Here is a 72089-nt window from a genome sequence, read left to right as displayed (position 1 = left end):
CAACCACCGGGCAAGGGTTGTGGGGATGAGGCCCTTGTCCCCATCAACATGGGGACAAGGTGCTTTGGGGGGCTACCCCAAAGCACCCTCCCAATGTTGAGAGCATGTGGCCTGGTACAGTTCAGGAGGGGGGTGCTCTCTCGTCCCCCCTCTTTTCCTGCGGCCTGCCAGGTTGCGTGCTCGGATAAGGGTCTGGTATGGATTTTTGGGAGGACCCCACGCCATTTTTTTAAAAATTTTTGTGCGGGGTTCCCCTTGAAATCCATACCAGACCTGAAGGGTCTGGTATGGATTCTAAGGGGGACCCCCACGTAATTTTTTTAAAAATTTTGGCCGGATTTCCCCTTTAATATCCATACCAGACCTGAAGGGCCTGGTGTGGAATTTAGGGGGACCCCCATGCCATTTTTTTTTTTTTAATTTTGGTTCGGGGTTCCCCTGTGGGGAAATCCCATGCCGTTTTTATCAATGAACTTTTATATGTATTGTCGGACCGGCAATTCATTAATAGCCGCGAGTAGTTTTAAATTACTTTTTTCCTTTGAAATGTCATTTTGCTATCAGACTGTTCTAAACACGGGAAACATGCACACCTTTACAGGCATACTATAGACACCCCCCAGGTACGAAATTTAAAGGAATGTTACACTTTGATTGTTTCACTTTAAGCATTATTAAAATCACTGCTCCTGAAAAAACGGCTGTTTTTTAAAACTTTTTTTTTGCATTGATCCATGTCCCCTGGGGCAGGACCCAGGTTCCCAAACACTTTTTATGACAATACCATGCATATAAGCCTTTAAAATGAGCACTTTTGATTTCTCTCATAGACTTTTAAAGGTTGTTCCACGGCTTTCGAATTTGCCGCGAACACCCCAAATTGTTCGCTGCTCAGCGAACTGGCGAACAGCCGATGTTCGAGTCGAACATGAGGTCAACTCGAACTCAAAGCTCATCCTTAGTAATTACAATTTTTGATGCAATACTTTGCAGCAGTGCTCATTCCTACGCTCCAACTATAGCATCTGTTAGGGGTCGCAGTGTTGTGGCACCAGTGCCTAAGGCCCAATTTTTCTGCCCCTGTTCAACAGGGACATGTATTTACAATTCTTGATCTAATATTTCACAGCAGGGCCCATTCCTGCACCCAGCAACAGTAACTGTGAGGGCCTATAGTGTTGTGGCAACACCACCACCACCACAACTTTCAAACATCCAACTTACAAACGACTCCTACTTGCAAACGGAAGGAGACAACAGGAAGTGTGATGAAATCTACCCCTAGGAAGAGAAATTCTCTCCTGTAAGAGTTAATATGGGAAAAACGTGTCTCCTCTTCACTGATGCTTTATCACCAATACTTGTTTCACTAAAACCCCCAAATTTTCAAAAAACATTTGTCATTGGGACAGAAAGTGAGGTGAAATCTTCTGAAGAGGTGCACAGATATCAAAACAAATGTTACAGGGGTGATAACCCTTCCCTATGTTTTCCAAAAAGCTTAAAAATAGATTTTTTGGCTGGAGCTACACTTTAAAAATGTACCAGTTCAAAATTACAAGCAGATTCTACTTAACAAAAAACCTACAGTCCCTGTCTTGTTTGCACCGCCTGTATACTGCTGTTCAGAGTATATAGGGCCTGGGGGCCCCACGCCTTTCCTTTTTTTTTTTTTTTTTTTTTTTAATTTGGGTGCGGGGTTCCCCTTAATATCCATACAAGACCCAAAGGGCCTGGTAATGGACTCGGGGGGTGGTACCCATGCCGTTTGTCTCACTGATTTTCATCCATATTGTCGGGACCCGACATTACATTAAAGCTGCAAGCAGTTTTAACCACTTGAGCCCCGGACCATTATGCTGCCTAAGGACCAGAGGTCTTTTTCCAATTTGGCACTGTGTCGCTTTAACTGCTAATTGCGCGGTCATGCAATGCTGTACCCAAACGAAATTTGTGTCCTTTTCTTCCCACAAATAGAGCTTTCTTTTGATGGTATTTGATCACCTCTGCAGTTTTTATTTTTTGCGCTATAAACGGAAAAAGACCGAAAATTTTGAAAAAAAATGATATTTTCTACTTTTTGTTATAAAAAAAATCCAATAAACTAAATTTTAGTCATACATTTAGGCCAAAATGTATTCGGCCACATGTCTTTGGTAAAAAAAAATGTCAATAAGCATATATTTATTGGTTTGCGCAAAAGTTATAGCGTCTACAAACTAGGGTACATTTTCTGTAATTTACACAGCTTTTAGTTTATGACTGCCTATGTCATTTCTTGAGGTGCTAAAATGGCAGGGCAGTACAAACCCCCCCCAAATGACCCCATTTTGGAAAGTAGACACCCCAAGGAAATTGCTGAGAGGCATGTTGAACCCATTGAATATTTATTTTTTTTGTCCCAAGTGATTGAATAATGACAAAAAAAAAAAAAATATTTACAAAAAGTTGTCACTAAATGATATATTGCTCACACAGGCCATGGGCCTATGTGGAATTGCACCCCAAAATACATTCAGCTGCTTCTCCTGAGTATGGGGATACCACATGTGTGGGACTTTTTGGGAGCTTAGCCGCGTACGGGGCCCCGAAAACCAAGCACCGCCTTCAGGATTTCTAAGGGTGTAAATTTTTGATTTCACTCTTCACTGCCTATCACAGTTTCGGAGGCCATGGAATGCCCAGGTGGCACAAAACCCCCCCAAATGACCCCATTTTGGAAAGTAGACACCCCAAGCTATTTGCTGAGAGGCATATTGAGTCCATGGAATATTTTATATTTTGACACAAGTTGCGGGAAAGTGACACTTTTTTTTTTTTTTTGCACAAAGTTGTCACTAAATGATATATTGCTCACACAGGCCATGGGCCTATGTGGAATTGCACCCCAAAATACATTCAGCTGCTTCTCCTGAGTATGGGGATACCACATGTGTGGGACTTTTTGGGAGCTTAGCCGCGTACGGGGCCCCGAAAACCAAGCACCGCCTTCAGGATTTCTAAGGGTGTAAATTTTTGATTTCACTCTTCACTGCCTATCACAGTTTCGGAGGCCATGGAATGCCCAGGTGGCACAAAACCCCCCCAAATGACCCCATTTTGGAAAGTAGACACCCCAAGCTATTTGCTGAGAGGCATATTGAGTCCATGGAATATTTTATATTTTGACACAAGTTGCGGGAAAGTGACACTTTTTTTTTTTTTTTTTTGCACAAAGTTGTCACTAAATGATATATTGCTCACACAGGCCATGGGCATATGTGGAATTGCACCCCAAAATACATTTAGCTGCTTCTCCTGAGTATGGGGATACCACATGTGTGGGACTTTTTGGGAGCCTAGCCGCGTACGGGGCCCCGAAAACCAAGCACCGCCTTCAGGATTTCTAAGGGTGAAAATTTTTGATTTCACTCTTCACTGCCTATCACAGTTTCGGAGGCCATGGAATGCCCAGGTGGCACAAAACCCCCCCAAATTACCCCATTTTGGAAAGTAGACACCCCAAGCTATTTGCTGAGAGGCATGGTGAGTATTTTGCAGCTCTCATTTGTTTTTGAAAATGAAGAAAGACAAGAAAAAACTTTTTTTTTTTTCTTTTTTCAATTTTCAAAACTTTGTGACAAAAAGTGAGGTCTGCAAAATACTCACTATACCTCTCAGCAAATAGCTTTGGGTGTCTACTTTCCAAAATGGGGTCATTTGGGGGGGTTTTGTGCCACCTGGGCTTTCCATGGCCTCCGAAACTGTGATAGGCAGTGAAGATCCCGCTAACACTGTGTTTTTGGGAACCCTAAACTGCTGGGGACGCTAGTATAGATCTGATCGGATCAGATATTGATCCGATCAGATACTATACCACTAAGGGAGGCGTATGCTGCGTGCGTGGGTGTTAGCGGTACTGGCGCTAATCTGACGCTGCCTGGGGCGACGCATATCACCGCCGGGCGATCAGGGGGCTAAACCTTTATTCGGTAATAAACGGTGGGTGCCCTGACACTATAAAAAATAAACAAACTAACCAGCGTCACCCGTAACAGTTATACGGTGATCAGTGGTGAAAGGGTTAACTAGGGGGCCATCAAGGGGTTAAAACATTTATTCGGTAGTATATGGGGGTCCCTGTCGCTATAAAACGCTGACGGCGAACCTAAATATTTAGGTCCCTAACTAGCGTCACCAGCGACACTAATACAGCGATCAGAAAAATGATCGCTTAGCGACACTGGTGACTGGGGGAGATCAAGGGGTTAAAACTTTATTAGGGGGGTATCCTAGACCTACAGGGGGGTAATACTAACTGTCCCAACACTGTAACTGTCACAAACTGACACCAATGCAGTAATCAGAAAAAAAAAAAAACTGCTGGTGTCAGTTTGTGACAGGGGGGGGGTGATTGGAGGGGGATCGGGGGGGCGATCGGGGGGGGGATCGGGGTGTTTTGTGTGCCTGGCATGTTCTACTGTGTGTAGTGTTGGTGCACTCACATACCTGTCTTCTCTCCTCGGGCCGGAACGGAAATTACCGAGCCGAGGAGAGATGACATCATTTCCTTTGCTGCTGTTTAGCATACAGCAGCAAAGGAATGATGTGATTGGCCGGCGGCGATCGCAAGGGGGGGGGCACGAACGGATGGCCTCCCCCTCATCTCCGATCGCCGTGGGACAAAAGACGACCGCCTCGGCCACCCGCGGAAGGCAAATCACGTATATGTACGTGATTTTGCCTGTCCGTGCCACCTTGCCGACGTAAATCGGCGTGAGGCGGTCGTCAAGTGGTTAAATGACTTTTATTCCTTTAAAAATGTCATTTTGTGCACGGACTATTCTAAGCACGGGAAACACGTGCCACTTTACAGGCATACTATAGACACCCCCAGGTACGATATTTAAAGGAATATTTCACTTTTTTTTCCACTTTAAGCATCATTAAAATCACTGCTTCCGAAAAAAAGGCCATTTTTAAAACTTTTTTTTGCATTTATACATGGCCCCTGGGGCAGGACCCGGGTCCCCAAACCCTTTTTAGGACAATAACTTGAATATTAGCCTTTAAAATTAGCACTTTTGATTTCAAACGTTCGAGTCCCATAGACTTTAATGGGGTTCTAAAGTTTGCGCAAACTTTCGGTCCGTTCGCAGGTTCTGGTGCAAACCGAACCTGGGGGGGTGGTGGGGTGGGGTGTTCGGCTCATCCCTAATGCCAAGTGGTTTTTCCATTATTAAATAACACCCATTGTCACTGTAAACACCAGCTTAATACAAAAAATGGTATTGAGCATTGAAAGAAGAAGCCACACATTGTTTATTATAAAACCGTTTTCCCCATGCACATTCACATGAGCGTTGTAAAACATATTTTTTTTTAAAAAAACATCTTTTTTTTTAAAGTTTTACCTTGAAAATATTTTTTTAGTACATAAACAGGTATTTTTCAAAACATAACATACACAACTCAGGAACTTACAAAGTTCAACATTGAAAACCTGAAGGCATTATAGTGTCAAAAATGTGTTGATATTGCCTTCATCAAATGGGGTGATGTCCCCCTGTAAAAGCCACATTTTGAAGATGCACACAAATTGGGAGTCAAACTGGTGATTTCCCTCCTGATTCCATGCCTAATGTCAACATGTGCTATCTCCCATCATGGGGGATCAATGGACGTGTTTTGGGGATGCAACCACTTCCTCTTACCTACTTGAGTTACGAGGAAGGAGTTGCACCCACAAAACGCATACATTGGTATCCCCTGATGGCAGATAGCACATGTTGACACACTGTGTGCATCTTCAAAATTTGTCTTTTAAAATGCGTAAAAAAATTGAAAAAATTGGTCCCCAAAAATAGAAGATGGTGTCATTTTGTTGTTATTTAGATTCTTCCTAGTACAGCAATCATGTTCTTCAGTTTTCCTTCTATGTCATTTGTTTTTTGCTTGATGAGGTCTAAATCCTGACTACAAAACATTATGTCCTGGATTAGCCTTTGTGCACTGTCACTCGTGAAATGAGTAGATTGTTCTTCCACAACATGCACATCACCTAAAAGAAAAAATACACACCATGTATTATAAATATGCAGGCATACTTCTATTACCTGAATCTGTGGTGTCAAACACTCACCTGTTGTGGTGACAATTATTATTATTATACAGGATTTATATAGCGCCAACAGTTTATGCAGCGCTTTACAATATAAAAGGAGACAGTACAGTTACAATACAATAAAATACAAGAGGATTAAGAGGGCCCTGCTCAGAAGAGCTTACAATCTAATAGGGTGAGGCAGGTGGTACAAAAGGTTGTAACTGTGGGAAATGAGCTGATGGAAGTGGTAGGAGATTAGTTGGAGACATGATAGGCTTCCCTGAAGAGATGAGTTTTCAGGGATCGCCTGAAGGTAGCAAGAGTAGGGGATAGCCGGACCAGTGGAGGTAGTGAGTTCCAGAGGATGGGAGAGGCTCTGGAGAGATCCTGGAGACAAGCATGGGAGAAGGAGACGAGAGAGCTTGAGAGTAGGAGCTCTTGAGAAGAGCGGAGGGGACGATTCGGGTGATATTTGGAGACAAGATTGGTGATAGCTCGGGGCAGAGTTGTGAAAGGCTTTGTATGTTGTGGTTAGTATTTTGAATTTAATTTGCTGGGTGATTTGGAGCCAGTGCAGGGATTAGAGGAGAGGGTTGGCAGACACTGAACGGTTGGTAAGGTGGATAAGACTGGCAGCAGCATTCATGTGTGACTGAAGAAGAGATTGAGAATGAGAAGGGAGTTGCAATAGTCAAGGCGAGAGATAACAAGGGAGTGAATGAGGAGCTTGGTGGTTTCATTTGTTAAAAAGGGGCGAATTTTAGAGATGTTACAGAGGTGAATTCTACAAACTTTTGACAACGATTGGACTTGGGGCTGAAGTGAGTCTAGGATTACACCTAGTACCCTGGCGTGAGGGGAGGGCCTGATGGTTACATTGTTGATTTTAATGGAAAAGTCATGGAGGGGGGCATGTGCAGGGGGAATATTAATAGCTCAGTTTTAGAGAGATTTAGTTTAAGGAAGTGGTGCGACATCCATGTTGACATGTCAGTTAGTAAGTTAGTAATGCGAAAGGAGACTGAGGGAGTGAGGTGAGGAGTAGACAGATAGATTTGGGTGTCATCGGCGTATAAGTGGTATTGGAAGCCGTGGGCAGTTATCAAGTGACCATGGGAGGAGGTGTAGATAGAGAAGAGAAGGGGTCCAAGAACAGAGCCTTGGGGGCCCCCACAGAAAGGGGCAACAGAGAGGGGGAGACAGAGTTGTAGGTGACACTGAAGGAACCCTGTCATAGATAGGCAGAGAACCAGGATAGAGCAGAATCTCGGAGGCCAAGGGAATGTAGTTTATTGAGAAGGAGCATGTCTTCAACAGTATCAAAGGCCTCAGAGAGGTTAAGTAGTAGGAGTATGGAGTATTGGCTGTTGGTTTTAGCAGTTAGTAAATTGTTAGTGAGTAAGGCAGTTTCCATGGAGTGCTGCGAGAAAAAGGCAGACTGTAATGGTTCAAGAAGGTTATTTTCACTGAAGTAGGAGCTAAGACAGTTGTAGACTAAGCGTTCTAGAAGTTTAGAGGTGAATGGGAGCAATGAGATGGGTCTTAAGTTGTTTAGATTGGTGGGGTCCAGTGAGGGCTTTTTAAGTATGGGAGTGATCTGCGCATGTTTTAGAGGGGAGGGGAGGTGCCACTAGAGAGGGAGAGATTGAAGATGTGAGTGAGGGAGCATAGGATAGAATAAGAGGGTGACCTTAGTAGTTGTGAGGGAACAGGATCCAAGGGACAATTGGTTAGGTGGGCATCTGAGAAAAGTTTTGTAACCTCTTCAGTAGTTGCCAATTCAAAAGAGGAGAGTGTTGAATGTGCTGTTAGGCCAGGTTTGTTGGGTGGGGAAGATGTACGCACAGTGGAGGTGTCCTCGCAAATTGCATCAATCTTGTCTTTGAAGTGATTGGCAATCTCTTGGGCAGTGAGCGAGTTAGTGGGTAGAGGGGGTGGGGGACAAAGCAGAGAGTTAAAGATTGAGAAGAGCTGACGTGGTCTGGATGACAAAGTATTAATAAGAGAAACAAAGTAGGCTTGTTTGGCAGCATGGAGGCAGAAATTGTATTTTAGAAGGGCAGATTTATATAGGGTGAAGTCTTGCAGGCATTTGGTTTTACGCCACAGTCGTTCAAGAGCGCGACAATGTCTCTTGAGATTTCTAGTGTTGTCAGTTTGCCAGGGTTGCAACGGTCGGGGCCTGATTCTGCGTGTGGTTAGAGGAGCAAGTGCATCTAGCGATGATGAGACCAAACAATAGAAGACAGAGGTGGCCAGGTCAGGACAGGACAGGGGAGAGATTATGTCATATAGGTGGTCAGTAGCAGAATAGAGAAGAGAAGGGTTAAGGTGGCGAAAGTTCCTACAAGTAATTGTTTGCTGCTTGGAGGGATGGGTGGTTGGAGGCAAGGATACAGTGAAACTAATGAGGTTGTGATCAGAGAGAGCAAAGGGGGTGTTTGTGAGGTTGCCAGGGTTGCAGAGATGGGAGATACAAGGGTATTACCATTGGAGTGAGTGGAAGTATGTGTCCATTGTGTTAGGTCAAAAGATGAGGTTAAGTCGAGAAGTTTAGCTGTAGTTGGGCTGTTAACATTGACAGGAATGTTGAAGTCCTCAAGAATGATCGTGGGTATTTCAGAGGAGAGAAAGTAGGGTAGCCAGGCAGCAAAGTCCTCAAGAAAGCACGACACCGGTCCAGGAGGCCGATAAATTGCTGCAATCCTCAGAGAAATAGGAGAAAACAGATGAATACAGTGCATCTCAAAAGAATAGAGGGATAGAGAGGGAGGGATAGGAAGGACTTGGAAGGTGCTTTGCGGTGATAGAAGGAATCCAACTCTACCTCCTTTCTGTCTATTGGGTCTGGGGAGTGAGTCCAATGGAGGCCACCATGGGGAAGGGCAGCAGGAGAAGCTGAGTCCAAATTTTGAAGCCAGGTTTCGGTTATGGCAAGTACGGTTATGGTCATGTACATATGTTAGCTTGTTACAGATGGAGCGGGCATTCCAAAGGGCGCATGAGATAGGTGGGCTGCTTTGAGGAAGCAGGGGGATAGAAACTAAATTAAGTGGATTGTGGTGGTTGCCACAGAGGGAGGGGCATTGGAGATGTGGCTTGCAGTTTGAAAATGGCGGACCGGGATTAGGAGAAATGTCACCTGAGACTAGGAGGAGGGTGAGGAAGGCAAGATGGGAGTGGGATGTGCATGAGTGCCTAGTGAGAGTGTCTAGTGGCCCTGGTGTTTATGCCAGCATGTGGGTGCAGCAAATGCAGGAGATGATGGGTGTAGTAGTAGGGAGAGGGTAGGAGTGAGGGTGATATGTGCATGCTGCAGGGTAGAGAGGAGGGGTAGAGTAAGGATGAGTAAGGATGATTTGATGATTGATGATAGAAGACACTGATGTGAGAAGGAAGAGAATGAGGAGCATGTTAGTGGATAGAGTGGGAATCTGACTTGATGTAAAATAAATGTCAAATGCTGGTTTGCTTGCCGTCTTGCAGAGTGGAGCAGAGTTCTTGTTGTATCTTCATCCAGCTTTAGTTATCCTGCTTTCGTTAAACTGTGGCGGTGAAACTGTGCATCACTTGTGACTGAGCCACTCAGGACAGAGCCATACCCCTGCGCCTTGCCCCTGTCTGCGCCACCCCATAGGCTGCTTTAAATGTATAGGGAGACTGAGCAGGCATGCATTTCTCTATTGATCAATCTCAACCATCTCTCCTTCCTCCACATCCTCAGGTTGTGGTGTTCTCTGTTCCCCTTCTTCAGGAGGCAGCACTGGGCCTCATTAAGGACGATAATGCGGCCCTGAAAACACCCCCCGACACTGAAGAGGCCTATGGCTGCTATGTAGCTGCAAATTTGCAGCAAATGGAGAAGGGCCAATGCTTCATGTGTGATAATCTTATTTTTCAGGCCCTTCAGAAGGGGTTGAGGGGCCAAATTAGTAAGAACATGCACTTATGTGCGCTTGCCCATCCTCCTCCTCCTCCTCCTCCTCCTGCCACAAGTCCACCTCCAGAGCCACAGCCTCCAAGGAAGGCTGCAGGGAAGCATGGAGGGAAGTGTGGAGGGAAGACAAGAAAGTGATGGCCTGTGTTCAGTCTGGTCTGACAGAAGACGCAGGCTGTTGTAGTACCACAGCCTGGGGACATATATGTCATCTGCTGCTGTTCATGATCTCTGTGAGTCCTGGACCAGATCATGCTCCCTATTATATGGACCTCTCAGGCTACCAATTTTAAGTTACAAAGAGTTGATGTGTGCCCTGGGGTACAAAGGCTTTGCAAATTCAAGCAGTTTCTCCAGCATTGCCTTCCTCTTTATTTTGTTATGAGCCAGAAAAAATGTAGATTTTTTTATATTAAAATACTTGCCTGTGTGTTTTTCTTCAAAAAGGACAGTTTGTTTGTGAATAGGCAGGTACATTTCAAAAATACAATGTAAAATTAACAAGGAACAACAACCAACCTCCTTGAGCTTTAAAAATACAAGATAATAATGTTGTTGTGGAAACATGACACACACAAAAAAAAATATGGAGATCACTAGAAAATAATTTAAAAATAATAAAAAAACAGGATATTTTGATAAAAAAAAAAGATGACTATAATAAATAATTCTAAACAGTATTATGGAGATCTGGCTTTAAAAACAAAAAAGATTATTCAGGAGATCACGAGAAATAATAAAGAAATACGTTTGTGAGAACTCTGTGTGTATATCAGCAGCAAAACAAATTAATTCTTCTAGCATTATTAAGAACAAAAGAATGCGCTGCATTAAAAGATCCAAAAATTGACAGCGTCAGGAATGTACTATCTCCATTACGAACGCTAGTTTTACCAGAACGGGCGCTTCCGTCTCGTACTTCTGAGCATGTGTGATTTTTTGTGCGTCCTAATTGCATACAGACGATCGCATTTTTCGGATAGGAACTTTTCCCGACCGAAAAATAGAGAACATGCTCTCAATCTTTTGCTGGCTGGAATTCCGCCAGCTTAAGACCGATGGAGCATACACACGGTCGCATTTTCCGACAAAAAGCTCTCATCGGAGTTTTGCTAGCGGGATTTCCGATCGTGTGTACGCGGCATAAAGGTTTGACCTCATATTATATGGTTTTGGTAAATCTGAAGACAAAAATCTGCAGAAAATCTAATAGTGTGTATCGGGCTTAAATCTCTACAACAGAGTCCTGGATAGCAGAAAATCACAATCAGAACTTCAAATCATTCCAGACTCTATGCAAATGTAAAAAACAAACAAAAAAAGCTTAATACATCCTTTTTCAACCAGGGTGCCTTAAGGTTTCCTCCGGGGGTGCCTTGGTAAAATTCCTAAAAATTGCCCAAAAATAGTGTATATGCCAGTGGGTGGATCAAGCCTGCCTTTTAATTACACAAAGCCACAGGTTTTCATTTTGCGCCATTTCTATGACATCATCAGTTGATAAGGAGGACATCGGGTGCCTGCCCAGCACTCTTGTTTGCCCCTCTCTGTTAGCGCTGGGGCCACATTATGAGAGTAACATTGGAATACTAGTTTAGTACTAGTGTGTAAAGGTGTATGTTTTAGAAGAATAAATCACCTCTAACGTAGAGTGTCTGATGTGTGGATGTTGCTGCGTTATATAAAACTATTTGTTTAGTTTTTTACATTTTAGAATAGGGTGCCTTGAAATTGTGCATCATTTTAAAGGGTGCCTTGACTGACAAAAGGTTGAGAAACACTGGCTTAATATATACCGTATTTATCGGCGTATAACACGCACCCCAATTTAGGAGGGAATTTTAAGGAAAAAAAAACTTTTAGGAGGGAAGTTGAAGGGAAAAAAAACTTACATTTAAACGCCCATCATTGCAGCCTTCTCAGTGCAGCCATGTCAGTGCAGCCTTGTCAGTGCAGCCATGTCAGTGCAGCCTTCCCCAGTGCAGCCTTCCCCAGTGCAGCCTTCCCCAGTGCAGCCTTGTCAGTGCAGACTTCCCCAGTGCAGCCTTGTCAGTGCAGACTTCCCCAGTGCAGCCTTGTCAGTGCAGCCTTGTCAGTGCAGCCATGTCAGTGCAGCCTTCCCCAGTGCAGCCTTGTCAGTGCAGCCTTGTCAGTGCAGCCATGTCAGTGCAGCCTTCCCCAGTGCAGCCTTGTCAGTGCAGCCTTCCCCAGTGCAGCCTTCCCCAGTGCAGCCTTGTCAGTGCAGACTTCCCCAGTGCAGACTTCCCCAGTGCAGCCTTGTCAGTGCAGACTTCCCCAGTGCAGCTTTCCCCAGTGCAGCTTTCCCCAGTGCAGCTTTCCCCAGTGCAGCCTTCCCCAGTGCAGCCTTCCCCAGTGCAGCCTTCCCCAGTGATCCCAGCCATTCTGGGCTTCAAAATCACCGATCGCGATTTGAAAATGGCGCCGCCGGCGCCGAAATACACAGAGCCGGTCCTCGGCTCTTTCCGGCGGCTGTCGTTCACTTTCAGCTCCACTCGTAGTCCCGAGCGGAGCTATCCGAACCTAGCCGAGTAGGTTCGGATAGCTCCGCTCGGGACTACGAGTGGAGCCGAAAATGAACGACAGCCGCCGGAAAGAGCCGAGGACTGGCTCTGTGTATTTCGGCGCCGGCGGCGCCATTTTCAAATCGCGGTCGGCGATTTTGAAAATGTGACAGGTCGGGATCGCAGGGGATTGGCGTATAACACGCACCTGCGATTTTCCCCTGGTTTTAAGGGGAAAAAAGTGCATGTTATACGCTGATAAATACGGTATGTCAATGAACTACAATCTGTACCTAATTTTTTTGCAAAATGAAAGTATTGCAGATTTAGTACAACGTTCACAAATAAATTGGTATTCTTCAATTTAACAGTCATTAAAAAAATATGGGTCTTTCAGTAATATTAGAACATTCAATTTATCTGAAAGAATAATACATGCAATCAATATTTTATTTGACATGTTTTGTACACAGATAATGTTTTACAAGTTTGACCCAAATACAAATTACCAATGCCTCGGTTAATCCCCTCTGCCATTACACAAATCTGTATATTATGAAGAGGCAAAGACATGCTTGTGTTACTTTTTAAACTATATGTTTTACTGCACCTCAGAGTACAAGTAGGTAGCATTGTTATCCTGATCAAAAATATTGTCACATTTTATACATTTACAGGTAATTAAATGCAAGGCTGCCGTGTGCTGGGAACCTAAGCAATCACTCAGCATTGAGGAGATTGAAGTTGCCCCACCAAAACGTCATGAAGTTCGCGTCAAGGTTTTGTTTTAAAATGTTGAAAAAAATAAAATATGAAAAATATTCATATAAAATATGTAAGATACAGTATATCATATTGAATGATTTATCTGGTGTAAAGAATTGTGAAACAAACATACAGTAGGGGGTTCATGTAAACCGGCTTCAGCATCAGAACAAGAGACTTTAAAGCGGATGCATTGTCCAATAAGGCTTACCTGAAGGTAAAATAAATATCTCCTAAACCTTTACGGTTTAGGAGGTATTCACCTTGCATGCAGCCACTGACGTCAGTGCCGCATGCGCAGTGAAGGTCCAGCAAAGGTCCGGCGTATCGTGCCAGAACTTGCAGAGTGACGTCATTGCGGCTCTGGCCACTCACAGCACCGGAGCCACAAACCCAGAAAAAATGCAGAGGGAGCACGTCGGCTCCCTCAGCGGTGACCGGGCTGCCCTGTGGGAGCTTCATTCTAAGATAAGTATTTCATAATGAGCTAGTATGTGGTGCATATTAGTTCATTATGCCTTTGCCTTACAGTTTTTTTTTTTTTTTTTTGTTTTTTGGGCATACAACCACTTTAAACCTGAACTCCAGGAATGGAGTCTGTTGCATAGTTACGTTGGAGCAATGTAAGTTCTCGTATTCTATAACTGTGGGACAGCTGTGGAAGTGGAGAATCACTTTAGTAGCCACCACTACTACATGGATCCCTGCTGTGTTTTTGGTCCTGTGCTGGGTGACTGCCCTGCTGCATAGTAACCACAAAGGGGTCACTTACTCGGCACAGGCATCATCCACAAAATACCTTGCATTTTTCTCAATGAATGCAAATTGTTTTCTGATTGGTAGAGATCATGACTTCACCCCCTGCCTCTTCGCCTTGTACAATCAGAGAACGTGTTGCATTCATTGATAAGAATGCAAGGAGTTCCATGAATGGCATGTAACTCTTATTGCTTTAGCTTAGAACAAGGTTTCTCAACCAAGCTTCCATGGAACTCTAGGGTTCTTCTAGAGGTTGCTAGGGGTTCCTTGAGCAATGAGCATTTTGTTCCTTCCAGATAATTTCCCACTCACACTATTGATTTTGTTTAGCTATCTGTAAGGGGGTAGTTCTTCTCAATGTCCACAACAATAAGGAGCATTTGGGGAGATTTACTAAAACGGTAGCATGCAATAACTGGCACAGCTCTGCATGTAAACCAATCAACTTCCAGGTTTTATTGTCCAAGCTTAATTGAACAACTTGAAAGCTAAAGTTAAAAGCTGATTGGCTACCATGCACAGCTGCACCAGGTTCTGGAGAGAGTGCTCTAGTTTTAGTAAATTCCCCCATTGCTCCTATTGACCTATACACTAATGTATCATGAGTTGTAGATATACAGGCATACCTCACTTTTAAGTACACATTGGGGTTTGTTTACTAAAGTTGGAAAGTGCAAAATCAGGCTCACTTCTGCATAAAAACCAATGAACTTCTAACCTCAGCTTGTTCAATTAAGCTTTGGTAATAAAACCTGGAAGCTCATTGCTTTCTGTGCAGAAATGAGCCTGATTTTGCACTTTCCAGCTTTAGTAAATAAAGCCCATTCTGTACTTAAAAGTGGGGTATGCCTGTAGTAATTTTTATCAGGGGTTCCCTGAGACTGGAAAGTTATTTCAAGAGTTACTTTTTGCTGAAAAGATTGAAAAACGCTGGCTTTGACGAATGCTGTTTTTTGTAAAGTAGTATTCATTCTGGTTGTCAAAACAATAAACCAATAAAAAATTATGCATAACAAACTTCAGATACTTGTTAATTATTAAATACATACTGAATATTTAAAGTAGAACTGTAGGCAAAACTTTTTTTTTCATTTAGATACAGCTTATATTTGTGTCCCATTGGGGAGTTTTACTTTCACTTCCTGTCTCATAGCCAAAACAGGTAGTGAGTAAAAAACCTTGCAAATTAAGGGAATTTCGTAGGGACCCCCAGGTCACCAGAACTAGTGTCACCATTACAAAATTTCACCTCTATTACTTGGTTTACAACTACTTTTGGTCAGCCACTACAAATACTGTAGCTGCTGACTTTTAAAAATCAGTTACTTATCAGTGTCTAAAAACAACAAAGAAAAATTCCCAGCTCATGTACCAGTCAGCCTGCAATAAACCAAATTGAACTGTAACAAATCACATTAAAACCAGGGGTTTAGTTTGCACATATTTGCAAATATAAGCATAAGCTGCAGGGCCACTTCATGGCACCCTAGTGCACTGCAGTCCTAACTCTATAAAGTTGGAGCACATATACAGTGGGGAGAATAGATACACTGCCAATTTTGCAGGTTTTTCTACTTACAAAGCATGAAGAGATCTGTAATTTTTATCATAGGTACTCTTTCAACTGTGAGAGACGAAATCTAAAACAAAAATCCAGAAAATCACATTGTATGATTTTGAAATAATTAATTTGCATTTTATTGCATGACATAAGTATTTGATCACCTACCAACCAGTAAGAATTCTGGCTCTCACAGAACTGTTTATTTTATTTATTTATTTCAGGTACTTATATAGCGCCGTCAATTTACGCAGCGCTTTTACATTTACATTGTACATTCACATCAGTCCCTACCCTCAAGGAGCTTACAATCTAAGGTCCCTAACTCACATTCATACATACTAGGGACAATTTAGACAGGATCCAATTAACCTACCAGCATGTCTTTGGAGTGTGGGAGGAAACCAGAGTACCCGGAGGAAACCCACACAGGCACAGGGAGAACATGCAAACTCCAGGCAGGTAGTGTCGTGGTTGGGATTCAAACCAGCGACCCTTCTTACTGCTAGGCGAAAGTGCTAACCACTACACAACTGTTATTTTTTCTTTAAGAAACCCTCCTGTTCTCCACTCATTACCTGTATTAACTGCATCTGTTTGAACTTGTTACCTCGTTTAAAGACACCTGTCCACACACTCAATCAAACAGACTCCAACCTCTCCACAATGACCAAGACCAGAGACCAAGACCAGAGAGCTGTGTAAGGACATCAGGGATAAAATTGTAGACCTGCACAAGGCTGAGATGGGCTACAGGACAGTAGGCAAACAGCTTGGTGAGAAGGCAACAACTGTTGGCGCAATTATTAGAAAATGGAAGAAGTTCAAGATGACAGTCAATCTCCCTCGGTCTGGGGCTCCATGCAAGATCTCACCTCGTGGGGTATCAATGATCATGGGGAAGGTGAGGGATCAGCCCAGATCTACACAGGACTACAGTCTCAAAGAAAACCATTAGTAACACACTACGCCGTCATGGATTAAAATCCTGCAGCGCACGCAAGGTCCCCCTGCTCAAGCCAGCGCATGTCCAGGCCTGTCTGAAGTTTGGCAATGACCATCTGGATGATCCAGAGGAGGAATGGGAGAAGGTCATGTGGTCTGATTAAACAAAAATAGAGCTTTTTGATCTAAACTCCACTCGCCGTGTTTGGAAGAAGAAGAAGGGTGAGTACAACCCCCAGAACACCATCCCAACCGTGAAGCATGGAGGTGGAAATATCATTCTTTGGGGCTGCTTTTCTGCAAAGGGGACAGGACGACTGCACCGTATTGAGGGGAGGATGGATGGGGCCATGTACTGCAAGATCTTGGCCAACAACCTCCTTCCCTCAGTAAGAGTATTGAAGATGGGTCATGGCTGGGTCTTCCAGCATGACAATGACCTAAAACACACAGCCAGGGCAACTAAGGAGTGGCTCTGTAAGTGGTTCCGTAAGAAACATCTCAAGGTCCTGGAGTGGCCTAGCCAGTCTCCAGACCTGAACCCAATAGAAAATCTGTGGAGGGAGCTGAAAGTCTGTATTGCCCAGCAACAGCCCCGAAACCTGAAGGATCTGCAGAAGGTCTGTATGGAGGAGTGGGCCAAAATCCCTGCTGCAGTGTGTGCAAACCTGGTCAAGAACTACAGGAAACGTATGATCTCTGTAATTGCAAACAAAGGTTTCTGTACCAAATATTAGGTTCTTCTTTTCTGATGTATCAAATACTTATGTCATGCAATAAAATGCTAATTAATTACTTAAAAATCTTATAATGTGATTTTCTGGATTTTTGTTTTAGATTCCGTCTCTCACAGTTGAAGAGTACCTATGATAAAAATGACAGATTTGTAAGTAGGAAAACCTGCAAAATCGGCAGTGTATCAAATACTTGTTCTCCCCACTGTATAACAATGGATAGATTGTGTGCATACTAAACCCCCGGTTTTAATGTGAACTGTTAGACAGGACAATTCGGTTTGCTGCAGGTTGGCTGGTAAGTGAGCTGGAAATTTTTCTTTGTTATTTTTTGACATGCATCACCCTTCCATCACCTGTCCTCAATCTATCCATTATTATAGATGTGCTTCAACTTTGCAGACTTTAAATAGCTAGGACTGCAGTACACTAGGGTTTTGTGAAGTAGCCCTGCAGCTTACCCATATATTTGAAAATATGTGCAAATGAAATCCTTGGTTTTAACATGAACTGTTAGACAAAAAAACTCGTTTTTTTTTGCAGACTGGCTGGTAAGTGAGCTGGGAGTTTTTCTTTATTGTTTTTTGACATGTCACCCTTCCATGTTCTCCTTGTTGCAAAGGCCAGTTATAGGTGAGGGGTGGTTGCCATTTGTTTGCTCTTGGATATGGGAGTCGGCTGTGACTTCCTAGGGAATCACAGTTGGCTCCCTGCTGTGCATGCACAAGATCTTACGGCAATGTAGGAATGGTCTTTTCGCCTCCTGGGACGTGCAGTGAGGACTAGGTGTCCCCTGCTATGGGTTACAAGCAGCCATCTTGGGGAGGACAGCAATCCTACTGGATACGGAAATCCTGTGAAATATGGATAGCCATCTTAACTGAGGATTTTCATAAATAGTGGAATGCTGCATCATTCAATGTGTACACAGTGTGGGAGTAGAATAGGGACAGAGTCCCCGCTAATTAGGGAGAGATTAGAAATAGCATTAGCATGCAGTGGAGGCGGTGGTATTTTTTTTTGGGGGGGTGACAAACAGTGCACAGCCAGCAACCCCCCCCCAGTTGGGTCACCCACACCTCCCCCCAGTTGGTCACCCAGCCGCAACACTTACCCTGGGCTTCCCTCTGACCGACCGGCTGCCCTTGCGTCTCCTCTCCTTGCGTCTTCTCTCTCCTGCTCCCTGATTGGCTGGGAGAAGAATTGGTGTGACACTAGTGAATATTCATTCACTAGTGTCACACAACTGGGTGGGCTCGGAGAGCAGTGCTTGCGCCCGGAGCCCACCCTTTTTTGAAGCCTATTAGAGCCTCTGGCTCTAGTCACGTGCTTAAAAAAAAAGCACCCCCCTATTGGAATCCATGCATCCGGCGCCCTGCATGTAGGTTAGGAGCTGGACGCATGGATGGGGGGGGCGGCCCTTATGGACCGGCCGCCACTGTTAGTGAGAGGTAACTGTCGAGAAGGGAATGTAGGCCCCTTGAAACGCCTTTAGGGAAAGGGAGCCTTGACTGCTGGAAGAATGGTATCACTGTGGTTGTGAACCTTAAAGGGAAGTTAAGTAGCTCCCTTAGGATTGGCTACAAGACCTGAGGTGACTGGGTGGAGCCTGAACTCTAGGAAAGGGCTATGCTGAGGCACATCCAACTGCTCTGAGGAGATTCAGCTGTCACAAGAGTTGTTAGGTGAGTATCCTTCCTCTGTTCCCAGGCCCCTCACTACAAAAATCTCACAGGTGCTCTGATCCACCATATTGACTGATTCCCAGCCCCTGCAGGGTCCCAAGTACTTCAGTCAGACATTGGATTAGTACTGGAGCCACTGGCAATTCATTTTCTGGCTCCACTCCTACAATCCCCACTCTACCCTCAGCTCTACAGGATCATTTACATTTACATGGCCCTGACCTCTTCTATAATTCATGGACCCCTGGTGCTACCAACACCAGAGTGTGTCTCTCAGCCATCGCATCCCCTGAAAACTGCTGCTCTGACCAGAAGGCGTCTCTCCTCTATACCCAGCGGCCTTCCTTTTGCTCATTCCTGCCTGGGATGGGGCCCTTCACCACAGCTACTGGCGCTGATGACGCTGGCTCCTCTCCTTTCACCACTCACTCCTCTGCCCACAACCTATGAAGACGTTTAATACAGAATCTGCCTCTATTAATGGACACCACCTTCACCATCCTAGGATTCCCAGAGCACTGCCATCACTTGTAAATGGACCTCAGACCTTGGACACTTGCAGCATCTCACTCCCTGCATTCTGTCAGAGAGACTGAGTTCCCTGTGCTCTACAGGGCAGGAACTGATGTATCCTGTCCGCTCTCATCCCCCTCCAGCATATCACTCAGCTCCCCTCACTGCATGTGTGAGAGATCAGGTTTCCATATTGCAGGAGGCACCTATTAACTCTTTGCACCCCTGCCTCAGCCTGCATGCCAGCCAGCTCTCCTCTTCAGTGACATGTGATTTCAGTATTACAGCCTCCCCAAGCAACATGCCTCAGATTCTCTGACAAGACTTCTGTGTCACTTGAGGCAGGAGGCTCCTTATTAACCCTGCATGTCCTGGCACAACCTCTGACACACAGGGTCAACTCCTGGACTTCCAGCTCTTTCTGCAAGCAATCATCAGTCCTCCTACTCCACCTCCATTGGATAAGTATAATTATGAGGTGGTCTGAGATAAGTCAAGCGTAGCTGTTTTAGGGCCACTGATGAATTTGTGCAGCAGTCCAATCGAACCTTATGTTTACTTTATTGGCTGTTAAGCCAGCTGTGGCTCCCACCCCACCCCCAGGGTCTGGCAGAATTAGTCCCTTCCCTATTCAGTTCTGTGGTTCTCAGTTGAGAGGTCTACAAAATATATGGAGGGCTGTGCTGTTTAATTTTGATACCCGGTTTTGCCTAAAAATGGTTGCCTGGAAATAACTAAGTTTTGACTGCCGAAATGTTAGTCTATGGTATATGTATTTTGACCTGCGTTGGTAGCTGACAACTTTATTCAATCTAGCGCTGACTTTTTTTCTGCATATGGTTATTACTCATGTGCCAGCACAGGCCAACTTCTTTTCAGTCACATGCACAGATTGTCAGTGGTATACAAATAGGCAACTGCTGACTGTTTAATTAGAGCCACTGTGTGCGCACGACTTTTCCTTGGTGCTCACCCAGCAGTTGACTTTCTGAATGGGGAATACACCACCTATCAAACCAAGTTCCAAGTTCAACCCTCCTAAGACGAAGGATGCCAGTGAAAGTCTCAAGGATGTTGCACTGGCTGGACCAGTACCCTCTCAGTAGGGAGACTTGGATCTTACAGTCGGGATTTAATCAGGGTTTTGGATCCCTTTCATCTACCCCTAACGCTCCTTCGGGTTCCCTCACTTGGTGTGGTAACCAAAAAAAATAAAAAATACGTGTGTGTGTGTGTATATACTTTTACAACACTCTCTTTCCCTGCAGGCTTGTCAGTTAATGGTGGTATTGATCAGGAGAATTCCTGGGATCAATACTCCTTTTTTGATACAGCACTTTCTTTGCTGAGTTCTCTGGTGCTTCTGCCCTTCTGGTGAAGGCTGACATCGAATCTACCTTTCGCTTCCTACCTGTACACTGCGACTGTTCCATCCCAACAACATGGAAGGTCCTGCCCATCTTCTGTCCTTTTGGGCATTGAGATTGACATTGTGGGGATGGTCTTCCGACTTCCTGGGGTTAGCTTCTTTCCTTGGTTAAATTCCCAAGGGACTCTAGGAAGCTATGGCTGTAGCAGCTTCAACCTTTTTGGGCCATCTTGTTTTCAAATTCCACATACTTCTGATGGGCAGTGCCTTCTGTGGGCGTCTATGAAATGCATATCAGATACACGTCATTACGTAGCAATTATCAGCTCCCATGCGTGATGAATTGGAAGCGCGGTTGTCCTTCTTGCACTCCTCTAATGGTCCTTCTTTGATGAATGGAGGACTTGTCAAAAACACAACTGGAGTTTTTTTACAGGTCTGCAATCAGCTCCTGTAGCTTTGGCATTTTATTCCAGGATGACTGGTCTGCTGAACCTTGGCCGACCTCATTGGCCCAACTATTTGTTGTGTAACCTTATGCTGTTAGAGCCCTTACCTAATATGGTCAAGTGGTTAACTCCCTCTCTGCACGCTCTCCCCCTTTGTTCTCCCTGTTATGTTTTTTCTGGTGCTTGAATGTCTTCAGTTGACTGTGTGGTTTCAGATGTAGCTAATTGCTGTGGGTCTTCCTTGTCCTTCCTGTTTTGTGTAGTCTAGTTCCTGACTCCTGTTGCCTCTCCTCCCCACCCTGCCCCCTCCCAGAACTCCCAGGTAACCTGTCGGCAACTTTCGGACGAATGGGTGTGTGACGGGAGGGCCCATGGAACCCAGAATCCCTTGGAAAGTATGGGATGTCCTTGTTTCAGCTCCCCATATACCTCTTATGTCTAAGTCACCCTGTGCTATCCTGGCACAGGGTGAGTGAGAAAATAGATCTTGGACTACTTAAAATGGGACAGTGATATTTGTCCACAATATCTCCCAGATGTATGTAGAGACTATTCTTGGTTTGTTTGATTCTGAACTCAACATGTTAATTAATTGAGAATGCTGATCTCATTGTCCTCTGTACAATGTAGGAGACGGGACGACTCCTAGTGGAGCTCCTGCTATTGTGAGAAAATGTCCTGTGGTTGTACCTATGATAATGTATAATGTATTGTGTGAAGCTCGGTGACAACAAGTCTGACCTGTAGTGAAATCCTGACTGGCACAGAGTCACATCAGCTGCTTAAAGGGATTAGTTAATTAGCTCATGTTAATTTGTTACAGGTGTATTGTTAGAGTAATATGAGTAGGAGGGGGGAACCTCCTCTCTACTGTATAAAAAGACTTGTATTCTGGTTCTAATAAATGAGTCCATGTTAGCAGCTAAGCAAGTCTCGTCTTGTTTTGTGCTTGGGAGCGGTTGGAATATCTGATATCTGTATCCAGACTGGGAGGAAGTGGTATACTGACGGAAGCACTCAAGTGGAGTGTGGGACGTTCCGTGACATTGGTGGCAAGCAGTGGGATGCTTCCTGCAGTCTGGGACATCCAAACCTCCACCTGGATCCAAGAACAGAATAGCAAACTTCAGTCACCCCAGCGGAGATATGGACCTGGCATTAGAGTTCCCGGGGCTGCTGCGGATCGTCCTTTCAGCATACACCAGGACTGTGTCTGAGGATGAATACCTGGAGCTCAAGCAGCAGATTCGGGTGGAGCTCTGGATTGGAGCCCTCCAGCTAAAACAGGGCAAGTGCTTTCCAACCCAAGAGCAACGGGCCAGTGACCAACGGGCATTGCACATGGCATTCCTGGGAGAGCGGCCCCAGGAGCAATGGGTGACTGAGTTGGACAGGTTGGTCCAGCAGGAGATAGAGCTGGACAATCACTATCGTGCTCTGCAATGGCACGCAGAGCAGGGATATTTAGGGGAGACCCTGGATTGCTGTGGGAGAGCCTTACAGATCGTTTTGTGTTTGGCGATGAAGGGGAAACTACCCTTGAGGACCTGCGAGAATATAGAAAGGCTATGCTCGGTCTTGTAGGGGTCTCAGAGCTTAAACCTGATCTGGACCATTTGCTAAGGAAAGAACAGCATCTGGAAAGGGCGTACATTAAACTGCTAGAACACGTTCAGCAGCATGCCAGAGAATCGGCAGTGGAAACTCCGGAGATTGCCATCCCCAAACCTGAAGTGCTGACAGCAGGGCAGAGCTCTGCTAACCTCTGCCCAGCACCAACAGTGGCTTCGCCCTTCTTGAGAGAAGAGGTAGTCGGCCTTTCTCCCACAACACTGACAGGGACATGTGATTTTCTGCCAGCAGCATCTATGGCGTTACAACAAACTTCTCCAGCTGAAGATCTGGTAATTGAACAGAGGGTCCAAGACCTCTGTCCCACACTTTTAGCAATTCCAGAGACTGAGGATTTAATAGACGTTTCTGTAGAGGAGGAACCACCTAGCAAATCCCCAGCAGAAGTGCTGGCAACTGGATAGAGGGTCCAAGACCTCTGCCCCGACCTGCAGCAATTATGGAGGCCCAGAGTGAGGAGGTGGCAGTCTATCTCGAGCTGCAGATCAGGATCCAAGGAGATAATTCAGTCGTCACCTCACAACTGCAGCTTGATCTGGTGTCGGTGGATGGGCCTGTGGTCTCCACTAACAAAAAACCAGCAGAAGTGCTGGCAACCCGGCAGAGTGCTATCAACCTCTGCCCAGCACCGGCAACAACTGCGGAGTTCCGGGGAGCTGGGGCAGTCGGCCTCTCTCACCCAACAGTTAGCTGGAGCAGATGATGTAGGGAAGCTCCTACGCCCAGCTGACCTGCTGGCAATGGAACAGAGCGCTGCTGGCCCCTGCCCTCCACTAACAAACGATGGATTTCCTGTAAAAGTGGATGGGACTTCAGTCTCCACCTGTCTACCTCAGGGATTTAATAGATGTTTCTGTAGAGGAGGAACCACCTAGCAAATCCCCAGCAGAAGTGCTGGCAACTGGACAGAGGGTCCATGACCTCTACCCTACACCTGCAGCAATTATGGAGGCCCAGGGTGAGGAAGTGGCAGTCTATCTCGAACTGCAGATCAGGATCCAAGGAGATAATGCAGTCGTCACCTCACAACTGCAGCTTGATCTGGTGTCGGTGGATGGGCTTGTGGTCTCCACTAGAGAAAGAAAAGAGAAAATGTCCTGTGGTTGTACTTATGATAATGTATAATGTACTGTGTGAAGCTCGGTGACAACAAGTCTGACCTGTAGTGAAATCCTGATGGGCACAGAGTCACATCGGCTGCTTAAAGGGATTAGTTAATTAGCTCATGTTAATTTGTTACAGGTGTATTGTTAGAGTAATATGAGCAGGAGGGGGAACCACCTCTTCTACTGTATAAAAAGACTTGTATTCTGGTTCTAATAAATGAGTCCATGTTAGCAGCTAAGCAAGTCTCATCTTGTTTTGTGCTTGGCAGCGATTGGACTATCTGATATCTGTATCCAGACTGGGAGGAAGTGGTATACTGATGGAAGCACTCAAGTGGAGTGTGGGACGTTCCGTGACAGGGTGCCTTCACCTGTCGATAATATCTCCCTTTACCCCTGGGGGTCAGGCACCTGAACCTTTTGTCCTACCTCCTCTACCTACAGGATATAGTTGTGGTTGGTTCAACAGGGGGTACCGATGCCTCTGCTGTATTGTTTGGTTCAGACTATTCAGCTGGGAGGACATCTCCAAAGTTTTCTTATTCAGAGGATTTTGAAGGAATATGGTTGGAAACATCTGACTTGCTTCCCTTCTCTCGGCACCTGTTTTCTGTGCACAACTTAACCGACATTCTCTCCATTGTGCCCTCTGTTTTTGCATTTAGGGCTCACTTGTTTCAAGTTGCCTTCTCTTGGGCATTCTTTGGCACCTTTACGGTTAGTGAACTTACTGCTGAGGACAAACGCCTAGTTTATGGTAACTCAGAGGATGTGCTGATCGCAGAATCCTTTGTTTTTATCTCTTGCTTATTCTTCCAACCTCAAAGAATTAAAATTTTTTCAGGCCTTGTGCCTTTTCCTTTTTCCAGCTGGTCTTGTGGTGCAGCCATTGCTGCCAATTGGATGGGTTTTTTCGGATGACAGAGATTGCATTTAGGTAAATGGGAATCATTAGAATTTTTGCTATATGTTCGTCCTCACCTTTTGTTCTGATTTCATGTCTCTCCCCAGAATTACTTTGGATCATCATTGACTCCTTAATTATCGGGCCTCTTGCCATGCCAAATTTTGATACTATGGGGAGAATTTTTCTTTGCAGTTAGCAGAATTGGTTGTCGCAGTTTTCGTGGCCTACACTGGCTGCTGGTATTACCTGAGACAATTTGTTTTAGGCCCCTTCATTCATATCATTCATGTATGGGGTAACAATGTAGGGCATTACCGGCCTGTAGATTCAACCTCCTCTTTTAGGCATGGTATTGCTCTTTGTTGTGCCAGTTTTACCTATCTGTTGTTTGGTCCAACATTGTTCCTCTTCCTGCTTTTGGCCCATCACATACTTTGTTCGTGTCTCTAGTTCTTGTTTGGAGCTGTTTCATCCTAGGCAAGGTGAATGCCTAGGTTTTCACAATTGTCCACAGGATTGGTGGCATTGTTGTCTACCGCTGGGGTCTTGAGGGAGATAACAGTATTTATTAAGACCTGATGGGATTCATTTAAATCACTGGCCTAAATATGTTCACATCGGCCTACAATTTGCTGGCTGCAGTGGGGCGCTCATCAGTGTACCACTGACTTGAGTGTGGCAGTTTTGACCTTGCCAGCAATTGATGTTGCTTTATGAGCTATGCCCTCAAGTTAAATTCTGGGGTCAGTCTAATGCCTGTCTGGCACTCATGGTAAGGACAGGCCTCTTAGACTATGTGAGTTTATATTTATGGGTGCTCATGGTATTCTGTGACTGGCATTGCTTGGTACATTTGAAAAGTTGTACTTTTGAAAAGTTCAATAGAGTTGTAGCCTTGCCCTATTTCCAACTTAATCAGCTTCTGTGTCTTTTTTTTATTAGTTGGTCATAAATGAGCCTATGCTTCTCAGCAGTCAAGAGCAGGTATTCCCTTTCAGGGTGTCTCTGTCAGCTTCCTGGAACAGTCTTCTATTGACAGCCAGATATCTGCAAGGACATTTAAAGATCTTAGTATGACCAAGCTATATCATAGCCTCCCTGCAAGAGAAGTTCTCCTCTGGCCTGTTATATTACTATTGGGTAGTGCCTTGTGGATAAACATGTATGACCTATAACATATGTGGTGTCCGACGTGTCCGCCATAATGTCGCAGTCCCAATAAAAATTGCAGATCGACGCCATTACTAGTAAAAAAAAAAATAATAATAAAAAAGCCATGACACTATCCCCTATTTTGTAGACGCTATAACTTTTGCGTTAACCAATCAGTATGCGCTAATTGCGATTTTTTTTTTTTTTTTACCAAAAATATGTAGAAGAATACATATCGGCCTAAACTGAGGAAAAAAATATGTTTTTTTTTTTATATATTTTTGGGGGATATTTATTATAGCAAAAAGTAAAAAATATTGAGTTTTTTTCAAAAATGTCGCTTTTTTTTTGTTTATAGCGCAAAAAAGAAAAAAACACCGAGGCGATCAAATACCACCAAAAGAAAGCTCTATTTGTGGGAAAAAAGGACGTCAATTTTGTTTGGGAGTAATGTTGCACGACCGCGCAATTGTCAGTTAAAGCAACACTTTGCCGAATCGCAAAAAGTGCTCTGGTCAGAAAGGGGGTAAAATCTTCCGGGGCTCAAGCGGTTAATCTGGCTCTAATGCACAGTGTGCATTCTTTGGAGAGAACAATCTACAAAAGCATGTTTGAAATAAGCAGTGAACAATTGAAAAATATGCATTGGGAAAGTGGCAATGAAATTAAAAACTTGCAAATGCATAGTATGCCCCCAAGTCAAAGTAAATTTATCTATGCGTTTTAGGTGATCATACTCTTTCATTTATTCATTTATGTGAGAAAGCACCGACTTTGAATAATGGTTTTTAATTCCCACAGGAGATAAAGTCATCCCGCTCTTTGTGCCACAGTGTGGAGAAAGCAGAAGTTGTAAAAATCCAGAGAGTAATCTGTGCTACAAAAATGAGTAAGTAAATAATGAAATGGTCAGAGGGTATAGCAATTTATATAAGCTAGCCCAACACCATATGAATCCAAACAATAGAAAAATAATCTTTTTTGTGGCAAAATGGCCATCCTGGGAGGGATTTTTTTTTTATATTTGGAGGCTATTTATAATGAGCCAGAAAGCTGTGTACAATACTTTTTGGTGAACCTTTGTCATGTTACAGCTTATTTTTGTTTGTCGTAATAGCATGTTTTACCATTTTTGTTTACCTTTCTTTAGTTTGCCATTTTGCTAACCATTTTCCAACATTTTGCCATATTTTATTGACAGATGCCACGTTTATACTAAGCTAGTCATGGGCTATAAAAGAACAGATGTTTTCATGGTTAGAAAAGATTTGTTCCATTTGGCAAGTTTTACCCCTACCTTTATAAAATATCCATAACTTTGGTAAGAAATTCATAAGTTTCAGCACTTCAGAATGTTCAGACAAACTCAGTAGTAGCTGCCCACTTGAGACTGAGTTTCTATAGATAGGAATCCATAAAGAGCCACATTAACTACATACAAAGAAGTGGGAGTGGGAGTGGGAGGGGGCTGGGGACTCCTCACTGATCATTTAGCTGTGTGTTTTCTAAAAAATCAAATCACACTCTGTTTACAGTCCAGAAACATGCTGACTCCATGTGGTAAATTTTAGATATTTTTTTGCAATGGTTCATATTTACCTGAGAAGAAAAAATGAATTTTTAAAATATATATTTATGAGTAAAATAAAGAAAATTGTCAAAACACTATACACACCCCCATGGAAGTCTTTTATTTCCTAAACAGCATTGGCAAATATAATGGTGTGTTGTTGGATAAAACCAGCAGATTTACCTGCAGGGGAAAATCCATTCACAACTTTATCAGCACCAGCACATTCACTGAATACACTGTGCTGGATGAAATAGCTGTTGCTAAGATCCATGAGGATGCACCACTGGAAAAAGTCTGCTTGATTGGCTGTGGGTTCTCGACTGGATATGGCTCTGCTTTGAACACTGGTAAAGTAAGTACTAAACCTAACTGCTAGTCAAATAGTCAAAATATTCTTTGCTGCATAATGATTCCACAAAATGTTTTCAGAGTCTGACTTTTAAGGCTACTTGCACACTTGGCATTTAGTCCGTGTGCATCCAATCCCGGCATTTTAGTGTGCCCAGGAGGCAAAGGTGCAGCGTCCACTGGGCCCTAAATGTACCACTCAGTACAGTGTGCAGCCCCCTGCAGCCACATTGTATGTAAGCCTGCCATAGACTTTGACAAGCTGCAGGCTGTGGGGCTAGAGCATTTGGAGGCACAGGGTTATTAGGGATTAGGAAGTAAGACTTCAGCTGGGCTTTAAAATCAGTAAGTACTACTGTTTTGTCATGTTTTTGGGGTTATGTTCAATATGTGCAAAGAGAGATCATACAAAAACTTAAAAGTATAACATTTATTAAAGGTAATGACAGATACAGATAAAGATAAAGAAACTATAACAAGAATACTTAACTAAAGATGCTGATTTCGCCACGAGTCTCTCCACTTATAATTGGCATTGTGCATAGGCGACGGTCGCTGAGGACGTCAATGACGAAGCGCCACGCACGCTACGTCACTTCCGGGTGCGGACTCTGTTGGAACGCAGGTGGAGCGCAAACATCTTGGCCATAGCCCACGCTGTCGCTTCCACACTATTTAGGCACGTTCCACTTAGTGTATGCACCCTGGATGGTATTTTTGACCTACCAGCACTGGATTTATGACTTAGTTTTTTATTTTTTATATATATTTTTTAGTTTTAATTTATCATCTGATGGTGTATTTAATTGGAAAGTTGTGGAATAAAACGGTTTTACTTTACTACACTATGGGGCACTCTATTCCTTTTTACATGAGGGAGCCATTTGAGAACATCTCTTAATACAACACGGGGATTTGAGACCAAATTGGATACCTCAGATGACCGTGGTGGAGAGGAGTTTGCGGCTGTGATACCCTAAGCTGTTTTGCCCCTCCTGGGGTTGCAGGATTCGGTGAGTGGGGACCCGAGAGGGGGAGCACAATAAGTCACCATTATCATCTGAAAGCACCTCTGTCACAGTTCGTTTGGAAATTATTTGAAAATTGGATTTGAAGATTTTGATTACCATACGGACTATAATTTACTACTGAATTGGTGTTGCACATATTATTTACTACTAAATTGTCATTGCACACACCTGCACTTATTTTGAGCAAAAATGCACATGGAAGTCCATGTGATATAAAAGAAAAAGTAATGATCTAGTACACCTGAGATTATTATCACTGGTATATTCATGAATATTGGAAATATTTAGCCTTTCACTTTTATTTTTATTTTTACTTTCTTTAATGTGGTCACATGTACGAATTATGAATTGCTTCATTGAAGATTGCACTGTTGCACATTAGGTTTTTGCACTTTATTGGGTTGATGGTATTTCATACCACTATTAGGGGTATAGTTGGAGCAAATAATTGGTTCCAGTCACAAGGCACTTTGCAACATAAATCTTCCTCCCCCCTAAGGCTCGGTTCACACTGGGGCGACTTGTCAGGCGACCTAGTCGCCTGACAAGTCGCCTCCCGTTCTGTGCTATGGAACCGTTCTAATCGGAGCGACGCAAGTCGCTCCGACTTAGAAAAAGGTTCCTGTATTACTTTGGGGGCGACTTGGGGCGACTTGCATAGACTTCTATGCAGAAGTCGTCTCGCAAGTCGCCCCGGCAGTCGTTTGCAGGTCGCCTCGCTGAGGCGACCTGCAAGTCGTGCCGCCCATGTGTGAACCGAGCCTAACACTCTAATACCCCATTACCCTAAAGGGAGCGCCATACCCCAATACACAATCTAAACACAAGCTAGAGAGGTTATTCTTTATGGTAAGCTAAATAGGGTAATAACTTGGTGGTAAGTGAATGGTCTGTGGAATGAATTGTGTGCTTTCAAGTTTCGTTTCTATCTTTGGAGAAAGGTACCCTCAACACCAGGGCCATAGATGTGACCCTTTGAAGTACAATGTCTGTGGCTGCCTGGCCATCTTTCTTTGGTAAAAACAAATGTATTTTAAACAGGCCAGGGATCTCTATGCAAACTCTGTCTCCTAACTGTTACTGAAAATGATGGGGTGAAGTGCTCAGTAAGAAAAGAAAAGTATCCCTGAAATTTTCCAGGTCATTTGCAAAAATGTCTGTACGCCCATGTGGGCCTCCATTGCTCCACAATAAATTTGCAATGCTTGCGCCTCCAGGATAATTGGAGTAGATTTAAATAGTGATAAATTTGCAAAAGCCAAAGAGTGTGGAGCCACTGAATGCATTAATCCAAAGGACTACAATATTCCTATCCATGAGGTCTTGGCAAAGATGACTGATGATGGTGTGGTTTATGCATTTGAGTCATTGGAAACACTTCAGTAATGGTTAGTGACAAAAATCAAATGAGTAGTAAAATGATTGCGGTAAGTTAAATTGTCGTTTCCTATTATTACATGCATACACTATTAAAGACTTGCTGTTGAAGAGATACAGACACATATAGAGAAAAAACACGGCAGCACCTTTAAATTTAAAGAGATTATAAAGAAAACATTTTTATTTAAAAAAATAACAAACATGTCATACCTGCTCTGTGCAATGATTTTGCACAGAGCAGCTCCGATCCTCCTTTTCTTGGGTCCCCTGCCGGCGCTCTGGGCCCCTCCGCCTTTCTGAGTGCCCCCTTGCAAGCCGCTTGCTGTGGACACTCAGCCCCGCCTCTCTGGCTGTGATTGACAGCAGTGGGAGCTATTGGCTTCTGCTGCTGCATGCCAGCCCGTCAGGAAGGAGAGACCCAGGAAAGCCTTGAGTCTCGTGCACATCGCTGGATTGAAATTGGGCTTAGGTAAATATGCGGGGGGGGGGGGGGGCTGAGGGGGAAGCTGTACACTGAAGATTTTTTTTTTATCTTCAGCCTTTACAACCACTTTAAATTGGTGCTCAGCACACTTACTTGCATAATTTGCAGCCCACCTTTTTCACTCTCTGGCCCACCAAAATTTAGAACAGTAGGTCTTCTGTGCTAGGCACCTGATATGTAAAAAATAAACTATTTAAATTAAGCAAGTTCCGTTTTGCCCTTGTCTGGCCTGATTTATCAAAATATGAGGTGGAGGACAACAAAAAGATCAAAAAGAGCCTTGTTAAAAAAAAAAAGAACAAATATAAGTCAGCTACCCACTATGACTGACAGAACAAGTTCAAAACAATGGAAACTGCCATCATTGTGTGTTTTGAAGGCTCTTTCTAATGCCCCGTACACACGGTCGGACTTTGTTTGGACATTCCGACAACAAAATCCTAGGATTTTTTCAGACGGATGTTGGCTCAAACTTGTCTTGCACACACACGGTCACACAAAGTTGTCGGAAAATCCGATCGTTCTAAACGCGGTGACGTAAAACATGTACGTCGGGACTATAAACGGGGCAGTAGCCAATAGCTTTCATCTCTTTATTTATTCTGAGCATGCGTGGCACTTTGTCCGTCGGATTTGCGTACAACGGATTTTGTTGTCGGAAAATTTTATAGCCTGCTCTCAAACTTTGTGTGTCGGAAAATCAGATGGAAAATGTGTGCTGGAGCCTACACACGGTCGGAATTTCCGACAACAAGGTCCTATCACACATTTTCCGTCGGAAAATCTGACCGTGTGTACGGGGCATTACAGTGCTTTTCTGCTGAATATTTAATCTAGCATTTGGCCTTCATATGCTCCTGGACCAATGTGTCTTTTTATGTATCATTTATTTATGGGGGACAGAATTTTCAGCAGGATCAGATGGTAGACAAGTTAGGTGACTCTGGTAGGTTGCACAGCAACTCCCGACAGACATACTGTAATTTTTACAACTTAAAGTGGTTGTACTTTAAGTACTTACCTGTAGCTACCCTGGATATCTCCTAAACCTGCACGGTTTAGGAGATATCCCCTGTATAAGCATGTGCCGACATCATCGGCACATGCGCACTGAAGCAACGGCTCGTTCATGCCGTTGCTTCAGCTGACGTGCCATTGCCTGCGGCTCCCGCGCGCGAGTGATGTAATCGTGGCTCCGGCCAATCCCAGAGCCCGCGATACCCAGAAACTCCGGGAGCGATGCCGCCGGCCGCACCAGTGTATGGGGACCACTGTGGAGGCTTCAATCTAAGGTGATATTGAGCTAGTATGCTATGCATACTAGCTCATTATGCCTTTGTCTTGCAGGTTTTTTTATGTTTTGTTTTAGTGGAGCGGGTTTACAACCACTTTTACTGTCCAGTGAGGTGCAAAAATGCCATCAGGCTTTTTCAGAAGAGAGGATTACATGCCAATTTGCCTGAGGATCATGGTTGAATTGTCAAGAGAGTTATAGACCAACTATGCCACAAGCTCTCCTATATACAGCAATAAAAACCTTAAAGACCAACTCTAGGATAAATGTGATCTCTCTACCACTTCTCCCTCCCATCCCTCCTCTGATGACTGGGTTAAAAAAAAAAAACCAATATCCCTGTTTAGTTTTCCCAGTCCCCACATGTGCACATGTGAAAGTGGTATCAGCGAGCATCTTGGATGGAGGGGATCAGGTGAGAAAATAACTTGTGGTTGGGGCTTAATGCACCCAATTGGGGACTCACTCGTAATGCTTGCTAATGTTTTTACTCACAGGCAGAGGCCACTGTCACCTGAAATCATCAGTGGCACTCCGAATTAGAAGCAAGCATATTTTACTTGTACAGTCAACCCTTTGTGTATGTGTCACTTCCTATTTGTGCACACCTCACGTTGGATGCTCTATAACTTTTCCCAATGAATGCAGCACTTTTGGTGGGTGTTGCAGAGCCTGTAGTGAAACAAAGGGATTGTATCACTCCAGGCAAATCATAAGGTCTATCGATACATTAAAATATATGCCTGACCCTCAAGGTGCTGCCTATCTAATTAATATGTCAAAAAAGGTGAAACAATACAACAATACTCACATATGGAGATTGGATACCCTCAAAAACGTAAAAAAGACAAAATGAAAAAAGTGGGAGAAGGAGAGGATGGGAGCTCACAGTATAGAGATTGAATGACAAACTTGAAATAAAAACCTGTAACAGCTCAACCTACCCTGTGGTAGCACATATCTATGGAACTTCACTCACCATACAAACATGATTAGCAAAAAATATTTATTGGTGTCAAAATAAGAAATAAGAATTTATTTTTGACACCAAAAAATCTTTTTTGCTAATCATGTTTGTATGGTGAGTGAAATTCCATAGATATGTGCTACCACAGGGTTGGTTGAGCTATCACAGGTTTTTATTTCTAGTTTGTCATTCAAATCATAAGGTCTCCACTACTTTAAAGCAAGCCAGGTGCCAGCTTGGTCCAGAGCCAAAAGATGCAGAATGATGAAGAGAAGGGTGGCGGCACTTCCAGCATAAAATAATTATTTTATTGAAATGCCATTAAAAACGAGGACATGACATGACATGCAGCCAGCTCAAAAAGTTCAGCAAACGCATTGGACACACCTCTGCTTAGTCATTGCTAAGCAGAGCCTATACCCACTCCACCAGCACAGGCTGACATGTCACCTCACCCCCAGTGACATCATAAGACTTCTCCTTTCCTCTCTCTCTCTCTCTTCTTCTATGACACCTCTGGCTAGATACAAGGGAGACCCTGTGCTTTAATATCGATCCCTACTGCTAGCTGGCTGCTTCAGCACCTGACATTACTCTGGTTGATCCTGAAGACAACAATAACATAGCCTCCTCTCCTTCCACTGCAGGTTAGACCCTTGTAATGTGTCCACACTGACTTCTCTTCACCCCCACGTCTAAGCCCTGTGCTTTGACACGCCATACATGCACGCTTTTAATGAATTCAGACCAGGCAGATTGACTTAACAAAAGTTCTTTTACTGAAGTATTTAAATTTAACAGATGAACAGTACTCATCTGAACAGATGAACAGTACTCAATGACATCTTCTATACACATTCCTGTACATTCTCTTCTCAGCGCCCTTTAACTACTTCCTGCAAACCGCCCTCATTGTACATCGGTACTTTGACGTAGAATACTGAGGTTATGGCAGCAGATAGCTAACTTTACTGTTTTATTTTTTAAATCAAAAAAGTGTATTTTTAAAAAAAAAATTGCACTTGTAAGACCGCTGCGCCATTTTATTCTCTGGGGTGTTTGAAAAAATATATATAATGTTTGGGGGTTCTAAGTCATTTTCTAGCAAAAAAAAATATAAAAACAACAAGTTTGAAAAATAGGCCTGTTCCTTAAGTGGTTAATTGTCTCTGCTCTTTAGTGATGCCTCTAGTGCTACCTTCTGCTTCATGAAATAGGCATACCTTAATTAGGTGAGAAAAGCTCATCAGTCCATAAGTCCATTTTTCAGAAGAGTTTATATCCCTTGGGACAAAGGGGGAAAGTAACAAAGTGGATTATTACATCCTTAGCAGCACTCTCCTTCTTTTTCCATTCAGAGAGCAAAGACCTTTTACCTACTGTACTATAGATAGGGTTTCCCTTTTTATATGCTTTGTCTAGCAGATGGGGGTGCTTGACTAGCAGAGTTAACCCTTACCTACCCGGCAGCACCACTTCTGCTGGGCAGCATCAAATAATAATGCAACTAATACAGCAGAAAATAGTACTCAAAGAAATAATTAACACAGGCAGCACAGTAATATTTTATTAAGCACCTGTTTACAAATGGACTTCACAAGGATAGCAAAACTTAAATCACATGGAAGGATTGGTTAGAGGGGGTGGGGTGTGGAGCAATGGTAAATACAACAGATTTTACCCACAGTGGGGCTTGAAAGACATTCTAAACTTTCCTTACTATTCTAAAATAAATTGTGTTTTTTTTAAAGTTTTTTTCTTATTGCTGCCAGTGTTCCCATTGGTGGGGATATTTCCTCTCAAATAGAGACTCACATTAATAAAATGCTCATAGAGGTTGTAATCTTTAAAATAATTGTAAAGCTTTTTTGCTTTTTTTTGTCATAGTTATAGTTTTGTCATAGTTACCTGCTCTGTGCAATGGTTTTGCACAGAGCAGCCTGATCCTCCTCCTCTCCTCAGGTGCTCCTGGCTCCTCCCCCCCACCATGGGAGTACTCGTGCGTGCTTGATCTTGAGCTGGCCTGTTTACGTCTATTCAGACACACAGCCCGGCTCAGCTCCGCCCCCTGCTCTCTTCTGACTGACTGACAGCAGCAGGAGCCAATAACTGCCAATAACTGCTCTCAGGCAAGCCTGTCAGAGCTATGCACAGCGCTGGACTGAGTATTTGGGGGGGGGGGCTTTGGGGAACGCCACTAATAAAAGATTCTTAGCTTAATACAAAGAATATCACTTTAATTACTTAATTATGCAATATGAAAAAAGTTTTGGGCAGAGTTTGTCAGTGGAGAGTTGGCGTGAAGCTTAGATGATTTGGGTTGCAACATCAAAGGTGTGGATGGGGAATTGGGTCAGCTTTTTTCAATCAGCCCGCTGGTTGAACGAAAAAAAAAGGACCCATGTATGGCCAGCTTAACTTTGTTTTTAGAACTTCAGACAGTGCTGGCTGGGGAAACCAGATGCTTGTAAAAGGATTTACACTCCTTTTCCACAGACAATTCTACTTAACTGAATAGTTATGCGCAGCCAATAAATGTTAACTGGATTAATCACCAGAACAGGCTATTAAATATGTTTTACTGCTAAAATTACATCTCATTCTACAAAAGACATACTTTTTCTCTTGGTAGTAAAGTGTAATAAATATATAAAAAAATAGACAATTTTGCATAAAAAAAGTATAATAAAGGGCTTAAAGTGGTGTGGGTAAAGGACTATTAATCCTGAAGTATTACATTTTGTGTCATATTTATAAAGAATTGAATAGTTTTTTTTTTTTGCACATTTGCTCTACATTTAATTAACATACAACCTAATTATAAGCATATTTACCATATGTTAAAAATCCCTAAAAACAATAAAAAGCTGCTCCTCACAAGGGGCAACAAGGGCTGAGGTACTTAGATGCAACTTACTCAGACACCATAGAGGTGAACTTGTTTTAGCAAATTATTTTGTGGGTTTGTCAACATTTTCTACATGTTGGCTAATGTACTTATGAATGGTATTTCTGTTTTACAATTATGCTTAGTGAATACTGATTGTGTGCTAAATTATTAGACCTCTGCTCTTACATCCTCCCACTTTGGCTATGGAAAAACTGTCATTGTTGGCTTGGCTCCTTCATCTGCTGTGATGTCAATTGATCCCTTGCTTATTCTAACTGGGCGCATCTTGACTGGAGCTGTTTTTGGAGGTAATGTACAATCAAGAATTACATGATATTTTATTAATTTGCAACCACTGTACTATATTTACTGTAGTGTAATGTATAAATTTCAATAAACAATTGGTGGTACACAGTGTCAACCGATGCAGTGACATTTAGAGTGACCCTTGCCATCATTGATAATTTTTCTATAAATTTTTCTATAAATTTGAATCAACTGCAAAAAAAGAGCCCACAGAAAAAAGGCAACCTTTCACCAACTGTTTTTGTGGTCACATATTGGGAACTTTGGTTGCTTTGAACCCATTAGCCATTTTTGTAAATAAAAGCTGCTTCAAATAAATTGAAGTTGCTAAATTACCATGTATATGGCCATCATTTAAAGATTTTTTTCATAAATTAGCAAATCTGGCCACACCTGGTTGCATATTGGTTTCTAAAGATATGATATTTTTTAAACCATTTAAAATGTAAAGTACTCAAAGTTAACACTTATCTAATCTCCCCTACAACCCACCCCCACCCCCCAAAAAATATATATATTTCATCGGTCCTTTGCTGTGGTGACTTCAATAGTTTTAATTTGCAGACTTTTTCACCCCTTATGTTCACCTGGTAATTTTATAAATAACATACTTCCTACAGTGCTCTTCATCCTCTACTGTATCTATGGAGGGAACCATGATTGTCACTAGGCTGCTCTCCCTATTTTTACTATAAGTAGGTCCTTAACTCTTTATACATTTTCATTGCCGGAGGAGGAGAATTAGCAGTCTAATAAAGAGAGCTTGTGAGGTCATTGAAGACTTAATACCCAGATCAAATTAGCAGCATAACGGCCTAACCATTATACAGTAAAACCTTAGATTGCGAGTAACTTGGTCTGCGAGTGTTTTGCAAGACGAGCAAATTTTTTTTTAATTTTAACTTGATATATGATCGAGGTCTTGCAATATGTGTAGTGTCAAGCAATGTCATCTAAGTGTAGTATGATCACATTTTAAATGTAACAAAAGTGGAATGACACTCACAATGTTAAAAACAATATCCAGCATTAAGGAGTCTGGTGCTCATCTGTGTAAAGCTGCTGGTGTATAGGTGGCCATAGGTCCGGGGATGATGGTGGCTCCCAGCACTTTCTGGAGAACTCTGCTCTGAGACACCCTAAAACACTCCCAGCTGGGTGGGATGGGCGTAGAGCGCGTTCAGCGTAGTGCATGTTTGGCGCACCCAGAAGTGACGTCAACAGTTCCCCAGTGTCTCCGAGTGTCTCTGAGTTTCCCAGAAAGCGATGGTAGCCACCAGCAACTTTAGGCAGATGAGCACCAGACTCCTTAACGCTGGATATTGTTTTTAACATTGTGAGTGTCATTCTACATTTATTAAATTAAAACTGTGATCATACTACAGTACACTTAGATGGCGCTGCTCTTTTTGTCACCTGATTAGGGCTTTTTAACAGAAACAACCCCAGCTGGAGTGCGCCAATAACCTGTGTTTTTGTGCCTCTAAGTGTAGCAATATGGTTACAAATGGTTGTGGAATGTAACTTATGAGTTTTCATTATTTCTTATGGGGAAATTCACTTTGATATACAAGTGCTTTAGATTACAAGCTCGGTTCCGGAGCAAATTTTTTTTCCAAGGTTTTACTATATAATTATTTTTTATCAAAGTAATTGTAAAGTCTCCTTTTTTTTTTTTCAACAAAAATAACAAACATGCTATACCTGCCCTATACAGTTGGTCTTGAACAGAGCAGCCCGGATCCTCCTCTTTTCGGGTCCTCTTCGGCTCTCCTAGCCCCTCCCTCCCTTTGAGTGCCCCCACAGCAAGCAGCTTGCTATGGAGGCACCCAAGCCGAGGCACAGCTCCATGTATTCATTCAGACACGGAGCAGAGGTTCAGTACTGCCCCCTCTCTCTCCTCATTGACTAGCTGACCTTGATTGACAGCAGCGGGAGCCAATGACGCCGAGCTGTGTCTCAGCCAATGAGGAGGAAAGTCCCGGACAGCCGAGGCAGTTGTGGACATCGCTGGATTGAGAGGGGATTCAGTTAAGCGTTAGGGGGGGCTGAGGGGGGCTGCTGCACCCAGAACATTTTTTATCCTAATGCATAGAATGGATTAACCTAAAAAAACCTTCTGACTTTACAACCCCCTTTAGGGACATATAACTATTTAATTTGCATTTTTTATGGGAAAACAAATCAAAAACATAAAAAAAAAAAAAATACAACAAAATAGCAAAATACACACATACATTTAAATTTATATTTTTTATGTGTATGTAGGTATTGTGACGGGAGTCACTTTGGACGGGGGGCTTGTGAAACCCAGCCTACTTTAGAGAGGTCAGGAAACTCCTTGTTTAGCTCCCCATGCCCCTCTTATGTGTAACTCACCTTGTGTCTATTAGGGGCACAGGGTGACCAAGCAAATAATGGACAACTACTTAATGGACACTAAGAATGTGGTTTGGATTACTCCAAATGGGACAGTAATGTTTATCAACGATATCCCTCAAGAAATATATGAAGACTGTTCCTGGTTTGTTTGATTCTGAACTATACATGTAATTGAAACAGCTGGTCACATTGGCCTCTGTTCCATGTTCTTCAATGTAGGAGCCAGACAATCTGCTACAGGGGTCTCATGCTATTGTCTGAAGGTGTTCTGTGTTTATACTTAGGATAATGTGTAATGTACTTTGTTACACATGTGGTGATTGACATACTTTTTAAGTGTATAATCCTTTTGGATTTTACCTCACATCTTGTCTGTGTACTATGTTTGGGGTAAAAAGGGCTGGTAATAGCTCTCGATCTGCTCAGAACGGCGTGGAGGGCAGGAAGTGCTGGTTGGCGGAAGGAAGCATCTAGTCGGGGTGCCCAAGCGGTTCTGTCACATTTGGTGGCAAGTGGTCTGGGACATCCAAACCTCCACCGAGAACCAAGGTTCAGATAGCAGAAGAGGAGAGGTACAGATACCAGCTCCCATGGAAAAGGAATTTTGAACAAGGTTGCGAGAGATGCGGATACAGCACAGAGGACCAGTGTCTGTGCAGGTCCTGCTGGTATGGTATGATTCTGTCCGCTGGGAACTCTGGAAGGAACCGCTAGCCTGTGAGCAGCACCACCAGGGAAAAATTCTCCCCTCCATCCTGGAAAGGTACTGTCGCAGTATGAAGTGCGAATGTTGTTATTGGGGAAACAACCGCACAAGGAGTGGAAAGCACAGTTAAGCTGGTCCAGTCGGAGATGCGTTTAGACAAGAGCTACAGAGCCCTCCGCTGGTATGTAGCCCAAGTGTGCCCGTGGACAGTGGACAACAGCCCCACAGAAGGCTTTGGATACGGCAGCCTGGGGCTGTTATTTGAGAGGCTGTCCAAGGACCCTGACTTTGGGCGCAATCCGGAGTGGTGTTTGGAGGAAATCTTGGAGTACAGTGATCAGATGCTGAATGTCTCAGAGTTTCTGGCCAGTCAGGAATGGGAGCTGGAGATCTCCTACAAACAGCTGCTAGACTCTGCTCAGCAGCAGGTCTGGGCTCCCTTTGCCTGGGACTATCAGGAAGTACCGACTGACAGCTCTAAAATCCTGGCTGAAGTGTTGCAATGGAGCGGAGTAACAGTGTTCTTTGCCCATCTCCATCCGCAGCTTTGGAAGCGGAGCTCTTATGGTCGGATGCAGCAAATGTTGCCTGACCTTGACAAACCTGTTTGTGCACAGCAGGAGCTTGGATGGAGGAATGCATCTGTCCAGCAGCTGGGTAAAGGTACAGGAGATGGTGCAGCTGGCTGATTTTCCCAGCTGCAGTTCAAGGGCTCAGGAGAAGAGGAAGCCGTCCTCATACCCCAGCCACAGATCACAGAAAGCATGGATTTAATTGACTTTTCGTTGGAGAATGTAACATTTACTGAACTTTCAACTGAAGTGTGGACAACAGGGCGGAGCTCTTCTAGCCTCTGCCTAGCACCGGTAACATTTTCTGAGTTCCAGGGACAGGAGATGGTGAACCTCTATCCCCAGACACCAGTTCCAGAGATTGGGGATTTAATAAACTTTTCTGCCGGGGAAGAAAGGAATGGTGAGCCTCCAGCAGAAGAGCTGGCATTGGGGCCAAACATTACTGAGCTCTGCCCAGCACCAACAGCGGCTTTGGCCTTTCTGAGAGAAGAGGCAATCGGCTTTCTCCCACAACACTGACAGGGACATGGGATTTCCTGCCAGCAGCATCTGTGGAGTTACAAAGAAACTTCTCCAGCTGAAGCGCTGACAACCGGACAGAGGGTCCAGGATCTCTGCCCAACACCCGTGGCAGTTCTGAAGGCCCAGGGTGAGAAGGTGGCAGCCACGCCCCAGCAGCAGATCAGGATCCAGGGGGAGAAGGGAGAGAAGGTGTTCGTCCTCCCTCTCCAACAGCAATGTAGTGATTTAGGAGCGAAGGAATTCATCCTCACTCCACAGCGGGAGTCCAGGAGTCTGGGAGATGGAGCAACCAGCGACAAGTTGATGTAGTGACACTTCTACACCCAGCTAAAGCACTGGCAACCGGACAGAGAGTCAACAACCTCTGCCCCACACCTACTGATGACAACCATTTCCTGCAGCCAAGATTGGAAATCAGGTTGACCAACTATGAGAGTTCACTCTGCCCTCAATGAACAAACGATTTCCTGTGGTAGTGGATGGGACTACTGTCTCCACCTGTATACCATAGGGATACTGGGCAGTCAGCCCAGATCCCCAACAGCATGACAAAGTGGGTCCAGCCACCCTGCCTTCTCTAAAATGGCTGAAAGGACTCCAGGGAGAAGGGTCAGTCTGCACTTCTCCCCAGTGGGGGTATGTTCTACAAGAGAGGCAGAGATTGGCTGGGTGAGTAATGCTCTGTTCGACAATTTGGGGTATTGTGCGGTACAGCCATTGAGGGAATGGAACTACAGACTAACTTTTAAGTCAACTTATCCGGGGTCTCCTCCTGTGTTAGTCTCCTGCCAAAACGGGAGTCATTTGGGCAGGGGGCTTGTGAATCCCAGCTTATTTTAGAGAGGTTGGAAAACTCCTTGTTTAGCTCCCCATGCCCCTCTTATGTGTAAGTCAACCTGTGTCTATTAAGGGCACAGGGTGACCGAGCAAATAATGGACAACTACTTAAGGCTGGGTTCACACCTATGCGAATTGGATGCGTGAAAGCCGCATCCAATTCGCATAGCAGGAGAATATGACCGGCTCTCTATGGAATTGGTTCACATATCTCCGGGCGGCTGCGGAGCGCACTGCACAGAAACGCTGTGCGTCTTTGGCTCTGTTTCAGGGACAAATTGAGGCAAAGATTCTGCCCTGATTTGTCCCTGAAACAGAGAATGAGGACGTACAGCGTTCCTGTGCTATCCACAGCCAGTTCCAGTGTGAACCGAGCCTCATGGACAAAAGAATGTGGTTTGGATTACTTCAAATAGAACATTAATATTTATCAACAATTTCCCTCAAGAAATACAGTATATGAAGATTTCCTGATTTGTTTGATTCTGAATTATACATGTTAATTGAAAGAGCTGGTCACATTGGCCTCTGTTCAATGCTCTTCAGTATAGGAGCTGGACAGTCTGCTACTGGGGTATCCTGCCATTGTCTGAAGGTGTTATGTTCTGTATCCTTATACTTAGGATAATGTGTAATGTACTTTGTGTTACCCTTGTTGCCGGGCTGTCTGGGCACGCATGTAAGACTATTTAAAAAGAGGAAGAAAAAGAATCATAGACAACTCAGAAACCGTCTCACCGTGTAGGTGGGGTCCTTAAAACAAAAACGTAACAAATCAAATGTAACAAAAACTCAAGGGTCAAAGAAGACCCCTCACACAAAGAAGTTTTAACTCAGGACCAACAGAGATATTTTATTGAATTATAGAAAATCTTTATTATACAAAAATGTGTAATAATTTACAGACTGCCAGGCTTCTAGCCTGCAATCCTCAGAAAAAAAATTAAAATTGAGACAACGTTGTCACAACATTAAAATGGCACACAGCTGATCTCAGAACCATGCGGACAATAGCCAATCATCCTCCATACATTCAGCAAAACCACAAAGATACAGGGTAATCCCTGCAGCATCTCAACAGATGGGTCTTATCAAGCCTAAATGGGCTGTTATCTCAGTATTCAATTCAGATTCATTGGCTGGTAAACGCTATAGACCCACAGTGTAGAGGGATGCAGTGTCACCCCTGACAGTAGTTGATCACCAATGTTCATGACCTATAAGCGTTATGCCGTTAAAGTGGGGACACATTTGAGTTGTAGCACTAGTAGATAATATCCTATGTTTAGTGGTGAAGTTGAGACCTTCCAGTTCCTTTCTCAGATGTATATATCATAATAGTCCCACTACAGGGGCTTTTGCGATCTAGGCCTGATTTGGCTGGCCCACCTCTATAATGTAATGAGGATGATATCACCCCAGCATGGTCACTATGACATGGACATGAATATGTTACGTCTCGGCCAGGACAACGCTTTATGATGGAACAGTCAGTCATGTGTTGTACTGCAGGTTATTTCAGACAATACACACGTAAGGATCCAGTTCAGTGTACATGGGTGCTATGCACCAAGCTACTGGAGTGGACTATGTATGTCAAAGACCCACCCTGTACAGAGGTACCGGGACGAAACTTTAAACCGTATAATATGTCAGCACCACATAGGGGCCAAACTGTTTGACATTCAGTCCAAGGACTTGTTGCAGAGATACCAGTTTCACAGGTATGTATAAAGTTAGTAGTATAAAGCTGCCCGCAGGCTCTCACCGCTCCCGTCTACACTGTTCTGGTGTAGTCCGTTCATACACTGTTTCACTAGTGTTCAATGATGCATAATAGCTTATCCCGTCCGTGTCTCCGTCCTTATGACTGGGGAATCAGGTGCCAAGACTAGTCCTCACAGATCATAGTCTCCTTTGATGCTGAGTCGGCAGTGCTGAATGTCTTATCCCGCCTGGGCTTAGAGAGGTAGCATGTATTGTTTCTCCACTGCAGGCTGTATCGGCAGGCTCCGAACAAACTGGTGCAGCCCACGTTGATGCGTTTTGCACGTCATCACGTGCTTCATCAAGACGTAAAAATGTACTGTGTCTCCAGCTTTTAAAAAAGGGCCTTAATCCCATCCTCAATTTCTAAGCTGCCACAGCCGTACTTAAAGGGGGCTCCTACATATAACATAGCATAACAACTTTCATTGTAATTGTTCAAGCGTTAGAGTATTTTTTTACTCTAGACTAGCAACCATTTCCACGTATAGCATTCAAACTTCATTCTTGGGGAGGACAGATAAGCTAGCATCAACTTTGACTATCAGGAAGCACCTATTTTCCAAGGGGAAAATCTCATCCCCCATATTTCTGCTTTAGGGTTCCAAAAAGACCTGTAGGCTCATTTCATTGTTGAGCCCTTTCGGTGCCAAAGTCCCAATCCTGAAAATCCAGGATTTTTCCTTCCTTAATAATACTGTATCAAAGTCTCCAACAGGTTCATTTCAGAGCATAAAAACCCTTGAATTTAAGGCCAGAGAGCTGCCCTGCATGGTATTCATTAAAATGTAGTGCAATGGGTGTCTCTTTCTTCTGTTTGATGCTCTTAATGAGCTCACCGATCCAGATGCAGAGCATCTTTTAGTCTTGCCCACATATCATTTTTTACAAGGACATTCCATGATGTACAGCACCCTAATTGCTGTGCAGTTAATAAAATGCCTAATTTGGTTGTTTTTTATTCTGTCTGAATCAGTGAACACACTAGAGCGATCAACAAAATTTCATATGCTACAGTGGCCACATGGATACATGCCCTGTCAGTCAGCTAATTTCTTTTTGGTGACTTTACAAATTCAGATTGCACCAGCATATCATTAGGATTACTGACTCGTTTTGCCACTAGCATTGGTCTTGGGCCTACTATACAGTTGATTTTACTGATCCGTGTTAGAATATGCCAGTTAAAAGATCTTACCTACCTCCTCCCATTGTGCACCAAATTTTGTAATGATCCTCACAGGGCCATCCTGTTTATCCTCACCAACAGTTTTAGGTTTAAAAATGTTGGATCTAGTTTTGGTCAGAGCCATTCTCTTTGCTCTCCTGAGAGAGCGGTGTGAATAGTGTCTTTTGTACAGGTTTTCAGCTTCACGCCTATAGTCCTCATCTGTGGTGCAACTCCTCTGAATCCTGAGAAATTGCCCCACTGGAATGCTCCTCACCAGATGTCTAGGGTGATGACTATCGGCATGTAACAGCGTCTTAGCCGCTGTTTTTTTACGGAGTGTCTTGGTTGTCAGCTTTTTGTTTTCAATACGGATAAACAGGTCAAGAAAGGAAATCTCATGAGGATCTGCACAATAGGTTAATCTGATGTTCTGTGTGTTGTTTCCAAGTTCATCCAAAAACTGCTCTAGCTCACTTTTAGAGCCATTCCATAGCATAAATACATCATTGATGAACCTTAGCTACAGAACAATGTGGCCAAGGTACGTCAACAAGGCAAGAAGCTCAACAATAAATTCAGACTTGTTCTTTAATTAACCACTTCAGCCCCGGAAGGATTTACCCCCTTCCTGACCAGAGCACTTTTTACAATTTGGCACTGCGTCGCTTTAACTGCTAATTGCGCGGTCATGCAATGCTGTAACCAAACGAAATTTGCGTCCTTTTCTTCCCACAAATAGAGCTTTCTTTTGATGGTATTTGATCACCTCTGCCGTTTTTATTTTTTGCGCTATACACGGAAAAAGACCGAAAATTTTGAAAAAAAATGATATTTTCTACTTTTTGTTCTAAAAAAAATCCAATAAACTCAATTTTAGTCATACATTTAGGCCAAAATGTATTTGGCCACATGTCTTTGGTAAAAAAAATGTCAATAAGTGTATATTTATTGGTTTGCGCAAAAGTTATAGCGCCTACAATCTAGGGTACATTTTCTGGAATTTACACAGCCTTTAATTTATGACTGCCTATGTCTTTTCTTGAGGTGCTAAAATGGCAGGGCAGTACAAAACCCCCACAAATGACCCCATTTTGGAAAGTAGACACCCCAAGGAAATTGCTGAGAGGCATGTTAAGCCCATTGAATATTCATTTTTTTTGTCCCAAGTGATTGAATAATGACAAAAAAAAAAAAAAAAAAAATTACAAAAAGTTGTCACTAAATGATATATTGCTCACACAGGCCATGGGCATATGTGGAATTGCACCCCAAAATACATTTAGCTGCTTCTCCTGAGTATGGGGATACCACATGTGTGGGACTTTTTGGGAGCCTAGCCGCATACGGGGCCCCGAAAACCAATCACTGCCTTCAGGATTTCTAAGGGCGTACATTTTTGATTTTACTCCTCACTACCTATCACAGTTTTGAAGGCCATAAAATGCCCAGATGGCACAAACCCCCCCCAAATGACCCCATTTTGGAAAGTAGACACCCCAAGCTATTTGCTGAGAGGCATGTTGAGTCCATGGAATATTTTATATTTTGACACAAGTTGCGGGAAAGTGACAATTTATTATTATTTTTTTTTTTTTTTTTGCACATAGTTGTCACTAAATGATATATTGCTCACACAGGTCATGGGCATATGTGGAATTGCACCCCAAAATACATTCTGCTGCTTCTCTTGAGTACGGGGATACCACATGTGTGGGACTTTTTAGGAGCCTAGCCGCGTACGGGACCCCGAAAACCAATCACCGCCTTCAGGATTTCTAAGGGTGTACATTTTTGATTTCACTCTTCACTGCCTATCACAGTTTCGGAGGTCATGGAATGCCCAGGTGGCACAAACCCCCCCCCAAATGACCCCATTTTGGAAAGTAGACACCCCAAGCTATTTGCTGAGAGGCATGGTGAGTATTTTGCAGCTCTCATTTGTTTTTGAAAATGAAGAAAGACAAAAAAAAAAATTTTTTTTTTCTTTTTTTAATTTTCAAAACTTTGTGACAAAAAGTGAGGTCTGCAAAATACTCACTATACCGCTCAGCAAATAGCTTTGGGTGTCTACTTTCCAAAATGGGGTCATTTGGGGGGGGTTTGTGCCACCTGGGCATTCCATGGCCTCCGAGACTGTGATAGGCAGTGAAGAGTGAAATCAAAAATTTACGCCCTTAGAAAGCCTGAAGGCGGTGCTTGGTTTTCGGGGTCCCATACGCGGCTAGGCTCCCAAAAAGTCTCACACATGTGGTATCCCCGTACTCAGGAGAAGCAACAGAATGTATTTTGGGGTGTAATTTCACATATTCCCATGGCATGTTTGAGCAATATATAATTTAGTGACAACTTTGTGCAAAAAAAAAAAAAAAAAAAAATTTGTCTCTTTCCCGCAACTTGTGTCACAATATAAAATATTCCATGGACTCGACATGCCTCTCAGCAAATAGCTTGGGGTGTCTACTTTCCAAAATGGGGTCATTTGGGGGGGGGTTGAACTGTCCTGGCATTTTATGCACAACATTTAGAAGCTTATGTCACACATCACCCACTCTTCTAACCACTTGAAGACAAAGCCCTTTCTGACACTTTTTGATTACATGAAAAAATTATTTTTTTTTGCAAGAAAATTACTTTGAACCCCCACACATTATATATATTTTTAAAGCAAATGCCCTACAGATTAAAATGGTGGGTGTTTAATTTTTTTTTTTCACACAGTATTTGCGCAGCGATTTTTCAAATGCATTTTTTGGGGAAAAAACACACTTTTTTACATTTTAATGCACTAAAACACACTATATTGCCCAAATGTTTGATGAAATAAAAAAGATGATCTTAGGCCGAGTACATGGATACCAAACATGACATGCTTTACAATTGCGCACAAACGTGCAGTGGCAACAAAATAAATACATTTTTAAAAGCCTTTAAAAGCCTTTACAGGTTACCACTTTAGATTTACAGAGGAGGTCTACTACTAAAATTACTGCCCTCGATCTGACCGTCGCGGTGATACCTCACATGCATGGTGCAATTGCTGTTTACATTTGACGCCAGACCGACGCTTGCGTTCGCCTTAGCGCGAGAGCAGGGGGGACAGGGGTGCTTTTTTTTTTTTTTTTTTTTTTTTTTTTTTTTCTTTATTATTTTTTTGCTTTTTTATCTTATTTTAAAACTGTTCCTTTCATTTTTTTTTTTTTAATCATTTTTACTGTTATCTCAGGGAATGTAAATATCCCCTATGATAGCAATAGGTAGTGACAGGTACTCTTTTTTGAAAAAATTGGGGTCTATTAGACCCTAGATTTCTCCTCTGCCCTCAAAGCATCTGACCACACCAAGATCGGTGTGATAAAATGCTTCCCCAATTTCCCAATGGCGCTATTTACATCCGGCGAAATCTAAGTCATAAAATGCTCGTAGCTTCCGGTTTCTTAGGCCATAGAGATGTTTGGAGCCACTCTGGTCTCTGATCAGCTCTATGGTCAGCTGGCTGAATCACCGGCTGCATTCTCAGGTTCCCTGTTGAGACAGGAGAGCCAGAGAAAAACACGGAAGACGATGGGGGGGGGGGCATTCTCTCCCACTGCTTGTAAAAGCAGTCTAGAGGCTAATTAGCCGCTAGGATTGCTTTTACATGAAAGCCGACCGCTGGCTGAAAAGAATGATACCAAGATGATACCTAAACCTGCAAGCATCATTCTGGTATAACCACTCAAAGTCGTGAATGCTGTACCTGAAGACAAAAAAATGGTTAACAATAAAGCACAGTAAACGGTAAAGTATAAAAAATTGCATACCTGAAAAGCAAACATGATAAAACATAATAACAATAAAACATTGCAGAATAGAATACAGTAAAAAAGAGCAGAACAATAGAGAGAATAGAGAGAGAGAGAATAGAGAGAGAACAATAAAACGACAACTATTATTTTTTATTTTATATTTTTGTTTGTGTTTTTTTTTTTTTTTTTTACACTTTTTTTGTAACTGTAACTTTTATAACTGTAACCGGTTCCAGGTTCGGGTCTCTCAAAATGCGATGGCATCTTGGGAGACCCTGTGAAACTGTGTCCTAGTCTGTGCAATGCTGTACCCTACGCTAATACTCAACTAGTGAATGGTAGCGTTCAAAACATTCACCAATGCAAAGACCAGGATTGTCAGGACAGGAGGGACAATAATAGGGTGTCACGCCTATATCCGCGCTTGCTGCAGACACAACATCTTTTTTGGGGGGGTTCGTTGGGTAGGGGTACTCGGGAGGACATAAAGAAAATGCCTCTCATGCAGCCGACTGCATTTGGTTGGGGATGTGAATGGGGGAAGTACGGGTGCTGCAGAAGTGGTGGGTTCCCAATTAGGATTGGCGAATGCAGCAGGAAGGGCATTATGGGCACGACGGGCCTGTGTTTGTCTTCTTGGTGGCAGCGGGACACTACTTGTGCTTGCCACCTCACCAGCTTGAACTGCACTTATGGGACTCGCCACGTCACCAAGTGTTACTGCAGTGCTGGTTTGACTACGACCGGGGTGTACTAGGCCGCTGGCGCTTGCCAGTTCACCAAAACGCTACCAAAAAAACTGTTAACGATCGCAGGGATCAGGCCTGACTCTGCGAACGCTGCAGTTATGCGTTTAGTGTTTTGTAAGTGACAGTGATCGATCGATACTGCACTTGGGTGGGCTGGGCCGGGCGGAGGGGCAAAACGCAGGTGCTAGCAGGTATCTGGGCTGATCCCACTAACACTGCGTTTTTGGGAACCCTAAACTGCTGGGGATGCCAGTATAGATCTGATTGGATCAGATCAGATATTGATCAGTTCAGATACTATACCACTAAGGGAGGTGTACGGTGTGTGCGTGGGTGTTAGCGCTACTGGCACTAATCTGACGCTGCCTGGGGCTGGTGCTTGCCAGTTCACCAAAACGCTACCAAAAAAACTGTTAGCGATCGCAGGGATCAGGCCTGACTCTGCGAACGCTGCAGTTATGCGTTTAGTGTTTTGTAAGTGACCGTGATCGATCGATACTGCACTTGGGTGGGCTGGGCCGAGCCGGGCGGAGGGGCAAAACGCAGGTGCTAGCGGGTATCTGGGCTGATCCCGCTAACACTGTGTTTTTGGGAACCCTAAACTGCTGGGGACACTAGTATAGATCTGATCGGATCAGATATTGATCCGTACAGATACTATACCACTAAGGGAGGCGTATGCTGCGTGCGTGGGTGTTAGCAGTACTGGCGCTAATCTGACGTTGCCTGGGGCGACGCATATCACCGCCGGGCGATCAGGGGGCTAAATCTTTATTCGGTAATAAACGGCAGGTGCCCTGACACTATAAAAAATAAACAAACTAACCAGCGTCACCCGTAACGGTTATACAGTGATCAGTGGTGAAAGGGTTAACTAGGGGGCAATCAAGGGGTTAAAACATTTATTAGGTAGTATATGGGGGTCCCTGTCGCTATAAAACGCTGACGGCGAACCTAAATATTTACCTCACTAACTAGCGTCACCAGCGACACTAATACAGCGATCAGAAAAATGATCGCTTAGCGACACTGGTGACAGGGGGTGATCAAGGGGTTAAAACTTTATTAGGGGGGGTTAGGGGGGTATCCTAGACCTAAAGGGGGCCTAACACTCACTGCCCTAACACTGTAACTGTCACAAACTGACACCAATACAGTAATCGGAAAAAAAAAAAAAAAAAAAAAAACCTGCTTGGTGTCAGTTTGTGACAGGGGGGGGGTGATTGGGGGGGGGATAGGGGGCGATCGGGGGGGGGATCGGGGTGTTTTGTGTGCCTGGCATGTTCTACTGTGTGTGTGTGTGTGTTGTGCACTCACATTGCAGTCTTCTTTCCTCGGCCCGGAACGGAAAATACCGAGCCGAGGAGAGATGACATCATTTCCTCTGCCTCTGTGTACAATACAGAGGCAGGGAAATGATCCCATTGGCTGGGAGCGATCGCGAGGGGGGGGCCACGAATGGATGGCCTCCCCCTCACCACCGATCGCCGGGGGAGATTTGCCGACCGCCGCAGGCACCGGGGGGGGGGTCCGATCGGACCCCCCACCCGCGGGCAGGCAAGGACGTACCTGTAAGTCCTTTTGCCTGCCCGTGCCGCTCTGTCGACATATATAGTCGTGCGGCGGTCGGCAAGTGGTTAATGAGCCTATATATTTCCCTACTCTTTCAAGGGGTCTTTTAATTGCTTATACGATTGGCCTCCCTGGGGGAATGTATGCATCCTTATGTATTTTAGGGATAATGTATTATGTAAGGATATTAAACTCATTTACTTTCAAATATTCCAATTCCTTTTTGGATATAAGATCCGTCTCAAAGGCGAATTGAAGTTTCTCATTAATAAGAGATACCAGTTGGGGAAATGGATTAAGCCTGAGTCTTCTATAGGTGGATTTATCTGCAAAGAGTATGCGTGCATCCCCTTCATAATTTTCTTCAGTTAGCAAAACCACGTTGCCCCTTTATCACTTTTCTTAACCACTAGATTGTTGGACATTTGTATTTCTTTTAGTGCCTGACGTTCCTCCAAGGTGAGGTTATCTGTTATGCTGCCTGTCCAGTCCAGTTTTCTGAGGTCGTTGTTGACCAGGCCCCCAGCCATTTGTTTTTCCTGAATTGGGTCATAGCCGTGAATCTTATTTTTAAATTGGCTTTCCTTCTCCAGGGGTTGTTTTGTACTATTTCCTTAAATTCTGAGTTAGCATCTCCCTCTTTCATTAGGGACACCAGCAGATCCACCATTTCATCACCCTGTTCCGTTGTTTTATCATTGTCCTGATTTTTTCCTTCACCAGAGTACATCAACCTAAAATAAACTTTCCTCAAAAAAAGGCACATGTCCTTATGGGTCTCAAAATGATCCATTTTATTCATGGGTGAAAAGTATAAACCTTTTTGTAGTAATAAAATGTGTCTGTCTTCGAGGTTAAAATCAGATGGGTTGATTACTTTCATATCCTTGGAGCATGAATCCATTTCTCCTAAGGTACGTCCGATATCTACTTTTGATTTTTCTGACTCCTGGTCAGGGTTCGTCAGGTTGGCCCTGCTACTGTGTTGCCATTTTCTTTTCCTCCTTCTATTCCTCCTGCGCTGCCTCCCTTCAATATACCTTTGTGGGGGGGGGGGGGTATGGGTGGAGATTCCTCTAACATTAACTAGCATGTTAATTATATCATGGTCAGCTAGTAGTAGTTGCTAGAGGGGGATTAGCCATGAGTCAGCCCTACCTCGTTATCTAATCCATTGTGTGATGTTTTTGGTAAATATTTGGGTTATTGGTCATGTGGTGATTGACATACTTTTCAAGTGTATAAAAAGCCTGTATTTCTGTTCAATAAAGAGTTCCAGTTTTTCAGCTGAGCTAGTCCTGTCTAGTTCTTGGTTGCAATATGCGGCTTTAACCACTTCAGCCCCGGAAAGATTTGACCCCTTCCTGACCAGGCCATTTTTTGCGTTACGGCACTGTGTCGCTTTAACTGACAATTGCGCGGTCGTGGGACGTTATACCCAAACAAATTTTATGTCCTTTTTCCCCACAAATAGAACTTTCTTTTGGTGGTATTTGATCACCTGTGCATTTTTTATTTTTTGCACTATAAACAAAAAAAGAGCAACAATTTTGAAAAAAAAAATATTTTGTACTTTTTGCTATAATAAATATCCCAAAAAATAAATAAAATTTCTTCATCAGTTTAGGCCAATATGTATTCTTCTACATATTTTTGGTAAAAAAAAAATCACAATAAGGGTATATTGATTTGCACAAAAGTTATAGCATCTAGAAAATAGGGGATAGATTTTATGTCATTTTTATTTATTTATTTTTTTTTTTATGGTGGATATCTGTGATTTTTATCGGAACTGTGACATTGCGGCGGACAGATCGGACACTTTTGACACTTTTTTGGGACCATTGACATTTATACAGCGATCAGAGCTAAAAATAGCCACTGATTACTGTATAAATGTCACTGGCAGGGAAGAGGTTAACACTAGGGGGCGATCAATGGGTTAAATGTGTTCCCTCATTGTGTGTTCTAACTGTGGGGGGATGGGAGTGACTAGAGAAGGATACAGATTGTGTGTTCCTACTGAGTAGGAACACACAATCTGCCTCCTCTCCCCTGACAGAACCGGGATTTGTGTGTTTACACACACACATCCCCGTTCTCGTTCTGTCACGAGCGATCGCAGGTGCCCAGAGGACATTGCGCCTGCCGGGCGTATCGGCTCCAGGGACATGCTGCGCGCGCCTGCAATATCGTCTTAAAGTGCCGACGTATACCTACACGGATTTGCACAGCCATGCCAACCTGCCGCAGTATAACTGCGGCCGCTAGTCGGCTAGCAGTTAATATCTGGTATCTATGTTCAGACTGGAGGAAGCGGTATACTGACGGAAGCACTCAAGAGTATGGGACGGTTCCGTCACAGATATATATATATATATATATATATATATATATATATATACACACACACACACACACACACACACAAAACAGCAGCAATAATCTCTCACATATCTTAATACAATATTTTATTTAACTCTAAGGGATTGATTTAGTAAAGACAAATAGCTCCAGAGTTTAGTAAATGAGGGGAGGTTCTGCTGTTTTTTTATATATATTCCTTGTATGTGATTGGTAATTATTTGCTAAATGAAGCTTATCAAGCTCTAGTGCAACTGCACTTGCAAAGTATACTGTCTATTTGCCTTTAGTAAATTAACCCCTAAGAGTTCTTGTTAGTAAATAATGAAACTGTTCTGAGCTCTTGGCAAGAGTCATGCGTCTGACCCTAATATATGCTGCAAAGATCATAGATATATACAAATATTGAATATGATAATATTGCCTAATATTCAATATTAATAAATTCAACATATAATGTATTTATGGGATTATAATTTTTTCCGTAACCCTAAATCGTATTGGTTGCTCAGGGTTTTATCCATCACAATGAAGCTTTACTTTGTCTCATAATCTAATATGTATTGTTCAGGGCTTACCAGTTTAAATAACAGGGGGAAAACTACAAAAAAATTTACCTGTATTCATCTGTTTTTTTTTGTTTTTTTCTGAAGGATGGAAGAGTAAAGATGATGTACCAAAATTGGTACATGACTATCTCAACAAGAAATTTAATTTTGACACCCTTATAACACACTACATGCCATTTGAGAAGATTAATGAAGGGTTTGAACACCTACGAAATGGAAAAAGGTATGTCACCAATTCCCTCGATGTGAACCTTGCTTTAAGAGGAACAAAGGTTCATTTAATTTCTCTACGGATACCAGGCAAACTAGATGTACAGACTGGATTCCTGTAGCTTGAGGATCACAAGTACAGGCAGTCCCCGAGTTACGAACACCCGAGTTACGAACGACTGCTACTCAATGCCAGCCGTTTGTGCTCCATGCTGGTCCTGGATACCTCTGAGCAGCTATCTTGCAGCACCGGACACGTCCCATACTGCAGTACTACATGTACTGCATGGCCAGAAGAGCCTCAGGTAACATAACTGCATGCCCAGAAGTGCCCGTAACATCCCACATCCCTGCACAGGCTGAAGTTACACTTAAAAATGAATTGTTCTGAATTACACACAAATTCCACTTAAGAACAAACCTATAGTCCCTATTGTGTTCGTAACCCGGGGACTGCCTTTATGTGAGGCCCCACAGTGCTGATATCAGGCAAAATGCCCTTCAGTATTGCTCTGGTACTTTGGAGCATGGTCAGGTTTAATGGGTAAGGGTTATAAGGGGGCAAAGTTACATAAGAGGCAAATAAGTTGAAATGAATCACCCTTTGCTTGTGGAAAGGTCCTGTGCCTATTAGCATTGGCAATTTGAGGGAAACATTTTTTGGCTTGGGACCCCATATATACATCATGTAACAGCATGATAGACTGGTGTCCTGGGGAGACGGGGGTTATTGTTTTTTGTTTATATAAATATTTTTATAAACATATATAAAAAAATCAGTTAATAAAATACCTGACCTGATCAGAGGTGGACCACTTTTTATAAAAAAAAATTGGTCAGCGTCAAATCAACCAATTTCGGGTCACATTTTACACATTGTGGATTAATTAGGGTCAAATCCTTTACTGTATAATGTAGAATAATTGGTTCACCCTTTCACAAAATTCATCAAAAGCAAAAGCATGGCGATAATCCATGTGATATGCACCATAAGACAAAACAGTAGAATAATTGATAGATATGTACATGTGTGTGCCTATATATAGGTAGAGCAGCTAGTATTCCCAGTTCACCACATACAGTGTAATCCAAGATCCTTAAACGGCAGACTTGGAGAAGAAAGGGTAACATTGTGACTCCTTATGGGCTCTGTGCTTTACGCAGGGCCCTCAATCTAACACTGGAGTCCTGCTCACAGGAGGAAAGAGCAGAATGATAAACCTAGCAGAGTTGTGAAATGTCTTTGGTGTATGCTTAGATATTAGCATTAGGTTATCTTACATCTATATACTAGGATTCTTGGCAGTCTCTAATAAAATGTATGATAGTTATAATTCATGTTAAACCTATCCTATCTTTCTTTTTCTAGTATTCGCACAATTCTGACCTTCTTATGATCAAGATATTGTCTGATATCAAACTACAAATGATTTCAAATAAGAAAAAGATTCAGTAATAATTATTATGCTTAACCTTTTCTATATTCCATACATGATTGTGATTTAGCATATAGAAATGGTCTGTACTTCAGTGTTTTTTATATCACCAAGATGCAGTATTATGCATAATAACAATTAACATTTGTAACGACATAGAAATATTTTATCTTTTTGTACTTTCATCATGGTTGCCCATAGGGTTGCACCAATACTAATATTGGTATCCATGCCAATACCGAGCATTTGCATGAGTACTTTTACTCGTGCAAATACTCTGTTGCTTAATCCGATACCTGTTTTACCGGGTCCAGCATCCTTAGCATAGCAGGGAGCGCCGGGCAGCTTCATAGATGATCAATGTGGCAGTGGGGGCAGTTACAAACACCAATCTCCTTATGTAGCTTTCAATAAAGAAGCTGAAAGACATTTCTCATCCTCTCCCTCCCGCGGCTTTCAGCTGCTTTAATGAAAGCTATACAGGGAGATCGGTGCTTGTAACTGCCCCCACTGCCGCATCGCTCACCCCAACTGTCCCCTGTGTCCTCCTCCGGCACCCTGGATCCTCCTTCGGCTCCCCGTGTCCTCCTCCGTGGTCCTCCTCCATACCCTCCACTGGTCCCCCTCCCCCTCCTCCCAGATCTGTCAGGATGGAGAGCAGAGGAAGGAAGCGGTAAATATGTCATATACCGGCTCCTTCCTTATTTGAATGTACAGAGTCAGTGATCACTGACTCTGTCTATTCATAACTGAGCATCATAAACTATGTTTACGATGCCTCCGTTTATGAAGGAACGGGAGCATCTGTCTCCTGTGCATTCATCTTCAGTGCAGCTGAGGATGTTGAGAAAGGGACTGGGGAATATGTGTCCTCAGTCCCTTTCCCTGTTTCAAAGGGTAGATGTCACAACGCCCCCCCACCCCAAGCAGGGCTGTTAAAAAATAAACAAAAAAATAAATAAAAAAGAGAGAATTGTAATAAATAAATATTTAAAAGTTAAATTGGAAAAAAAAATAAAAATAAAAAAAACACTGACATGCAAAGGAATGCGGAGCGCATTCCTGTGTGACTCCAGAGTGATAAGAGCAGTATCAACTTTGTATCAAGGGGTTTTAATCAGTTGTTTTTTTCATTGTCAGTGTGACCATAAAAAACATATGCTTTTAAATGGTTATAATAACATCAAGAAAATTTAAAGTGAATGTAAAGGCTAATATACGTTTAAAAAGCTGGTTCCCTCTCCTCATACCCATGCTGCCTACAGTTGTAAAACAGCTCTGTGTACAGTAAATACATTTTTTTTTCTTTGGTGCAGTCACATAATCTCTAAACGACAGCTCCCCCATATCAGTCAGCAGATGCTGCACCTGATAGGAGGGAGTGCCTCAATGGTTCTGGGATTTCAGCCCAGTTTTTGGGCCACTTATTATTTAAAATCTTTTGTGGCTCAACAGAAACATAGAATCCTTGCCATGTGGCACAAAAAGATAACAACATGTTTAGGTCACTTTTGTCATTTGTCAGCACCATACAGCAGTGTTAAAACACATCTCTAATAAAACCATAGCTTGGTGTGAAAGTGATATTATCTAAACTTCCTCTATTATTAATAGTTAAAAAACATTTCTGCTTTGCTAGGATTGCCCATTTTCATTGACAATATTGTAGAATTCATACAACTGCTCTGTAAATAAGCCATAAAAACATTTATTAGAAACAATTTTCAAGTTGGTGAGAAGCATAGCATTAATATTTTCTGAGTGTTATAAAGTTAACATAAAGACTTGGTTCAGATCTGCAGTAATCTTCAGTTCTATGTAATGCTGTGAATTCTATGGCTGGTCCAGCATCTATCAAACATTTTATAGGCTAAACTTAGTTGTTTTAGATTAGCCGGGTGAGTTTTTATCCTCTTGCTGCACTCTGCATCATGTAAAAACAATTATTAAAAAGCATAAAGGAAACCCTGTAATTGCATGGAAGTTAGGCAGGGCTGGGAAGATTAGAAGCTGCTGGATAACTCCTATGGCCTATAACTATACTTTTTTAATTAACAGCTAAACCCTATCAGCAGCTGTCTTTAATGATAAATAAAAGTATAAATCTGAAACACAAAAATATGTTGGTCCATAAAGTATGTTATTTCTACACTGTTTTTATCAGTGTAAAACTGTAAAACTGCCTTTGTCAATTTAATAAAACAAATTATTGTGTTATTCACAATTAATAAAATATTACTAATAAAACTTTCAGACTCTTGTATTTGATCAGAACATGCTAAGAACACATGAATGAATGCAGACAGCTACAAGGATAAAGAAAGAAATAGACAGTAGCTTCTCTTTTCTCTGTTTCCATATACAGTTGCAACTGATGCTGGCTGAGCTTCCTCCGGCAACACCACTTTGTACATTCTGGGCAATTAAAAAAAAGCATTTAGGACAATTTTCTGGCAGTACTTCCCCTACTATCTGCATCTAATTCAGGCAAGTATTTGCACACATTTTGGTAATAGTACTGATACATGTGACAATTTCAGGTAGTTCTGACTACCTCTGGACCAGTTATGGAATACAACCACTGCTGTGCACTATTAAACAAAAGTAACGTGGACCTGATGGAGAATAAAGCCGTGTACACACGATCGGATTTTCCAATGGGAAATGTGTGATGACAGGCTGTTGGCGGAAAATCCGACTGTTTGTATGCTTCATCGCACAATTGTTGTCGGATTTTCCGCGGACAAATGTTGGATGGCAGATTTTAAAATTTTCCGCGGACAAATGTCTGTTAGATTTTCTGAGGGTGTGTACACAAGCGCGTCGGACAAAAGTCCAAAGTACAAACAAGCATGCTCAGAAGCAAGGACGAGCCAGAAGCGGTCAGTCTTGTAAACTAGCGCTTATAATGGAGAATTTGTGACGTGGCAAATTATGAAATCTCGAAATGGAGCGCACATTCTCTTCTTCTTTAATGGTATAATAATGAAGCTGCTTTGCTGGTGATACTGATGGAGTTATTGCAAACAAATTTTCAAAGGCTTTTTTTTCTAGTGATGTCAAGAATAATATTATTATGCTTTTTTTTTTTTTTTTTTTTTGGGGCAAGTTACCACAACACCATTATCCTATAGTTTTTAAGATCAAAGATACAATTATGTTGGTGTCCCTGGTCAATTTTACATTGTATTTTTTTAAATGTAACTGTCTACTCCCAAACTGTCATTTGACGTAAAGCACATAGCTAAGTATTATTCTACACAATGTTTTTATTGTGCATAAAAAAAGAAAACAAATAAAATTAGACATGCTATCTGCCAATAGAACTTAACCAAAAAGTGCATTCTATGCATCCAAAAATATAGAAAATATAACAAATCAAATAATTATTATTCACCAAAAGATTAAATAAAAGCCTCATGCATGTGTCCTGCTTCTTAATATAGGGGGTCAACAATGCCAAGAGTTGGTGAAAGCAGGGGTCCGTCATCCGGAGATAATTCCGAAAATCATCTGGATTATTCTCCTGGAGCTCCCGCAGAAAAAGCATATGACATAATTGGTCATGATTAATAAAGCAACCATTTTTTGGTCCAAGAAATCCTCCTCCTCCTGTTCCTGGACTGGACTGGACTTTTTGTCAAAACAATAACTCCAAGGCCTAATAATAAATAACACCTTATCGACTCCGATTCCGCAGTCTGAATGACGAACGGCCGTTCAGAAACGAACTGAAAAGCACAAAATGAAAAGAGTGAACTGAAAGGCGCTAAATAAAAAGCGCAAAATGAAAAGCGCAAATCAACACTCAACAAACTTCTACTAGCACTAAATTAGCAGAAGGAACCCAAAGGGTGTCGCTAAAGAGCTGAAAAACCACGTAGTACGTCACTACGTTTGTGTTTGTTGGCTGACAATTCCTTGCGGTTTGTATGCAAGACAAAATCCAGGCACACACCTTCGGACAAAAGTCTGAGGTTTTGTCTGCAGAAAATCTGATCGTGTGTACGTGGCTTTATTATCTCAGTTCCCAATCAGGGTATCCCCACCCCACTACAAAATGTATTGGCCATGCATCTGTGTGTGTGATGGGCGCAGTGGTCAAAAAGGGAGCACACTGAAGAAGTGCCCAGTGTGGACTCTCCAACCCTAGTGTCAGCCTTCAACAGTCTCATGTACCTGTTTCTGACAGGTATGTGAATCGGGTGCAAGCACAGACATTTCAATGTGGAAGCTCAAAGAAATTCTATGCCCCCTCCCCCACTCCCCCCCCCCCCGTCTTCTCAGGCTCACCCTTGGAACAAAGGTGTGTACACAGTGAATGAGTGCACTAGCTCATTGGTGTGTCCATGACAGCCTAGGTTCACAGGAAGTGGGTGAATGATGCTGGGGGTTATTTATTTCTAGAAGTGGAGCAGTGACCCAGGATCAGTGGAAGATGTGGAAAGTGTGTGTTTTATTTATTTATTTTAAAACACAGGAGACACAGGAGTTAGGGTTTAAACGTAAAGTGGTTGTAAACATCTGAAATGAAAAATTAACAAAGAATATCCCTCTATAGTGTGTACTAGCCTCAATCCAAAGCAGCTAGTGTGGTTCTTATTTGATCTCCCCTCTTCCCTGAGTCACTTCTGCAAATCTAACTTGACACCAAGCAATCCTGAGGGATGGTCTCCACCCCCATGTTTCCTTATGTAACGATGTGTGTGTGTGTGTGTTTGTGTGTGTGTGTGTGTGTGTGTGTGTGTGTGTGTGGGGGGGGCGTCCATTCAATCCACTCAGGTCTCAGATTACAGTGAACTCTCCTCTATGTTCCGTGCAGTGTACATGGGCATGCACATAGGGTGTGCTAGATGTGCATGGGCACACCCTTATCTCCCCATGCGCATTAGCATTCTCACTCTGTGTGCCAGTATTATCACTGCGACATCTGACCTTTTTTTTCACCTGCCTAGCCTTTAGATTGTCACAAATGGGGTTTATGCCAAAAATCGGGGGTCACTAAACAAGTGATTATGGACAATTGTCAAGGTATTTGCAAAATAAAGATTAAGTGTGAAAAAAAATGCTCCAGTTCATATATTTTTCCTGCTGGGCTGTTTGGGCCTAAATCAGATCCCTGATTTGTGTTTATATTTCCCATTTAGTGAATAAATTCATACTATAATCATAAGCTGCAAATTGGGTTGCAGAAAAAAGAAAAACAAGAAAAAAAACAACAACTCAGCAAATACTATTATAGGGCTGTGTGTGTCTGTGTGTGTATGTACAGTATACAGTATACATACACAGATGCATGTGTGTTTGAGCTTTGGGGTGCACACCCTGACACAATAGGCTACACACGCTTATGGCAGTGTATGACATCAGATCTCTGTCCCCTGCCTTTTGGAGCTGGAAAAAAGTCTTTGGTGTTTTATAAGGCTGTAGAGCAGAGTGGTACAACTTATGTAGGAGGATTCATGTATCATCAGAAGCTAGTTACTTGAGAGAGTATATGTAAGGCTGGGTTCACACTTTTGGGTGGAGCGGTGTGCAGCAGGGGGTCAGGTACGTCCCTGTTCTCTGCTTCAGGGGTGAATCATGTCCAAATTTGTGCCTAAAGTCAAACATGAAACGGAGCCAAAGACACACAGGACCCACCCTGGAGATATGTGAACCGGCTCCATTGAGAGCTGGTCACCCTCTCCCATCATGCGATTTAGATGCCAGGAAACCCGCATCCAATTCGCAATAGTGTGAACCCAGCCTAAGGGTTTACAACCACTTTAACAGTCTATGGTCCTTTCAGAAGTTAGAGTACCACAATGTCTAGGAGAGTTATCCATTGAAATCAGTGTCTCCTTGCTGATTCCTGTTCTGCACAAGAGTACCATTATAGTCTCCTCCCGTTATATTTGGCCCTTGCCAGAACCATATTGTGTCCTTTTATAGGGTAACCATTTTATAGGGTTTCTGATGCCTCTCCCTGAGAATGACCGGAGTCCTCTTGGCTTAGAGAATAGCCCTTCTGCCTTGCAGCACTAGGGTCATCAGTTTGAGAGATCAGCCTGCAGTACAGCACACATACAGTAGGTTGCTTCCTAACTTTTAAACCACCAATTACTATGCAACATAGTTACCACCCATGTTAAGTGTGTCACTTACTTGATAATGCACAGGTCCAGTGTTGACACGATTGAAGGATTAGGTGATTTACCCTGCTGTCTTTCTTTTTGACGGAACAATATATCAAATTTTAGGTACAGCTAATGCAAGACATTTGAGACACCTTTAGTATGAAATATTATTGAAGCTATATTTTGAACACCATAAAGAAATGAAGAAGTCAGAGACAAAAATCCACAAAATGTTATAACTCATTTACACGACTTATTACTTGACATTACATTTACCCATTTTTTTTATCAGCGAGTACAAGTATCGATTAGGGTTGCCACCTGTCCAGAATTCACCCGGACCATTCGGGTTTGGAATCATGTGTCTGGGTTTCAGACTGCCTGAAACCTGGACACATTATTTAGACTGGACTATGGCTTCCCAGCAGGGTTGCTGGCTGCAGTTGTCTAAGCTGAGAGTGTCTGTTACACTCTTTCACACTGCCCGAAGCCAGCACTATCAAACCACCACCCCCCCCCCCAACACATACAAAGACAGGAGAGGAAGGAAAGAGGGCTCAATCTGCACCTCTAGATTAGGGATGAGCTTCGAGTTCGAGTCGAACATGAGTTCGACACGAACATCGGCTGTTCGCCGAACAGTGAACAATTTGGGGTGTTCGTGGCAAATTCGAAAGCCGCGGAACACCCTTTAAACTCTATGGGAGAAATCAAAAGTGCTAATTTCGAAGGCTTATATGCATGGTATTGTCATAAAAAGTGTTTGGGGACCTGGGTCCTGCCCCAGGGGACATGTATCAATGCAAAAAGAAGTTTTAAAAATTGCCGTTTTTTTCAGGAGCAGTGATTTTAATAATGCTTAAAGTGAAACAATAAAAGTGTAATATTCCTTTTAATTTCGTACCTGGGGGGTGTCTATAGTATGCCTGTAAAGGGGCACATGTTTCCCGTGTTTAGAACAGTCTGACAGCAAAATGACATTTCAAAGGAAAAAAAGTCATTTAAAACTACTTACGGCTATAATGAATTGTCGGTCCAACAATACACATAACAGTTCATTGATAAAAACGGCATGGGATTTCCCCACAGGGGAACCCCCGAACCAAATTTTAAAAAAATGCGTGGGGGTCCCCCTAAATTCCATACCAGGCCCTTCAGGTCTGGTATGGATATTAAGGGGAACCCCGCACCAAAATTTAAAAGAAAAATGGCGTGGGGGTCCCCCCAAAAATCCATACCAGACCCTTATCCGAGCATGCAACCTGGCAGGCTGCAGGAAAAGAGGGGGGCGAGAGAGCGCCCCCCTCCTGAACTGTACCAGGCCACATGCCCTCAACATTGGGAGGGTGCTTTGAGGTAGCCCCCCAATGCACCTTGTCCCCATGTTGATGGGGAGAAGGACCTCATCCCCACAACCCTTGCCCGGTGGTTGTGGGGGTCTGCGGGCCGGGGGCTTATCGGAATCTGGAAGCCCCCTTTAACAAGGGGACCCCCAGATCCCATATATGTACCCCTACCATTTCACAAAAAGAGTGTCAAAAGATTAAAAAACACAAGAGACGGTTTTTGACAAGTCCTTTATTAATTTTTTCTTCTTTCGGCTTCTTCCATCTTCTTTATTCTGGTTTTCTTTCGGTGTTCTTCTTCTTCCTCCATCTTCTTCTCCATCTTCCTCCTCCTCTCTTCTCGTCCTGCATCTTCCTCCAGGCTTCTTCTCCGCTCCGTCTGCATGATCCGCCTCAGTGGGAGTCTTCAGCCATGTGACGCTTCGCTTCTTCTGATGTTTCTTATATATAACGGAGGGCGGGGCCACCCTGTGACCCCCGTCCTCCTCTGACGCACAGGGAATTCACGGGACTTCCCTGAGGCTTTCCCCGTGTTGTCAGAGGGGGACGGGGTCACGTAACCGGGTGACCCCAGACCTGAAGGGTCTGGTATGGAATTTAGGGGGACCCCCACGCATTTTTTTTTTAAATTTTGGTTCAGGCTTCCCATGCCGTTTTTATTAATGAACTTTTATGTGTATTGCCGGACCGACAATTCATTAATAGCCGCGAGTAGTTTTGAATGACTTTTTTTCCTTTGAATTGTCCTTTTGTTGTCAGACTGTTCTAAACACGGGAAACGTGCGCCCCTATAGACATAGACGGCATATTATAGACACCCCCCAGGTACAAAATTTAAAGGAATATTACACTTTTATTGTTTCACTTTAAGCATTATTAAAATCACTGCTCCCAAAAAAACGTCCGATTTTAAAACTTCTTTTTGCATTGATACATGTCCCCTGGGGCAGGACCTGGGTCCCCAAACACTTTTTTATGATAATAACTTGCATATAAGCCTTTAAAATGAGCACTTTTGATTAGTCATGTTCGTGTCCCATAGACTTTAACGGTGTTCGCGTGTTCGCACAAATTTTTTGCCTGTTCGCATGATCTGATGCAAACCGAACCGGGGGGTGTTTGGCTCATCCCTACTCTAGATAATAATAATAGAAAAAAGCCACGCTTAGGACAAACCTCACAGGATAAAAGGTTGCTGCCTCCCCTACTAGGGCTCCCCTGATGGAGCTCTATACACTAACAAGCCAAAGTAAACTATAGGTGGGGTAAATGGCGCTACCTGGTGCAAAGGTGGCACAAAAAGTATGGAAAGGGCCAAAGGCTATACCCTAGGTGTGCAATAAAAGGTACCCTCGGTATACAGAGCCGCATAGATGGACTGCTATGCAGAACACTCCCTAACAAAGGTTAACCACAGGGTCTATTCTAGAGGTATATACTGTGTATATGTGTATAGAACCGTAAATGCCAACATATAGAAGAAAAAGAAAAATGTGTAACTCGTGTATTCTACAATAACTGTAGCAAGCTATACAGGTGTACATATAAATGTGTGTATATAATGAAACAAATCTATGAATAAATGTACATAAGTGTTGCATCCCGCATACAAAGAAGAAAATAATAATATATATTACACTGTGAAAATATCCAAGAGAATGGAATGAAAAAATATATATAAAAATATTGCAGTCCCAAAAAAATATATTTACATAAAAAATAAATAAAGGTGTAGCAAAGTTCCAACATCAAAAACACCATCAGAAAAGACGTATAATGTCTATATGTGTGAGTAGAAGTAAATAACAGTCCACATATAGATATATGTCAGACTAGTGCACATAGATGTAACATAGATCATCACAAGTGACTTGAGTGCTTGCAGTATCTCCAGGTGACTTATGTGCTCCCCCTCAAGGGTCCCCACTCACCGAATACTATCACCCCTGCAGGGGTAATGCGCCTGTAGTTGTACTCTGTTGCACCAGTTTCACCAAGATGTCTGCTATACAAATCCCACAGGTAAACCTTTGACTCCAATTGGGATAGACGTGACCATTGATATATTCCTCATGGAAGAATGAGATTGGCTCCCATAGTGTAGTAAAAATTATATTCATCCATTTATTAAAATGTAGATAAAACAAGTTCAAACAGCGTATGGGTCTATGGCCGGTCCTAGGACCTCCGGTAAACAAGCCGTAGACAGATGCTAATGTAAACCCGAGATAGGGAACAGCAGCGGCCCCTCTGCACCTCTGCTCACACTCCAATCCCTGGCACTGTGCCTCAGGAAAGGAAAGTTGGGGCCGGAATTTTGAAGTCCAGCAGCCTCAGATACATCTGGATGAGAGGTGCTGACTGCCAAGGGGTAAGCTTACCATCCATCCCTGTCTGTGACTAAAGTCTCCCCCTTTTCTCTCCTGCCTCTGAGTAAGTACATCAAGGCAAATCAGGGTTCTCAAAGCACCCCTTACATCAGAAATCCCCTTTACACCAGAGGCCACAGTGTTTCCCCTTACTTTAGAGTCTTCTCCATACATTAGAGTTCTCAGTGTTCTCCCTTAAATCAGGGTTTCCAGAGCATCCTTTATGTTAGAGGCCCCAGAGTTCTCCCTTACATCAGAGTCTGCAGAGTGCCCCCTTACAGTAAAAGGGAACTCTGCGAGTTCCAATGTAAAAGGGGAACATTAACTTCATATGATTAGAGATTTATTTTAATAGCAAAATATATCTATAGTTTATACTAAAAAAAGAAATTGCTGTGCGCCACTAAAGTGTTTAGGTTTGACTTGAAGAAAAGGTGGCAACCCTAGTATCAATACTTTCAGTCAAGTACTTGCCGGTACCGAGTACCAATACTTTGCGGTGTGATTTGCCTCCCTCCCTTCTTCTAGAGGCAGGGGGGAGCAATCAAAGTCCTAGCCTGTTAAAACCCTGAACAGACCAGACCAAACAATCACTGCTTCCTTGATTGCAGATGGAGACAAAAACTGAAATTACCTAGCATCCTATGCGAGGAGGGTGCTACACTTGAATGGGTCACTTTCATTTGGTACTGCCTGATGAATGCGACATGGGTTATATCTTTTACCGGCATGCTGGACCCTGTGTTTACAGAGTTGCTTCTTATTCTCTCCAGCTGGCAGCCTGATTATAGTGCTTAGAACTGCGTTTTATACACATGTTTACATAAAAGCAAGCAATGTCACAAATGTGTAGGCAGGAGTATGGGCGTGAGAATTCCAGGAAATAATAGTAAAGTGTGTGCGTCAGAGAGTGATCAGTGTCATACGCAAAGAAAGTTTATGAGGGAATGCTAAAAAAAAAAAAAAAAAAAAAAAAGGTTGTGAGCTATATACAGTATCTCACAAAAGTGAGTACACCCCCCACATTTTTGTAAATATTTTATTATATCTTTTTATGGGACAACACTGAAGAAATTACACTTTGCTACAATGTAAAGTAGTGAGTGTACAGCTTGTATAACAGTGTAAATTTGCTGTCCCCTCAAAATAACTCAACACACAGCCATTAATGTCTAAACCACTGGCAACAAAAGTGGTTTGTTGGTAACTGTTTTCCCTTGACTTCAATACAAGTTCCATTATTTGCACCAGGACTTCCCTAACAAAAGGTAAGACTTCTGAGGAGTCGCTTTGTTTCATGCACTGCTGTCATCTACTGTCTGTATTTGTAACTTACACAAGCACAAGTCCCTGCTAGCTGAATCAGAAACCTCAGTGTGCCAGATAGCTAGGTTTGTGCTACTGTATGTTTGTAGTGGTCACCAGTATATCAATAGGTGAACCTGTTTATTGTAAAATAGTTTATGCTTATAAATGGTAATAATAATAATAATAATAATGGTATTTTAGCTATAATCTCCCCATCATTGCTGATCTTGTCTTCAGATATCCGACACTGAGATGGACACCACATCACAGTCATCCTCAGGGGCCCCTGCAATTGAACTTTGCTGCAACATTCATCTGGTGGTATCTTTATTAGCCTCTTGACCTCCGGAAGATTAACCCCCTTCATGACCAGGCCATTTTTTGTGATTTGGCACTGCATTACTTTAACCACTTAAGGGCCAGCCGCCGCAATTATACTGTGGCAGGTTGGCTCCCCTGGGCGTTGGCCACTTTAAGAGCTGTAGGGGGCACACACATCTGCGGTGCTAATCTGGAGCCAATGCATATGGCCAGCGGGAGCTATGCCCACCGGTCACCCGCGATCGCTCCTGACAGAGACAGAACGGAGATCTGTCAGTGTAAATAGACAGATCTCCATTCTGTCAGGCAGAGGAGAGACAGATCTGTTGTTCTTACTGTTTAGGAATAGGGATGAGCCGAACACCCCCCGGTTCGGTTCGCACCAGAACCTGCGAACGGACCGAAATTTCGCACAAACTTTAGAACCCCATTAAAGTCTATAGGACTCGAACGTTCAAAAAAGTGCTAATTTTAAAGGCTAATATGCAAGTTATTGTCCTAAAAAGGGTTTGGGGACCTGGGTCCTGCCCCAGGGGACATGTATCAATGCAAGAAAAAGTTTTAAAAACGGCCGTTTTTTCGGGAGCAGTGATTTTACTGATGCTTAAAGTGAAAAAAAAAAGTGAAATATTCCTTTAAATATCGTACCTGGGGGTGGCTATAGTATGCCTGCAAAGTGGCGCGTGTTTCCTGTGCTTAGAAAAGTCCCTGCACAAAATGACATTTTTAAAGGAATAAAAGTCATTTATAACTGCTTGCGGCTTTAATGTAATGTCAGGTCCCGGCAATATGGATGAAAATCAGTGAGACAAGGCATTGGTACCCCCCCCCAGTCCATTACCAGGCCCTTTGGGTCTTGTATAGATATTAAGGGGAATCCCGCACCCAAATTAAAAAAAGGAAAGGCGTGGGGCCCCCAGGCCCTATATAGGTTTGTTGTTAAGTAGAATCTGTTTGTAATTTTGAACTGGTACATTTTTAAAGTGTAGCTCCAGCCAAAAAATCTATTTTTAAGCTTTTTGGAAAACATAGGGAAGGGTTGACACCCCTGTAACATTTGTTTTGCTGTCTGTACACTTCTTCAGAAGACTTCACCTCACTTTCTGTCCCAATGACAAATGTTTTTTGAAAATTTGAGGTTTTTAGTGAAACAAGGATTGGTGATAAAGCATTAGTGAAGAGGAGACATGTTTTCCCATATTAACTCTTACAGGAGAGAATTTCCCTTCCTAAGGGTAGATTTCATCTCACTTCTTGTTGTCTCCTTCCATTTGCAAGTAGGAGTCGTTTGTAAGTTGGATATTTGAAAGTAGGGGCCTGCCCTATATACTCTGCAGAAATTGGGGCCTTAGGTGTTGGTGTTGCCACAACACTGTAAGCCCTCACAGTTACTCTTGGTGGGCGCAGGAATGGGCTCTGCTGTGAAATATTAGATCAAGAATTGTAATTACATGCCATTGTTGAACAGTGGTAGAAAAATTTAACCTTTGGTGGTGGTGGTGGTGCTGGTGCCACAACACTTGTAAGTCCTCACAGTTACTCTTATTGGGTGCTGGAACAGGCCCTGCTGTGAAATATTATATCAAGAATTGTAATTACGTGCACCTGTTGAACAGGGGCAGAAAAATTGGGCCTTGGGCACTCGTGGTGGTGGTGTTGCCACAACACTGTAAGCCCTCACAGTTACTCTTGGTGGGTGCAGGAATGGGCCCTGCTGTGAAATATTAGATCAAGAATTGTAATTACATGTCCCTGTTGAACAGGGGCAGAAAAATTGGGCCTTAGGCACTGGTGCCACAACACTGCAACCCCTCACAGATACTATAGTTGGAGCGCAGGAATGAGCCCTGCTGCAAAGTATTGCATCAAAAATTGTAATTATACGTCCCTGTTAACCACTTCAGCCCCGGAAGGATTTACCCCCTTCCTGACCAGAGCACTTTTTACAATTCGGCACTGCGTCGCTTTAACTGCTAATTGCGCGGTCATGCAATGCTCTACCCAAACGAAATTTGCGTCCTTTTCTTCCCACAAATAGAGCTTTCTTTTGATGGTATTTGATCACCTCTGCTGTTTTTATTTTTTGCGCTATAAACGGAAAAAGACTGAAAATTTTGAAAAAAAATGATATTTTCTACTTTTTGTTATAAAAAAAATCCAATAAACTAAATTTTAGTCATACATTTAGGCCAAAATGTATTCGGCCACATGTCTTTGGTAAAAAAAATGTCAATAAGCGTATATTTATTGGTTTGCGCAAAAGTTATAGCGTCTACAAACTAGGGTACATTTTCTGGAATTTACACAGCTTTTAGTTTATGACTGCCTATGTCATTTCTTGAGGTGCTAAAATGGCAGGGCAGTACAAACCCCCCCCCAAATGACCCCATTTTGGAAAGTAGACACCCCAAGGAAATTGCTGAGAGGCATGTTGAACCCATTGAATATTTATTTATTTTTTTTGTCCCAAGTGATTGAATAATGACAAAAAAAAAAAAAAAAAAAAAAATTTACAAAAAGTTGTCACTAAATGATATATTGCTCACATAGGCCATGGGCATATGTGGAATTGCACCCCAAAATACATTCAGCTGCTTCTCCTGAGTACGGGGATACCACATGTGTGGCACTTTTTGGGAGCCTAGCCGCGTACGGGGCCCCGAAAACCCAGCACCACCTTCAGGATTTCTAAGGGCATACATTTTTGATTTCACTCCTCACTACCTATCACAGTTTTGAAGGCCATAAAATGCCAAGATGGCACAACCCCCCCCCAAATGACCCCATTTTGGAAAGTAGACACCCCAAGCTATTTGCTGAGAGGCATGGTGAGTATTTTGCAGCTCTCATTTGTTTTTGAAAATGAAGAAAGACCAGAAAAAAAATTTTTTTTTTTTCTTTTTTCAATTTTTAAAACCTTGTGACAAAAAGTGAGGTCTGCAAAATACTCACTATACCTCTCAGCAAATAGCTTGGGGTGTCTACTTTCCAAAATGGGGTCATTTGGGGGGGTTTTGTGCCACCTGGGCTTTCCATGGCCTCCGAAACTGTGATAGGCAGTGAAGAGTGAAATCAAAAATTTACGGCCTTAGAAAGCCTGAAGGCGGTGCTTGGTTTTCGGGGTCCCGTACACGGCTAGGCTCCCAAAAAGTCCCACACATGTGGTATCCCCGTACTCAGGAGAAGCAACAGAATTTATTTTGGGGTGTAATTTCACAAATCCCCATGGCGTGTTTGAGCAATATAACATTTAGTGACAACTTTGTGCAAAAAAAAAAAAAAAAAAATTTGTCTCTTTCCCGCAACTTGTGTCACAATATAAAATATTCCATGGACTCGACATGCCTCTCAGCAAATAGCTTGGGGTGTCTACTTTCCAAAATGGGGTCATTTGGGGGGGTTTGAACTGTCCTGGCATTTTATGCACAACATTTAGAAGCTTACGTCACACATCACCCACTCTTCTAACCACTTGAAGACAAAGCCCTTTCTGACACTTTTTGATTACATGAAAAAATTATTTTTTTTTGCAAGAAAATTACTTTGAACCCCCAAACATTATATATTATTTTAACGCAAATGCCCTACAGATTAAAATGGTGGGTCTTTCATTTTTTTTTTTCACACAGTAATTGCGCAGCGATTTTTCAAACGCATTTTTTGTGGAAAAAACACACTTTTTTAAATTTTAATGCACTAAAACACACTATATTGCCCAAATGTTTGATGAAATAAAAAAGATGATCTTAGGCCGAGTACATGGATACCAAACATGACATGCTTTACAATTGCGCACAAACGTGCAGTGGCAACAAAATTAATACATTTTTAAAAGCCTTTAAAAGCCTTTACAGGTTACCACTTTAGATTTACAGAGGAGGTCTACTGCTAAAATTACTGCCCTCGATCTGACCTTCGCGGTGATACCTCACATGCATGGTGCAATTGCTGTTTACATTTGACGCCAGACCGACGCTTGCGTTCGCCTTAGCGCGAGAGCAGGGGGGACAGGGGTGCTTTTTTTTTTTTTTTTTTTTTTTCTTTATTATTTTTTTGCTTTTTTATCTTATTTTTAAACTGTTCCTTTCATATTTTTTTTTAAATCATTTTTATTGTTATCTCAGGGAATGTAAATATCCCCTATGATAGCAATAGGTAGTGACAGGTACTCTTTTTTGAAAAAATTGGGGTCTATTAGACCCTAGATTTCTCCTCTGCCCTCAAAGCATCTGACCACACCAAGATCGGTGTGATAAAATGCTTTCCCAATTTCCCAATGGCGCTATTTACATCCGGCGAAATCTAAGTCCTAAAATGCTCGTAGCTTCCGGTTTCTTAGGCCATAGAGATGTTTGGAGCCACTCTGGTCTCTGATCAGCTCTATGGTCAGCTGGCTGAATCACCGGCTGCATTCTCAGGTTCCCTGTTGAGACAGGAGAGCCAGAGAAAAACACGGAAGACGGTGGGGAGGGGGCATTCCCTCCCACTGCTTGTAAAAGCAGTCTAGAGGCTAATTAGCCACTAGGATTGCTTTTACATGAAAGCCGACCGCTGGCTGAAAAGAATGATACCAAGATGATACCTAAACCTGCAGGCATCATTCTGGTATAACCACTCAAAGTCGTGAATGGCGTACCTGAAGACAAAAAAATGGTTAACAATAAAGCACAGTAAACGGTAAAGTATAAAAAATTGCATACCTGAAAAGCAAACATGATAAAACATAATAACAATAAAACATTGCAGAATAGAATACAGTAAAAAAGAGCAGAACACCAGAGAGAGAATAGAGAGAGAGAGAACAATAAAACGACAACTATTTTTTTTTATTTTTGTTTGTGTTTTTTTTTTTTTTTTACACTTTTTTTTTGTAACTGTAACTTTTATAACTGTAACCGGTTCCAGGTTCGGGTCTCGTGGCCTCCTCAAATGGTGACAGGACAGTGCATGCATCCCTGATCATAGCCCACTGGCATGGGGAAAAAAACAAGCTCCCCTGACCCTGTCCTGGTGCCATAGTTGCATAGGTACTCATTGATGGCCCTCTGCTGCGTGTGCAGCCGCTGCAACATGGCAAACGTTGAGTTCCACCTGGTGGGCTTGTCACAGATTAGGCAGTTCTTGGGCAGATTAAATTCCTTTTGGAGATCAGCCAGCCAAGCACTGGCATTATATGACCTGCGGAAATGCACACAGACTTTCCTGGCCTGCCTCAGGACATCCTGTAAGCCTGGGTACCTGCCCAACAACCGCTGCACCACCACGTTAAGGACGTAAGCGAAATAGGGCATATGGGTCAGTTGTCCCTGTCGGAGGGCGGAGAGGAGGTTGGTGCCATTGTCGCAAACCACCATTCCTGCCTTAAGTTGGCGTGGCGTCAACCACCTCTGAACCTGCCCCTGCAGAGCTGACAGAATCTCTGCCCCAGTGTGGCTCCTGTCCCCCAAGCACACCAGCTCAAGCACCACATGGCATCTTTTTGCCTGCATGCTTGCGTAGCCCCTTGAAAGCCTACAGAGCACCGCTGGTTCCGAGGACAAATCAGCACAGGAAGAGGCCATGGAGGAATAAGAAGAGGAGGGGTTGG

At 42.9% G+C, this 72089-nt stretch overlaps 1 pseudogene; it reads left to right on the top strand.

Moving 5' to 3' along the window:
- Positions 1-22892: 22892 nt before the first annotated feature.
- Positions 22893-55000, top strand: LOC141127452 (alcohol dehydrogenase 1-like; annotated as a pseudogene).
- Positions 55001-72089: the final 17089 nt, after the last annotated feature.

This window comes from Aquarana catesbeiana, linkage group LG01 (assembly GCF_042186555.1).
Source record: "Aquarana catesbeiana isolate 2022-GZ linkage group LG01, ASM4218655v1, whole genome shotgun sequence".
NCBI lineage: Eukaryota > Metazoa > Chordata > Amphibia > Anura > Ranidae > Aquarana > Aquarana catesbeiana.
Note: the sequence above shows the minus strand (reverse complement) of the source record. Positions and strands in the feature narration are given on the sequence as shown.